Genomic DNA, 64976 nt, shown 5'->3' with positions numbered 1-64976 from the left:
TTTTGACATGCTAAATCTGCGCATTTTATTTTCCTTCCTCCTACAGAGAGGAAGTGTCTTTTCAAGGCGCTTGGCTTTCTTCCAAACCCTCTACAGTACTTCTTGTTTGGATTGTGTCTCCATTTCAAACAAAGAACAGAGGCAAGATCACCATTTCACTTCTCCTCTTTCACACCCTAACTCTCTCAAGTGGGAGCAGCTGAGCAGTTTGAGAGGTAGCTGCTTTGTGACCTGTTTCCAAAGACAGAAACTGCTGATCAAACACTATTTTACATTAACACAGTTGCACATCCACTGCACAAGTAATGTTGAAATCTGTCATTTGAAAAATCCATGGTTGTCTAACTGGGGACACTCATCAGGGCACTTGAATGCTTGAAAACCAAAGTCACATTGACTACATTGTGTGACCAGCTCAGGTTTTTTGGAATGTTGGCTGGGCTGCTTACTAGACTGGCAAGAAGCACATCTTCATTTTATGTGCAATCGAAACTGGTGAATAACATGGTGCTTCTCCAACCTCTAACATTTGTCCATCTATTTTTGTATGCATTTTATCAACAACTGAAGAACTTCTGTGTGCCCCCTGTAGCTAGTACGATACTCTCAGTGGTGGTGTAAATTTTATTAGTTTAAAATAACTTTGCTGAAAGTTACTTTGAGTAATCAGAAGAGCTGAGCCCACTGGTTTTACAGTATTTGCTTTGAAAGCATTTTTTTCTGGCCTCATTTATCTGGGGTCAATTTTCCTATTGCTCATTTATGGACCTCAACAATGCACTCTTTCTTTAGAACACAGAATTGATGTTTTTGTTTTTTTTATTTTTTTGGATGGGGTGCTGAAAAAGAGAGGTGTCATTACCCTCCATACCATTAATCAACTCTTCGTTAACTCTTTATCATGTTCAACAGTTAAAAAAAGTGATTAGGTTCTGGAGCTTTCTTGGTCTGTGCTTTTATGTGTCAGAGTGTGTGTGTGTGTGTGTGTGTGTGTGTGTGTGTCTGTGTGTGTGTGTGTCTGTCTGTGTCTGTGTCTGTGTCTGTGTCTGTGTTAATCATGAGGGCAGCACAGAATGGTCCTGACATATGACATATTTGTCTGCAAAAGTCCCTGTCCATAGAGCTGTCTCTGAATCTGAAAGCTGCTGCTATTGTTATGAGAATAATACAAGGCTGCGGGGCATTTCAACTGCCATTTTACTCCCTAATCTCTCTCCTATAATTAATATAATATGCAGAGGGAGAAAGACACAGTGTGACATTTGATTTGATTTTTTATAGTGCTTTTTTTGTAATATATCCTTTTAATGCATGATTGCAACACTGTCAGATTTCTGTTATATTTCTACAATTAGTGGCTTTAAGTCATCTTAGAAATTGTACCTTCTATGGAAAAGGTCAGCAAATCGTAATTTCTAGAATTTACAGATGGATGGATGGATGGATGGATAGATAGATAGATAGATAGATAGATAGATAGATAGATAGATAGATAGATAGATAGATAGATAGATAGATAGATAGATAGATAGATATAGAATGTTAGCAGTGTGTCTGCTCAAATAGATGTCATGATCCTGTTTTATGCTAACTCTGTTTTCACTATTATTTGCATGTTTATTTATCTTCTAATTATGGTACAAAATGAGATGTAAAGCAGTTGTGTAAATGTACACAACTGCTTTTTAGTAAAAGCTGTTAGTGATTCCTAAATTACATTTTGAAGAATGTTTACTTTAAGATGCTTTTTTTTTTTTTTCAAAACCTACTGATAGTATTTTGTGATGTTGTTATCTTAGATGTAGTAAATAGCCATTTGTCGTGGCAGTTATGAGATGTGTGTGGCTGTGCGGCAGGCCTGGCCTGCTGACAGAGTTCCCATGGGGCGGCCTGTCATGTGGAGCTGAGGAGCTCCTCTGCCCTATCAGTGCCAGCCCCCTTCTCTTTGTCAGTCATCCAGCCAAGTCAAACAACAGGCCCTTTCTACTACGCTTATCGCACAGTCCGACAGGGTCGCAAGGTCACTGCTACACTGAGCATGCTCAGCTGTTAAGCTATCGATTTTAATTTACCTCTGTATTTTAGACCTATTGGTGTGAATAGGGACAGGCAATGAAAGAGGTGGATGGGGTCCAAGATGGAGACCAATAGATAGAACTCTTAAGCTTGGTTCAAGCTGGACTCCATTCTCTTCTCTGTGTCTCTCTCTTTCAACTCCATTCTTTGCCTTCGATCTGGCTAGCTGCCCACCTCCCCCTTGAGGATTGCAGGGCCAGTCTTGAGTTGGCTCTTTTGTGGGAATCAACTGGTCAGTGGTGACGGCACTGACAACACCGATAAAAAACATGGCTCCTCTCCTGTATTGTTCAGGACAGACATGCTGTTCACAATGTGTAACCTTTAGATAGCTGAAGAGACTTTAACCCTGCCTCTGCTGAGAGGACAGCTTTGAGAGGTTTGTTAAAACACAAATCTCACCCCATTAAATAACCTGGACACTTGGTGGAACATTATGTTTAGATGAGGTGAATGAGGTGAGACAAAACAGGGCTTACCACACTCTCATTTGTAAAGCCTGACTGTATCACTGATTAGACGGGAGGACTATATTTTGACCCATCTCAGAGTCATTAACGCTTTTTTCTGAAATTACCTATAATGTCAGTAAAAGCAATGTGAAACTAATGCCCTTATGTTTCAGATCTGTGTTGCTTAATTTAGAAATCAGTTTTGAATAATTAAAACATATAGTTTAACTAGGTCATAAGTAAACGGGGTTTTGTGTTAGCCTGCACTCATACTGTCTTCAGACAGAACTCTAACAATTGACAGACACTGACTGATGCTCAGTGAACATTTACAAGCAAATCTATGGTTGCACTCACTTTTTTCTTCTCCTCTTTTTGGTGGAAAGGAATAGCTAATTACCTCTTGGTCGCCCGATAGCCCCTATCCAGCTGTGTATAAATGATCAAGTAATAATGGTGAAGCAACATCCATTTCATGGTTAATCAATTTCTTATAAGCATTTAAATAAAGTGCCCCTTTTCTTGAGTGTGACCAAGCAATGTAGTGGTGAATGTTCTCCCTACTCGTCTGTTCTTTTCACTATCATAGGGAAGAGAAAGAGTGCTGGATAAGAGCTAAATATGAACAGAAGCTGTTCCTGGTGGAGTTGCCACAGTCAGACATACCTCTGGGCCAGCAGCTCCTGCGGGCAGTGGTGGAGGATGACCTAAGGCTAGTGGTGCTCCTTCTTGCTCACGGCACCAAGGAGGAGGTGAATGAGACATACGGAGATGGAGATGGTCGCACAGCACTCCACCTCTCATGCGCCATGGCCAATGTGGTCATTACCCAGCTCCTCATTTGGGTAAGAAAGGGTTAATGGACAAACTGTATCATAACTTTATCACTGACATTCATTCAGAAATGCTGCAAATTATGTGTATGAGTTGTAAGACAAAAATGTATTTAAATTTTGAGGGAAATAAAGCTGATCTGTCATGGTGAGTTGCAGATGCAGGATCCAGGTCTCTGTCCAGGCATCAGCTCTGTGGACATGACCACTGTTCTGTGGTTTATAGAGTGAATTATTTTCGTGGTGGTTGTTTACATTACAGTGTTTCTGCGCATGTAATGTTCTTGTGGATCCTTATTAACCACTGCAACGTCTCTTGTTTGCTTCCTCTTTCATCTCCAAAGTACGGTGTTGATGTGAAGAGCCGTGATGCACGTGGCCAAACCCCTTTGTCTTATGCCCGGCGAGCAGGTAGCCAGGAATGTGTCGATATCCTCCTCCAACATGGCTGCCCCAACGACAACTGTGACCTGTCGACACCCACAGCGACGAGACACAACCCTAATGTCAACAATAACAATGCTCATTGTGATCTGAACCAGAGCTTTAGTGTCATGTAGAGCAGTGAACATGGACCATTGACTGACATCCCCACATATACACAATGTGTCCCATTCCTTAAGCCTCCTGTGGTTCATGAATCTGTGGCTCCACACAAAAATCTCTCTTTCTCCAGTTTATGCTCCGACAAAGTCATAGTGAACTGCTTTTGTGTGTACATTTTTTGTATTCATGTGGACTGACTGTGTAAAATGCAGCCCATTGTCCTGTGTGTCCCTTCTCATATGCCATAAACAATGTCTCATGCAAATACAAAAATCAGCAGTGTGAGGTTTCACAGGTACTCCCTGTCTGCTCCTTGTGTGGTGTAACATAAATATTCAGGACTCAAAACTCCCCCATTTGTTCGCTGAATTGACCCTGTAACCCAGTTTTTTATGTATACTTAATTTCACCTCACTTTCTCCCTTACATTTACCCATATGCTCGTAGCACTATTTCTCTCTTCAAACGGATTGTTTTCATTGCACATTTCTTGTCTTCAAACTCTAAATGTCTGTTAAATCCCAGGTTGGACTCTTAAAACTTTCCTTCTGTGAACATTCATGCTATACACTGTGAAAATAATCACTGCCCCCATTCAGACCAGAACTAATAGCCAGGTATAGGCTCACCATAGCCATTCCTCATTTTCTTTTTTATTATTATTTTTTGGGAGATGTTAAATTGTGGGAAAGTCTTGAAAAAAGTGTTTGATCTTCAAATCCGATTTCAAATACAGTATTACCAAACATAAAAAGATAGTTGTGTCAGGCTGACAGGTTTGTGGTCCGTATAACTACATGAGAGAACTTTTTGAGCAGCACACATGCATCACACAGCTATTTCATGAAAGAGGTTCAAAGACTTGTCAGAGTAGTTGAATGACAGTTTCATACAGGTGCCCCCGTCTCTCTGGAGGGCTACGTCCCATGGGAGGTCACATTTCCATACTGTTACTGTGAACACTTACACTGTGTGAGTGTGTGTGTGTGTGCGTGAGTGTGTGTGATCACTACTATACTTGACTGCCTGTTGAACAAAATGTATCCGTGTTAGACACCATGATAAAACAATATGAGTCTGTTTCAGTGAGTGCAACAGACAAAATTGTTGCTTAATGCTGATTTTTGTTAAAAAAAAAAAAAAAAAAGTAGCTTTTCCTCTTATGTGTCCATGTGTTTTAATCTATCGGTGGTTAATGGAATCCTCCCTGACATTTGAATCCCATTCACGTACATTAAGCAAAAAAAAAAAAAAAAAAGCTCCACAAGTCAACTATACACTTCTAACATCTTTAGATAGCTCTACACTAGTATAACAGTAATGGATGAAGTAGGGAAATATAAAGCAAAGAGGAAGTGAAAATGTCTTTAAATTTGCTGTGCTACATGAGAGAATGAAACTTGAGTAGACATGTGTCGATTTAACACGCAGTTTATTATTATTATTATTATTATTATTATTAATATTATTATTATTATTATTATTATTATTATTATCTGACTGGCACCAGTCTCAATGACATTAGTATGACTTACCTCCATGGAGACGTATACTCAACTCAAGATGTGAAATTACTTGGTTGGTGTAGGTATGAAAATGTAGCACTCTTAGCAATTCTAGAGTGTAGTGTTTGGATGATCACACAGGACATGACCTTAGTAATACTCATTAAGCACAGTTTAATGTACAATGATCAATGACAAAGTTATCGTGTGAAAGTATAAACTTCTGAGTCGTATTTTTTCCAGTGATTTGGCAGGTGTTGGCATTTCTGTCGTTCACTGTCAAAAGTTTTTGCCATAGCACCGAGTGTACTGCCCAGGCTACCATGACTACAGGGTTAGGGTCACATTATGTGCTGGCTTTCATGGCATTAGCTGGGAGTCACTATAGTGCTGCTCTTCCCACTGATGCTATCTGGACACACATCACAGCAATACACACTCATTACAACTTGACATATGTACTAAACAAGGGTTTATCAAAGAATTTGTTGATTTGTTCTTCAAAGTGAATCGAAGTTTTTAGAAAGAGTTCAGTCCTTGGACTTTTTTGAGGTGAACCATATATTTTTGTTGTTATACATTTTTATCGACCCAGTCAAACTAATGAAAATATTGTAAATATATATTTTCTTTTTTTCTTATAAGTGATGTTCATTAATTCCCTATTCTCTGTCACCCATGTTCCAGAAGCTAATAAGCATCCTAATAATATGCAGTGATTTATTTACAGTTGTTAAACAAGCCAGTAGATCTGATGAGTTCCAGTATTAATTAATATAAAATTAACTGAATACCTTTCATGTGACATTTCATCAGTTTTTCATCTTGAGTACACATCCATCACAAATGACACACATGCAAGATTTGAAATATCCCATGAGAAGACATGATTTGAACATGTTAGTATGTTGGACATTTTACACCATACCAATAAGTACATCTTATTTTGGGTCCATTGGTGTGCAAGTGTAGAGTGAGGGAGGGGCTGAGTGAGAATGAAGGATGCTAATCATTGTTTTAAAGCCATGATTTTCTCCATTAACATCTAACAATGTGCTTGAGACTGTCTGAGACGGTCCCAAGTACAGACTCAAATACTTTCAGCTCTTATAGTATTAGATCATGATTCTAAGTGAACTTAAATACTTAGCTTTGGTCCTGATGTGTCCACATTGTCTGACCATTAAAGGTACTTTGCGTAAAATGATGTACCTTTTAAATATTTATAAAGCAGGGTGTAAATATTGTTTTATTTGTTGCTTTTTGATGGGATGTTATGTTGTGTTTGTTCATTTTTTGCATTGTTTTTATTCTCCACATTCTGAACATGACACAAAAGCAAGATGAAGACTAACCTGTTGTATGCTTGGAAGCTTGGCTGGCTACTGACATAATAAACATCACAACAGAGCAATTTATACCTGTTGGTAATGGTTGATTTGAAAGAAATTTCAGACTGCACATAGCGAAACTTCTGACAACATATCTTGGAGCCACTGAAAGACAATTGTGAAAGACAAAACTTCTTGCCTGTTTCAGTCTGAGGACTTTTGTGGTAAATTTAGGGATTGCTACATTAGCATTAGCTACAACAAAGCTAGCGCAAAGTTTGTTACAAAATACAATTTGTGAGTCCTTTTTATTTCTTAAATTTAAGATCCACCTAGATTTAATCACATTCAACTCCCTACAGCTTTCCTCACAACTTATTAGTTGCAAGCAACTGAGAGCTATTCAGTTCCAATCGGTAGTTTATGTAGTTAAGTGTAGTTTATGGAGACTATTCAGAACAGCATGACTGACTATGGTATGTTATCATGTTTTCAGTGCATATAAGATAAGATGAAATCATGTGTAATTCTTTATGTTAGATTTTATCAAGGTCCAACCCTCCATTCCTGTTTGTCTGCTCTCAACAGTACACCTGTTGTTCCATTTTTCATACAGATTTAATGTAATCTGTTAAACTAAATTATAAACAATTAAGTTTTTCTCAAGTAATTTTGTGTTTTCTACGAGTCATTCTGCTTGACATAAGGAGGTTAGCACTAACTATCTGATACAAATGGTCTTACTTACTGACTCCTGTATAGATTGCAACAGGTTTATCTACTCTTCTTCCCACATTAGCAGTACCTGTAAAAAAAATGTAAGTTAAACACTAGGTTATCAGAGAGCATTTATGAGAAAGCAGGGCACATGGGGAGACTTATAGAAAACATAACTGATTGTTACTCAGGTTGGTCTTAATGATATCCAGTTACACCAGTCAGAGATTCCCAAGAGCAATATTGTAGTGGTGTGTGTAAATTGCCAAAAAGGGCATTTAGCAAAGTGATGACATGTGTTGCAGATTGATTGTTCACAATTTAAATGTGCCATCTGATCTAGCTGCTCTAAAAGAGATAAATGAAGACTTAAAAGCTTTTTTGTATAATACCCTAAATATGGTTGGGCCATTTAGGAGGAAAAGTTAAGAGAGACAAAACGAGGTCTGTGCCACACTGATAAAAATCAAACACTTCAAATACTTAAACAACCTTTACTAAAGCTGGAGAGTGAGTGGCACATAGTTAATATGGAGGTACTGGAGGTATTTCATATTGCCTGGAAAGAAAGTCTTTTTTTTTTTCCAATTACACTCTTGTTAGGCTATGTTAAGAATAATCCCATGTCCTATTTGATGCAGTCTCAAAACAAACCAGGAATCATGCAATAGTCAATCTCCTTGTTCCATAATTTCTTTATGATTTTTGAACGGGAAAATAGTAAACACACCAGACAAAATTCATAGCAAACCCCTCTTATATGTGGTAAACATGTCTGTAGGCCTTGGGCATGTGCACAGATTGCTTAAAGTGACCTATTAATCCTCTGATTGAGAATCCTAATCTTGATGGCATGGCTTGTCCGACAACAGGCCTGTTTCAAATTTCAGTTTTATTTCTGAAAGCTGTTACTTAACAGTTATGCTCATTCTTACAGAGGAATTTTTTAGAAGTTTTAGTCAGACTTGCCGCCACACAGTAGCACAGAGACTGTTCTAATTTAAAATGTTGAATGACTTGCTTCTGTCCCCTGGCTGATTTAAACATAGCATTTTAAACCACAGATCATGGTATTACAATTTACAGTTTTGTTATTTGGCAGACGCTTTTAGCCAAAGTGACTTACAATCAGTGCATCAGTCGGATTTCTAATACCTCATGAACAGAGATCACAATAAGACTGAGCATCAATTTGCCCCTTCGTATTGCGCCCCTATACTTTTACACAGTCTGAAAAGCTCTGTTGGTATAGGTTGATAGGCACGCTGCTGGTTTACATCCTCTTACCTATTTGTAAATATAAATGTTGAGTCCTCTGGATATACTCAGGTGAAGTATAGTGTTCCTCAAGGCTCAGTGTGTGGGCTGCTGCTCTTCTCATTGTATATGCTATGGTATCAGTTGCCATTGTTTTGCTGATGACACACAGCAGAAAATATCAGTTAACCACATGAGGTTTCTCAATTTTCCAAGACAGAAGACTGTCAGAAGGACTTCAGAAACTGGATGACTTGCAAATTCTTCCTGCTAACTCTGATAAGACTGAAGTGCTATTCCGTGTTCCTGCAGCGGCTAGAAGTAAGCTTACTGATTGTACATTAAAGCTTGATGGTACATAGCACAGCAGTCAAAGATTTAGGCATTACTATTGTCTCTGATCTCTCATTTCATGCTCACATTAAAAGCATATCAAGGCTCAACCTCTTTGACATAAGGAACATTTCCAAGCTCAGGGAACAGCTCTCCCTTCAATACACAGAAAAGCTGGTCCATGTCTTTGATAATTCTAGAGATGACTACAGCAATGTTTTCCTGATGGCCCTCAGTGTCCCTAAACGGACTACAGATAGCTCAAAATGCAGCTACCAGAGTGCCTCCAAAAACTTTAAGCAAAGTAGCCATGTATTGTCCTCTGTACATTGGCCTCCTTTTAAATCCTGCATCTACTACAAATTGCTGCTGCTTACTCACACTGGAAGTCTTGCTTGCTGGCATTTGTGATGTTCAAGTTCCTTGTATTCTTCCTTGCTTGCCTTAGTCACAAGTTTTAGGTTATCTGGAAGATCTTACAGGGTACAGGCATGCTTTCAGTCTTTAAATATGACAAATTAAACAACTCTGAGTACTGTCAATCCTGACACTCTCTGTCCCGCATGCTCACCTGCCTCCATTGACCATGAACTATATACATATACAGATATGTCTTACTTTCTATGTACCAAACCCATCCAAAGCACCAGATTCTCTGTCATTAAAACTCTTCCACATGAGCCCTGATTCCACACTCTCTTCATGTGCACACCTGAGCACTCTTGCCTGGTGACCCCGACACACATGAAGAACGAGCAACCTGCCAGACATTGCCTAAGGAGCTGTCAGCCACTGTGATATTTAGCTAGAAAATGGAAGTGGTCGTCTTTGGCAACCCTACATTTCACTTAAATATTGACATATACCTTATGAACACTATTACCCTCTGACTTCACAATCTGTCTCACATACACTTGACTTTCAGATCATTCATTCATTCCTTCATTTTCTAAGCCACTTATCCTAATTAGGGTTTCGTTCATTGGGCGAAAGGTGGGGAAACACCCTGGACAGGTCGCCAGTCTGTCGCAGGACTTTTAATTTCTCCAAAACTTTTCTATATCCACCACACAAATAGTAATTGGGACTTCACAATGACCTTACTCCATATATGTTTTTTTGTCTATTCTTGTAGATATGTGTGTATTCTCTTGGGATTCATTAATCTAACAGCCATAATTATCCTGGTGCCTGCCCGAAGGGGTTGGATGCCCTCTTTTGAGTCTTTTTGATTTTTTTCATTTTTCAGCCAAAGGCGATCGCTCCTTGTCACCATTGCCTTAGGTTTGTTTATTATGGTCTCTCAAGCTCACTATCCTGTAAAGCTGCTATGATAAGATAATCAGATAACCTTCTGGGTTACTATGCCTCTTCCTTTATTCTTATGACATTGCCTCCAACACCAGTTTAACAGGATCCATTTCACATATTCCACGACTAATACATCAGTATTAGTTGATCACAGACTTCATCATTTTGACAAGTCAAATCAAGGGTATCTTTTTAAGTGACTAATCTTTATTTTTCATGAAATTCAAAAGAAATGTAATTCAAAAATGTAGTTGTGAAAGCTATAAAAAGACAAGCATAATATGTGACAAACTGCTGATAAATCCACTTATTTTGTGTCTCTCTCCTCTTTTCAGCTCTGTCTATCTTTATATCTTAGTATTTCCTCTCTCTCTCTGTCTGCTATCTCTTGCTTTCCCTTTTCTCTCTCTCTAAGTCACACTCAGTGCTATGCCTGCTGTACCCCTCTCACTTTTTACATACAGTATCTCACCATCACATCCTTCCTTCTTTATGTTTTTAGCTCTCCCTCATATTGTTCACTCTGTAGATGCATTCCTTTCTCTTCGTCTCTGTTCCATGCTTTTTCCTCACTTTCCCAGCTAATTCACTAGTGTCTCTCCCTCTCTTTATACAGTTCTCTCTTATTCTTTCACCATCTCCCTCTGTATGCATCTCTTTCTGTTTCTCTCATGCTCTCTATCTGTGTTAATTTGTCTGAGAATGCATTAGCCATAATGAAAGCTGACGGCCGAGGGAATCCTACAGGGCTCCATTAATCATCGGCCCTCAGACAGGCAACCTTGATTACAAATGGCAAGAAATTCATTAGCGCCGGGTTTCTGACAACTTTTATCTCCGCCACTAGATCTGACTCATTAGGCAGCCAAATTAAAGATATGATGGCCCTGATGAAAATCATTGCTTGTTTATCTTGTGCGATTTGATGCATCTGCCCATACATCAGCAGTGTGGGCGTCCACCAGACACTCCCAACAAGTCAGGCCTCCACCCTGGGTGCTATTTCAACCACTGAAGACCCAATTATCTGTATAAGAGGACAGGCTTTCCAGCCATCAAGCAATGTTTTCAGATCTCGTAGTCATTACATTATTGATAATCGTTTAACAGTGATTGTTATCCTAATTGGTATGATAATTACATTGACTGCTGCGGCATCCTAAATGAGAGGGTGTGTAATCAGTTTGTTTATGTGAAAGTAGGTTAGTGTATGCTGTTTTATGTCTGTCACGAAATTTCCAATTTATCCTGAACAATGATCACTACTACCATTTACAATCTCAAAGTCATCAAATGAAATGTATGTTTTAATGGACAAGGAGACAATACAACACAAATGGCAAAATGTCGTTGTAGGACTGAATGCATTCAAACTAAAAACACACTGCCAGTTAGTTTCATAAGGAGGTGAATATCCAATGGAAAGTCAATACATCATGCTGAATGAGAGCAGACCTTAAAAAGAGCATAACAGTTAGAGGTGATGAAAATGGGGCTTGAACTTAGGCATATGTTGCTGGGAAAGTACACAGACACCTTTCAGTCCAGTTTCCGTCCTTGTGGTTTGGTTGTCTATCCAGACAGACTGCATGTTGGAGATAATACAAAAGAAAAGGATGTCAACCTCACAGAGATCCCACCTTTTGAACTAATGGAAGTGAAATGCCCCATCGCAGAAAACACAAGTACAACACTGACATGCAAGGACATATTGCTGTGATTTACCTTCCCCTGTGCAACTTCATCACAAAAACATAGTCAGACACTGGAGAAAATTTGGAGTGGCAAAGAAGTTCTTTCAACAATGAAGGAAATGACATTTATTTTACTCTAAGTTGTACATGGTCACATATCATGAGAGAAAATGAAATTACACCAGTATTATGCTACCTAACATTTAATTTGCTCAAGGTGAAAGGACGTAAGATGTATGATAATTAAATATATAACCCATGCAGCTTTGGTCCTTCTTAATTTTCAGTTTCTTGCTGGTTGCTTCTTATAACATTACAACAATTTATGCAAAAGGGTGTACTGACTCAGAAGTAATGTGTGTAATACAGATCTGTGAGAGGAGCAGACTTGTCAGGTGTAAGAGGTTGAAGGGATGGCTTGCAGGAGTTGGTGGCTCTTTTCTCAACCAAATCAAGGAGACTCGAGCAGACAATGGTTTGTATGCCGAGTTACATTCATACATTCAGTCACATTCTAAAAGGCTCATCTCTGTTTCTATTGTAGAATTTGCTGTTTCAATATACAGTTTTATCAACGTCCATCAAAGGTTTGGTAAATACCTGTAAATAACCTTCTTAAAAAAAGATCAGTAATGAAGCCAACAATCCATGACACAGCCATGCAAAAAATGCACGCCAAATTAAAATTGATTCTTCTAGGGATGAAGACAGAGCTTTACCATAAGGGGAAACCCTATCATCCTCTCCTGGCAAATCAGTCCTTGCTGCTGTTGAAACCAATGGTCAAGACATGAGCAAACACCACACCTTCCATCCACACATGTGGTATCTGCAAAACCACTCCCTCTACACTATATATTGCTCTATTTTGGGATTCCACCACTGTGTATTCATGTCTAAAAGCAGAGTCAAAAATATCCACTGCACTAATAAATAAAAAAGGTGCAGGCTATTTGTTGGTACCTCGAGTTGTGACGGCTACAGCAGGGGGCAGAGCCTTCTCTTACAGAGCCCCACAGTTATGGAATAGCCTCCCAATTAATGTTCGAGACTCAGACACAGTCTCTATGTTTAAGTCAAGGATGAAAACTTATCTGTTTAGCCAAGCCTTTTGCTAATAGCTCTTTACTAGGCAAAGGAGCAGATCTGGAGGGTTCTCGGGCATAGAGTGTTTGGTGAACTGGGATGTTTGGATGCTATCGCCCCCCCCACTCTAACATGTTCACTCAGGTTTGTTGACTGTGGAGTGGTGTCCCAGAGTGCCATCATGTCCGTTTTACCTTCTAGCTCTCCCTTTTAACTATGCTGTACTAGCTAGTCTTGCTGGAGTCTCTGCCTGCACTCGGCACATGATGTATATTTACCTTAACCATTATGTCGAAATGAACATATAACAATGTGTGTCTCTCTCTCTCTCTCTCTCTTTCTTTCTCTCTCTCTCTCTCTCTCTCTCTCTCTCTCTCTCTCGCTCTCTCTCTCTCTCTTTCTTTCTCTCTCTCTCTCTCTGTCAAGCCACACATGCTACTCCTGAGACACCAGTGATCCTGACTCCTCCCGCCCTGTGGACCGATCCATCCTGGTGTTATCATCTTTCATCCCCCTGTCAGCCTCCTGTCTGCATCGCCATCCCCTTTGTTCATGCCCCAATTTACTTTCAATTGTAACTGCCCACATGGTCGGCACCTATTGCACTCCTGTCTGGCCAAGGAGGGGTCTCCTCTCTCTGTGGTCCTTCTCAAGATTTCTCCCATTTTCCCATTTCCCTTTTGGGTTTTTGGGGATTTTTTTTCTTGCCCGCCATGAGGATTAAGTCAGGGGGTGCCGTCATATTTTGATTTGACTGTTGTGGCCTGTAAAGCCCTTTGAGACTGTAAACAGTGATATTGGGCTCTAAATGAACTTGAACTTGAACTTGAACTAATAAAATCCCACAATGAACTGCAGAAGGTTGTGTCCAAATGATCCACTCCAAGAATACCCACAATGCAGCACCCATTGTTCTGTCTGAAGATGAAGTGCGTGGCCTCTCTGAGGAAACAACAGCAGGGTTTCAGACATACAGCTTGTCTGTCTGGAAATCCTGTAGTCTGGTTTCAGATCACTCATTCCATCAAAGTAAGTAGACAGTATGGGAAGCATGATTATGCAGCAGCACAGGGTGGGGGGGCTAATCTAAACGTTTTAAAAAGTTTAATGTCAGTAATTTTTATAAAATTTTATATAATTGTATAACTTTATACACTTTTGCTGAGGCCAGTCCGAAAATTAATTTCTGGCCATGCCACTGGGCAGAGTCAAGACCAAGACAGAAAAAAAAAGAATCCTCTTCGAGATCACTTACTTACCTGTTTACAATTTTTGTGTGATGCTAGGGACACAGTATATCTTGAGATCAGTCTTGGCAGGTATATGATTGGTTACCAGGCGGCCAATGTCAATGCTTGTGCTAGATGGATTTTGAATTAATTAAACCAATGCCCATTTTCCATACAAGTTCTCTTAATCAATGATCTTGTTTTGAAGGAGGAGTTGCTTAAGGAAAAAAAAAATACAACATGGATTTTTTAAAGCAGCTGGACTCAGTCAAGACCAACTAGAGTATTTGGCGAGACCGATGGCCACGTGCGAGTGCATATACCAGCGAGTCCAAGACAAGTCAGAGACAATAGAAAAAACGTCTCAAGTCGTGTACTACAACCCTTACTATAGGTAAAGTTAAACAGTTATGAGAACCGTGGACATCACAAAATTTCAGGCTTGGGAGAGGATATCGTGGGCCAGGACACTTGCAGCAGGACATCTTATATTTACATTTAGACATTTTGCAGATGCTATTGTCCAAATTGATTTACAAAGAGTATAGTGAATAGGCATAAATCAGCAGTACGCAAAAGTAAGTGCTATGAACCAATCCAAGCACAATTTATGGTTTTAGTGCTTGACTGAGTCAAATGTATATATATATATATTGTTCTTAAACTACTGTACAGGTAAGTAAAGTGAAATTAGTGGTTAAGAGATGGGAAAATAAGAATGATTTCAGAAAACGTGGTGTTTTTGGTGTTGTTTTGAATGTGCCCAGTTATGGTCAACTTGTTCCAGCATTTTGGAGCTAGGTGTAAAAAGATTCATAATTGATTTGAACTGTACAAGAATAGCTACCTAAGATGCATGAGTTACCAGCATCTAGAAACAAACTGGAAAATGAACATTGCACACTAAGACCATGGTCATTCAATGAGGGAAAACCATGATAGCTTAGGATCAAACTGCCATAGCTCTAGACCCGCATAGTTTTCCATGTCAAGAGTAGACTTTGGTATTAGAATCATGACTTTCCCAGACCCGTCTCCATCATTGCATGGGAAGTTGATTTTCTCTCTGCTGAAGAGAAATATGAAAAGAGTAAAGCTAGAGTATAGATTGCTCTACCCACCATCTCAATGAAGTTTGATGAGGAATACGTCAAGAAGGAGCTCTCAAAGTTCCAACACTGGATGACAGCACATACCCAAGGCTATAACCAAAACAACTTGAATATAACACTTTAGCAACTCAAAAGTCAGAGAGTAGACTCAGAAAGCCTAAGCATGATAACTGTGATTATGGCAATAAAAAAAAATCTGAAGGGATTCTCTTATAGAGTGGCATTTTAGAAAAATTACACACACAGTCCCTATCTGAGGAGTTAAGGGGTAATTTAAGGGTAACATACATGTAACAATAGAGGAAATTCAGTATTCCATTATGAGCCCAGCATGGACAGCTTTCCCATCAAATTTTATGAAGCGTCCTTCCTATGGAATGAAATTGAATAAAACCTCTCAGTAAAGTTGTTACTGCTCAGTAAACTGCTACTGACACAAGAAATCTTCCAAAAACAAGGGCTCTTATTAAAGCTTTGCTAAATCCAGGGAAAAAGCCCATGCTTTGTCACTTATATAGGCTGACGTCACTACTTAACTCACACTACAGGCTTTTATCCAAGCTCACAGCCCTAAAGGCTGCTCCTCCTACATGAGTAGACAAGGACCAATTCTTTATAAACACACCATCACCTAATGTATTATATATACATTTAGTTCATCTGTCATTATCAAGAGGGCGTGCTGCAGACTCTTCAGACTTTTCATCTTGGCCAGTGAGCCATTAGCAGAAGCCACCAGGTCTCACCCTTCTCTGTCAGTGAACAAAAATCTATTACTGTCTGTTTATGAAGATGGTCTTATACTATATTTATAAAAAAATAATTAATTAATTAAAAAAAAAAAACAGACCAAGATCTTGTGGTTCTACCTGATACTCTGAAAATATATTAAACATTTTTTGGCTCAGGTTAATCTAAAAGAATGATAACAAAAACATTGGGTGTGCCATTTTGTGCTGCCAGCAAATAGAAAAACATTTGCTGTGTTGTTTTATATAGTTTACTCACAGGAAAATTGCTGGTAAGAGCTACACAATGACAGGCTCTTACTTCTTAAGCTTGCCAATGATATGTTGCTTGATACAAGACTTGTGATCACATATATCACAACAGGTTACCCATATCTTTTCAGCAACCAGTTACAAAGTTTTGAAGTATGTTCAGTTCATTTTAAGCCACACAACAAGGAGTATGATTCCCACCAATGTTGCCTCACCCCTCTCCAATTTACAAACTTAATCATTAAAGAGGTGATAAAGAGTTTCTTTGAGCCATGTACTTTTGTTTGCAAAACTCAATTCAGTATGCTGAGGAACTGTAAGTCTGAACAAAATGACAGGAGGATGCACACTGGTAAAAGAAGTGTTTTCAGAATCAGAGGCTTTTGTTTAACATGAAACATTAACTGCTCAAGTTGAATCTGTTCCACCAGATTTATCTCTCTACAGAGAGACTAAATGAAATGAATATAAAATTCTCAGGGCTGTGTCTAAGATGTAAGCCTGAAACAGGTCTTACATCTTGGACAAACATTAGCATGTACTTGCAAAACATAATACAAATACTGCCTCTTGTGACTGGACCATGTATCTCTTTATACTTCATACTATATACTCTATACTTTATACTATGCCTCACACTGTTGAGAGACAATTCTTGCTTAGATACAGCAAACATGATAAAGGTTAGATTTCTAAAACTGCACTATTTGCTGACAATAAATACGGGAGTGGCTAAGGGAGTTTGATTCATGCATATAATGTGAAATAACCAATTACAACTTAAAGAAGAAACCTTCTGTTTCAAATAAGTTTAGGGTGAAATCAAGTTTCTAAAAATCCACTCTCTTGTGTCAAAGTGCCTGAAAGGGTAAAAAGAGGGGAAGAATGGGGAAATTATTCATTTGTTTGTTTGTTTATTATGTTATATATGAATACTTTTTCTCTTTTTCCTCCCTCTTGTTTGTTCTCTTTTCTCAGAAAGTGTGTATTTTGTGAGTATAACCATGATATAATGCTGTATCGATGACTGAATCAGTTATAAACTAGTGATGGCAGTATGAGGGATTGGAAGGGCCATTTGTCATTATTGTAAATCACATTGGTGCTATTTTGTTTCTGTTATTCTTTTGTTACTGTCTGTTGAAAATCTCTTATAAACAAAGATTTTTTTTTTAAAACTGTAACACTTAGCAGGTGTTACTTTTTAAAACCTTCAGTGTTGAAAACCCATGCTGGCTTACTGTCTTTCTGAAGGCAGAGTTTCTCTCTTCTTAACTGACGTTTTTCCTCTTGAGCTGAGGCTAATCTCAGAGAGGTAATGAGCCCCGATCCATAGCTTTTGCCTGGACTCTCTCTCAGGTGGTGCCTCTTGACTAGGACCAGCATAAGAGGATAAATAAGATCAGCCTGGACTTACAAGAGAGATTCGGGGTATGTGGATGCAGTAATGCTGACTGTTTGCTGAGTGTTTACATTCTTTTATTGTTATAAAATGGATGAAAAAAGTCAACGAAATAGGAAAAGAAATGTTGTACTGATCTGATGATGAGTCATTGGATCACCAAGTGGTGGATGCTTTTTGTGAACAAGGTGCAAGGACAGATAATGATGTAGTTCAGGTTTACTCATAAAATACCAGCCCATGAGGGCTTCAGGAAATGCACAGTGAAGTTTCGTGTGTGTTCCAGACATCTGCCACAGACTTGCTCAGTGCATTCAACTACTACATTTGGGTAATATCTCTGAAACTTCTAATCTTTTCAAAATATCTTTTCAGGCATGGATCTTTTCACTCCCTGCGTCATCCACATCGGAATCGTTCCAGCCAGTAAGTACACATAGTTGGCCTAAGTGATGTTTACCTTGTGTGCAGTGAAAACATTCACTTAAAACATGTGAGCAAAGACCCTCCCTTTGAAACCAACAGTACATAAGGAATGGATTAAATGGGTCTATTTATGCACAATTTACAAGATTTATCTCACAAACCCAAACTATTCATGCCCCATCTTATGGAGGGAACTCTAGATCCGTGCAATGTCTGCAAAAAAGATAGCATGATAATACATCTATCTAAAGACCACACATGCAGCCTGTTGATGCTGAGGTCAGGATGCCACGACAATGCTTGGTGCTGAAGTGGCATATCTTTTCTCACCAGAAAGCAGGGGTTTTCCAGCAAATACATCGAATTGGCCATCTATATCTGGTGAGTCTCCCTAGGGAAAACAGCTGGGTGGACTTGACTTTTGATTTCATTTCTAACCTTTAGTAGAGCTGTAGAAAGGAGAGGAAAGTTGGGAAAGCATACAGATGCATTGCTATCACTGTGTCACTGCATCCACGCCAAACAGCGCTGTCTGTCATACTATAGAGTATCACGAGGAAATTTCATGGACACCACATCTTTCACAGTGAACAGTGGCTTTGACTTGCAAAAGTCAATTTAAGAATTGCAAACTAATTACATCTGTAGTGGCATTGCATTTCAACTCAATCTTGTGCCAAACTAGTTGAGAACAAATTAATAAAGGGGTTAATTAAGCACGGTCATGTGTTCTTCATAAGTACTAATCAGGTACTGTCCTTTGAAATCTAGGACACTGTGGTTCCTCTAGTTTAGATTGTTTGCATTCTACTGTGACTCTGATCAGTGTTCAAATGTGATTTTAGGCAGAGATTTCTGATTACAGCTTTTAGATCTTGGGAAAGGAAGAAAAGTAGTATTTCTCCCAGACACTATGTATGTCATGTCACTATTACTGTTCCGCTGACCTAATTTGTTTACTGTGATGTATTATTGTTATGGTTATCACCTGTACCATGTGCCATATATCTTGTGGTCACTGAGCAGTGCTTTTATCCAAGCTTGACAGAGGAAGAGGTGCTATAGTAAGACAAAAGACTGTATTGCAGTTCAACCCCTTGTTCCATATATAATGAATTTCTATCTATGGAAAGAGGAGCTGGAATCTGATAAGGGCGTAAAGGGGATTTAGTTCACTGGAACATCAGTACCCCAGTTAATGCCTCCTTTAATCCTTCTGACATTATATGGAAAAAAAAAATTACTCACATTAAGCACTCACTACCATGTGTTTAAGGTGTGCTGCTCAGATAACAGCAGTCAGCATGCCAACTGCATACCTTTCACATAAACCTTCCATTTAAATTACATGGGAAAACATTCAAAATGTAATTTAATACCATTTCATTAATAAGAGTAGTAAAAATGCCTAATTTCCTCTTACATGACAGACAGGGCAGCTGGGGACTTAACAGCCATCTCAGATTAAAAAAAAAAAAAAAAAGTTGGCACATGGATTTAGAATGCATTCTGAGACATGTTAGATGAATTAGGGCATGAATTTGTCCCTTTAATTTTGAAGCAGATTGTGTGATATGTCTGGGAGGGCAAACATTCCAGTGCACAAGGTCAGTTTTTTCCATTCAAACACACTAGAAATGGCTGAGCTCCAACTAGTGATTATACACAGAACTAGGGGCTGAACTGAGACACGACCTATATAGAACTGAGCACCATGGTTTTACATATAAATATTGTGGGTTACGAGTTGAGTGACCTTTAACTGTATATTTAAATGACCATTTTTAGACTAAAGAAATTAATGATTATGAATTAACTAGCAAGCAGCTGAACAAACCAAACTGAGCTACTCTTCAGGTGCTACTCTTCAGCTGGCTTGCATGGTTGTGATGCTCAATGGGAGTTACCAAGTGGGTCATATATCTATAAAAATTATTGGTCATGAATGAAAGACAGGTTAGGAAAGATTTAATAGGATAGGTGTAACTGTGGTGAATTCATGCATTATTGCATTTTCCATGTCCATTGGCTATAGTACCAGGCTGAGAACACCCACTGGACGGTTCAGTTCCCTGGAACTGAAGATGACACTGCAGTGTCCGATTGGCCCCAACCCTGTATAGTCCAATGGAGGCAATTTGGCCTGGGCGCTGTGTCTGCTCTTTCTCACACAAACCAAATAAATGTCCATATCGACGTACTGAATTTCCAGTTAAGATTCCATGAGTAAATTTAATAGGCTAAAAGTAAATTGACATATTTGATATATTTTCTATAATTAAATACATGTATCTTTATGGCCTATTCAAGCTTGGAATCATGACCAAAACCTTAAGCTATAGTAATAAGAACGTACATTTGACAAAAAATTATTAACATTCAACCTTGTATTGTTCTATCCTTGGAATTCCAGAACAGTCTGAGTCCAACCCCAAACAATGCAATGGTCATCACTATTCACTGTCTTTGTTACTGTTTAAGTCTAGACCCTCTTATGCTGTTAATGTAGAAAGAAAGTTTTGAACATAGGCTTTTGTTGTTGTTATTGTTGTTGTTGTGGTTGTATGTCGGTAGGCCAATTTGTAAACAGGTCCTTTAGACCCGCCATCCTAAAAGAGAAGTCTATCAGCTTTAAGTGGTTTTGTCATCTTGTGACAAGAAAGCATAGCCTAATTCAGAGTAGCATTTTTATTCTGAAAATTTTGGACATTTCTGCACTTATGCTTGATGTTGTACATTTGCCAAGTTACTTAGTCTTAGTTACTTAGGAGAGCATCTCATATGACTTTGTCTGTACTGTTATATACCCAACGTATTTTATCCACTAATGCAGAGCAGTTTGTTCACATTTGTGTCTCTTTGCCTTTATTGCTGTGAATGACACAAACGGTAAATATGCAGAACTTTCGTATCACTTATTTTCTCATCTGGGTCTCAACAAGAAAAAACGATTAGTTTGTAAGCTCCATAGGCAATTGGACCTATTAGCAGAGATATATTCCATCTGTTTCAGTATGCATTTGACTCGTAAAACGTTGACAGTGATTTTAAAGTGTATTAGCAATAAAATAAGGCATACGCTCCATGCCTTCATCCCGTTTGTACCTTATATTTTGGGTTGGTTTTAATAGCAAAGTTTTTTTGTTGTTGTTGGGGTTTTTGTTTGTTTGTTTGGGTTTTTTTTTGTTTGTTTGTTTTTTTCATAAAACAAGTGATATTCGCTTTATTCCCCATAATTATTTTCGGTTGTACTATGACCAAAATGTTTGCGAGCTGATTAAGGATGTTGTTGTATTGTCAGCTCTTTTGCGGTTCCCGTCGTGTATATGTTTGTTCTGTCACTTATCTTGTTTTAAATATTGTGACGCATGGCCCATTATGCCTCCCTTACAGCCTTCGTCTTTCGTTTGTGATCTCTTATTTGAGCATCAGCTACGTTCTCTCTCTTTGATCTCCCTCCTGAAAATAGCCTGTATTAGATGAACAACGCTTTATTGTAAAATTATGACCAAAAAACGCAGCTCAGCAGCACTAGCACTGTGTATAACAAGTTTTGGCCCACAGCTGTACAAATTTTCTTTTACCCTCATCTATCAGAAAAACGTGACAATGCCGAGATAGAATTGAATCCTCTCTTTCAGGTGTCACGGACGAATTTAGGATGAACGGTCTGTGATAGCAGAAAATTACATCAAAAGATGTAATATTATAAAGCGTCTTATCTGGTTGTCATGAGCAACACGGTTAAAAGTTGAAACGTGATTTTACTTATTCATCACACGCACTTAAACTGGAAGATGAAGTGTGCAAATATTTTACAGTGCTCACATCTTGTGGGCAATCTCACCCTACTAAAATGAATTGGCCTTTAAGATTTGAACCAGAACCAGTTCTAAGCAACTTGCTTCGGGCAGTTCATAAATCATCTCGTACAGTTACGTTGTTTAAATATTTAAATACCGTGTGCATAGCTGTTTGCGACAGTACAAATGTGTGCACCTGGCAAATAATCAAAACTCTTATCTGTTACGAAAATGTGAAATGCATACAAATCCCTTTTCCACTTAGAGAGAGCGTGGGGGGCTCAGTCCTCTTTGGTCTTTGGCCTCTCTACAACAGTGATTGATTGAGAAGTTCATTGCAATGTGTATGATATGACCACAGTAATTGGGATCCATCACTCCACCTCGAGACAGAAAGGCCTCCTAAAGGGAGATAAATGATCCCTTTTCTCATTAACAAAAACCTCATACTCACAACTGCGGAACAATTTGTTTATAGTGCCAAAGAGTTTTGGGAAAACAAGATTTGAATTATATTAATGTTTGAACCTATAAGATGAGTGCTAAATCTGTATTCAGTAAACTAAGATTAACGTGATCAATATGTGATATATCAAGAATATTCCAAAAATGTGGAGCTTGCAAAACTGTATTTTGAAACGTATTGCTTCTGTCACTCAAACACTTAAGAGTGTTTTCAACAAAGCAAGCCACTGAAATACGTAACAGGTTTCATTTAATACACACATCCTATCCCATCTTACCTCAATGGAGAAGAATTGAAGAGTATGGGAAATATTTCAGATGACTTAACTTTTGGTCAACGTCAAAGAATTCACTGTTTTGGAGAAAAGAATTAAGACAAACGTTTGGAGAGGTTTCAGACTCACTTTTTAGATTGTGAAAAAGTTCCACAGAGAAAAGGAAAATGAAATGACAATTCTATGTATATTACGGAGTATTTATAAGTGTTTATTGTTAGTTCTGAAAGAAGGTTTCAAATGTGCCTAACAGAGTCGGGTTTGTGTTATTAAAATATGTCCTCGCATTATTGTTTGCATAATTTAAACTGACATGAGATCATCCTTGGGACTGTTCTTTAATAGCTTGTTTGAAACTGAACATTGTAACCTAAAATATTTTTGTGTTTGGGAATTGAAATGTTTGTTTTTCTCTTAAATCAGTCGCTAGCCGGTCAGATAGAAGGGTATAGAACGAGGGCTAGTTCAAACCAAAGAATATAGATAGATAGATAGATAGATAGATAGATAGATAGATAGATAGATAGATAGATAGATAGATAGATAGATAGATAGATAGATAGATAGATAGATAGAAAATGAAGAACAAATGGAAGACGGACTTCTGTGCCCATGGGTGTATGGTCATGGTGGTTTTCCTGAACCTGCAAAGTAATTTTAAAAATGAGTAAAAAATTAAAAACGGATACGTCACCAACGCAGGCCGTGTCACCGCGAGGAACAGTCCTTAGATGTCCAGCGTTAATGGAGCAGTTATTTTAAAATATTCTTGGGAATTTTGCATAATCTGAAGGCATTTGAAGGATAATAAACGACTGATTTTCTTCAGTTTCGTTTTAAATGCATCCCCATTTTCTTTCACACAAATAAGTCGGAAATTAGATTTAGTATATCTGTTTTTGGCTGACATAATCTGTGTTGTTATACTATTAATGGAGTTTGGTATGGTTTGGTAATATATTTAAGAATCTGGTAAAATTCCTGAACCTAAGCCTATTAAAATAAACCAAAACACTTATATATTACCATATATAATTATATGTGTATGTATAATTCATTTACAGAGACGGACTGTGAGCGGAAGAGGGCAGTCAGGAGGAAACGCTTAATAACTATGGCCATTTAACGAGTGACAAATGAATGATCGGCCCAGATCTCACCGCGTCTACCTCAATACTGAACGACACTATTATTATTATTATTATTATTATTATTATTATTATTATTAATAATAATAATAATAATAATAATAATAATAATAATAATAAGTCGATGAAAAGTAAGCGTAAACCAAATGGCTTATATTCGGTCGGTTTAATGTGCATTCTAAAAATCTATACTAGTAAGAAGAATATCGGGTTATCGGGTTGTTTTCTGTTTGAGCTCCACGCAGTATTCAGTGCTTTGAATGCCGGCAGCAGAGCTAAATGATTGAGTTGCAAAATAAAAATTATGTCCTCTATATACCTCTACAAATAACAACAAATGTCACATCTGTATTTTACCACTGTTTACCAACAAACATTTGTTTTATCATTTCATTTGAACACATTACATGGTTTCCACTAGGCTATTGTTATTATTATTATTATTATTATTATTATTATTATTATTATTATTATTATCATTGTTGTTGTTGTTGTTCTTGTTCTTGTTCTTGTTCTTGCTGTTGATGATGATGTCGCTGTTGTTGTGTTAGTGCTGCTGTGGTTGCTTATAATTAATTATTACAATATTTTCATATTATAATAATAATGTTGCTGTTGTCGTACATGGAATATACTATGTAATCCTCAGCTACAAGAATATCTTTACGTTTCGATGTTAGGACGGGTTTTTTTTCTTTTTTTAAGTTTTGTTTCCTGCAATGCTTTATATATCCATTGTAACAATACAGTGTAATTACGCATTTGTCAGATTAGTCCGTCTCCTCGTTTGGTTATTTATTTCAATCAGTCTTTTCAACAAACAACTGTCGAATACAGTCTCTAAAAGACCAAACTGAGAACAGTTTAGGGCACATGCAAAATTCTGGGAGTATCGAAATGAAGCCAATTTAAAGAGCTATTACAACCAAATAAGAGAAATTATAACAAGTGTTTATAAGCACATGCAGATAATGAACTATTCTAACGTATAAATATTCATAAAGATGTCTTTTTACAATCTCGTTTCATAGTGCACGGGCGTGTCCTTGAGACACATTTAATATTTACAAATGTACAAAACAATAAATAAAAGTTTAGGGGACACGTTTGTAAGCATGAACAAACTGCAAAAAATAACGCTGACCTATTCAAAACACCAATGAAAGTCAGAGAGCATTAACACGAGATCATGTTAATTCCTTTTTGTGCTTCATGCATTCACAAATTCACCACAGTTTATCCGGACGAGTTTATTTATGGCCTAGTTCCTTGCTCTATCTGTTGATGCTGACTCCTCACAGCAAACCTGTTGACGTGCACCGGAATAGGGACGACAATCTTTGGATTCCTCACGGGTTCCCCAGATCTGTTGTTGACGTTTCCCGCTTTGATCCGTTTCCATTTAGCCCTGCGGTTCTGGAACCAAATCTTAACTTGAACTTCACTCAATTTAAGTGCGTGTGCTATTTGCGAGCGCTCAGTAAGTGAAAGATACTTTTTACAGTGGAACTCCTTCTCCAGCTCAAGTAACTGTTCGCTGGTGAAGGCAGTTCGTCTTCTTCGACTCTTTCCAGCAGAACTGCCTGCTGGAAGTGGGTCTTGTGAACCCGGTTTTAGTTTGCTCTTTTGTGATAACGAACCACAAGTGTTTCCGTCCGAGAAACTCTCGTTTTCACTGTCTGCGGAGCTATCCTCTCTGTCACTGCAAGCGGCATCCGCTGATTTGAGATCCAGTTTCTCGTCATCGGAACTATACAGTTTGGTTTCACCTGTAAGGCAGGATTGGTTGGGAAAGCCATAGTTATGTTATCATTTCACCATTGTGTGAGGGATGACAGTTAACACCTTTCTCTGTCACAGACTAGGCCTACTCAGATAGGCTATTTTCTCTTTCACCACTTCAAAAACTTCAATTATTCTATCTGTTCTGCGAGTTACAGTATGAGTAAATGTCAACCATTTGCTTACAGTCGTATCGAATACAAAATGCACTCATTTACCTCAAATGCCGACATATATAAAACCTATGAATCACCTAAACATGTCTTCTCAAATAATTTAGTAACAAATATTACATTATACATGCGGGAATTAATCACGTGGCCACAGATCCAGTGTCATTTAAAACATGTGCATCCTGTTGTATTTGATATGCTGGGGTCAATACGGAAGGCTCACGGTGACAGTGCACTTTATAAAATAGAGATTAAACTGGATTGATAGTCTTTACAATCAGTGAGCATTTTCAAGTAAAAGTATCTGGATTTCACAATTTCAAGTGGTTAGATTATTATTTTTCTCACTATTTCTAATATTTTAATCACGTTGCAAACACTTCCTTGTTCGCACGCACAGTACTTCACTTGGTGTAAATAGATGAAACAGGGCACTCACCGGTAACTGTCTGAAAAGTTTCTGTGAAGTTAAGCAACTCGGTATCTTTGTCCTTTACATGTAGATCATCGCCATGTGGGCTTTCCTGGCGCCTAATCACCGGGTCGGCACTTATTCGAGGTCCAGGCATCTCCTGTGGCGAGTAGAAGCTATCGGGTGGGTCCGAGAAGCTGGGAAGCGTTGTTGTGAGAGCCACCATGGAAGGCATTCCTTGTCCCAAACTCGCACAGAAAGTATTTGTCAGTCGGCCTGCAAATGATGCTAATGGTGCCAAAGGTGGAATACTGGACGATAAAGGTGAGTGAGACAAGGCTTGAGGAATCATGAGCGGTCGATATGGCATGAACATGGGGTAACCCGTGTAGAGCAGGTGCCCCGGTCGAGGCTGTGGAGTTCCAATCAGAGAGTCGATAGAAAATGCCGTCCCTTGGCTGCTCGGTCTTTGCATATTGAAGCGAGCTTCGAAATCGTTACAAGAATCCAAGGCAATGATTTTCTAAAAAAGAAATTAAACCTTGGTCCACAGTTGTCCTCAGAAGTATAGTTAATAGAGCGCTCCTCGCATTCCTCTCCTCGCTACAGCAGCCTCGCTCTTTTTTTGTTTGAGCTCAATTCCCCTCTCTCTATTTGTCACATACTGAGACATAAACACACGCACATCTCTCCCTTCGTCCCACCTCTCTCTCTCTCGCACACGCTCTCTCTCTCTCTCTCTCTCGCTCTCGCTCTCTCTCTCTCTCTCTCTCTCTCTCTCACACACACACACACAAACGGCGCAAAAGGCTTATCACCTGCAAAACAAGAGGATAGGGGAGGGAGTTGCCCTCGGGACTCATCCATCTTCCTCAAATTACGCTTCATTTCCTTATTCAGCCTCTGAGTTTTTGGCAGTGTCCCGGTGGATACAGAGTAGACGGGTCAAGCCCCCCCCCCCCCCCTCCTTTGCCCGATCCACTTAGACTGGGAAGCAGTGTGAAAGACTATTTCAGACCTGCCCCCTCTGTAATCGTTGACCACACCAACCCAATCAACTATTATTAATTTTGATTGATGATAAGTAATTGCTTTGTATTAAGGGGAGAAATAAAACAACGGCACTTTTGTTGGATTTGAGAGACCGGTGGGGGAGGTGAAGAGACAGATGTTTGCCCCTCTTGTGTGGGAGAGTATTTTCTATTCTTTGCAACCACAACAGTGAATTTGGCCTACAAAAAGAGCTGCGACAAGTACCCCACGGAGAGAAATGTTCCATATGAAATTAGGTTTGAATGACAGACAACAATAAAAGGGTCGATGCCATTTTGACACCAAGTCGTGTGGTTTTGCAGTGCTTTACATGATCTTGATTTTAAAATCATGGGTTGATCCTTTTTCTAATACTAAGATATGGTTCGGGCACGTTCTCCTATTTATAACAATCACGCAATATAATGTTTGAATGGCACATGTGTGCACAAACCTGGTCTCTTTAAGAAAAAAGAAGAAAAAAAATCATATCGAAACTTTGGAGCGCCGTTTCCCCCCAAGTGTTAATTTAATCGGAGATCATTTTCCCTTTTAAATTCCAATTCGCTGGTGATGATGATTAGTCGCCATTGAGTCCTGGGGGTGCAGAGCTCTCCAACTGCCCGTCTGATTGCATGAAGACGTAAACATATCACCTCCGACTCTGATTAGCAATGGAGGACCAAGAGACGCTAATTATTCTTATAATTGCAAATAGCTCTATTCAGCAGCAGCGCTCTTTGATCTATTGAATCCAGACAGCGTCCCTCGCTCACTTCCATTAAGTTGACTTTAAGTGTGGGCTACAATCAGAACCCCTCTATAGCACATTATGCACGTAGCTTGAGGACTAAGGCTTTCTTCTCTTGTATGGCGTTCATACATTTTTCTAAATGTATTGTTTGTTTAATTTCTTAGTTAATTCTTAATAATTGTCTTCCCTGTTCGAAATAAATAATAAAACCAGCTAGCTAGCTAACGAACTAGCTAACTAACTAACCAACTAACTGGCTAACCAACTAACTCACTCACTAACTCATTCACTGTTGCTAATTACAGTAAATAAATCAAACTAGTCAGTAAATCCTCACACACTTTTCTACCATCTAGATGAGAGTTTTCATTCTCCTAATGAAATAAATAGATATAAACACTAATAGAAATAAATGGCGCAATAATAATAATAATACTAATAATAATAATAATAATAATAATAATGAAGAAGAAGAAGAAGAAAAAGAAGAAAAAGAAGAAAAAGAAGAAGACGACGATGATCTTACGCATATTTTACTTTGAGCGCAAATAATAATTAGTTACCTGTTCTTTCCGTTCAATTTAAGTGTCTGAGTTACCGCACAACCTGACCTTGTAAAAGTCTTTTAACGTTTCTATCATTCTTTCCCTTCGCTTTTGGATAGTGAAAAAATCATCCTCGCTGCACTGTTGGTCGTAAAGATTTTTCAAGAGCTACTGACAGGTTCATTACCCAAGTGAGTGCATTGTCCTCGTGCCACAGCTCTCTGTCACTATATCCACTTCAGTTATTATTCAAGAGGAAGAGTCTTCTTTATAATCACATGCTAGTTCTGTATAACCACTTCCACGGCAAAAGCGTGGACAGTGTTAAAGGAGGACTATAGGACTGTTGTTGTCTGAATTATGTATCGATTTTGATTTCAATTAATGACAACCTCATTAGTAGTTTTTCACGATGTTTTTGATCAACTTGAAGGTTTTTGTTTCGTTATTAACGTATTAACATATTACATGAAATGAACATTAATCACTTTAAACAAATTTGCAGAAATTTTCCATTCCAATGCAGGTTCTTTTCCAAAGTACTTGTTTCGCACAGTTTTTTGCGCTTTTATTATGTTCAATCATAGTAGCCTATTTGTGGAGATTTGTGTATATAGTTTTCACTTATATATATATATATATATATATATATATATACGTATTACACCCATCAAACGCTGAAACAAGATGTGAATAAACTTTTAATCTGGGCTGTAGATGGTAAAAAAGTGAAACGTGAGATTATCAACTATAACGATATTGATAGTAACTCCAACGGATGTTTTTATTATTATTATTATTATTGTTATTGTTGTTGTTGTTGTTGTTGTTGTTTATTGAGTTGTGAAATGAATGAAGAAAGACAAAGGTAGAAACACTTAGACGGACGGGGAGAAGGAGGTTTAGGGGTTAAAACACTAGCATCCTTTTTATGGAGTCTCTTCTTGCTTAACCGACCTGTTTATCGAAATCGGTGAATCTTAGAGATTAATGGCGATACCTTAAAGTGGCAGTGTTGAAGCCGGCGTAGGACTATTACGGAAATTTCCCTGAAGCCTTAACAGACTGGCACTTTATCAGTGACACAAAAGTGTGTTTACTCCGCCCCCTCAACTTGTGAGCGAAAAGCGTCGCCACTCGACAATCAAACTATATAACTGTCAAATCTATATAACATATGATTGTTATGAGAACAACCGAAAGTCAAGTAATTTCAAAGAAGATAACTAGACTGTGAAAACGCACAAAATTGGAACAAAATATACCAGCACAATACTATTATGGCGCACTGCTTTGGCACATCTCTCATTAACCCGGGAGTTTTTTTTTTTTTTTTTTTGCAATGTTCTGACAGACCATATCAGTTTTTTTTTTTAATTACTGTTCTTATACACTGCAGATTGCTTAATCAAACCTGCAATATGTTATATAGTTGAATAATACTGGTTGGAAATATATATTTTTAAAAAAAGAGAAAGAAAAAAAAACTTTCTCAGAAGAGAGTCAACTGTCAAGCAAAAGTTCACAGGTAAATGTAGAATGTAGAAAATTGTAAGCTTTAAATTTAAAACTTAGGATAACCCCGCAAACTGAGGCAAAAAAAAAAAAAAAAAAAACCTCCCACAGATGATATTTGGCCTGTTTATGGATCCAGAGAAACTGAAACCCTGTGGTTGCTGAGGGACTGTATAATGTCTGGGTGTATGGAGACTTTTAGGGACCTATAAAAGCATTTAGATAAAATAGCCTCAGAGGAAAACCATTTTGTCAATGTCCTATAACTGGGACAGTAAATCACCCTGCACCAGTTCAGTCCAGTTTGATACAGCCCAGTTTGACATTGAAATTCATACAAACAAAGAGGCTCAAACAAAATCCTCAGTATCCAGTCCAGTCCAAATCAAGAGTTAGTGATTCACAGATCATCCAATATCATTTTGACAAAACAGAAACAAACAAAACACCAAAGTGAAAAATGCTGGCAAAAGCACTGCCCACATGGTTTTATTTTTGCTCATATTGGGAACTGGCATATATTTGGTCATATTGGGAACTTGCTGATTATGGTGTCCCCTCAAAATGTACAAAAACAACATCCAGACTTCAAATGAAATCCTAGAATAAAAAAAAAAAATTAAAGTTTGAAGGACACATTTAGAAAATTGTAATGTTTAACACTGAGATGAAACAAAGGTAATAACCAGTAAGAACTGTCTGAAATGGTACCAGTAGTTTTCACCACAGGAAACATCACTGAATCAGTGATTAAATTATTTTATTTTTAAGTATAGTAAAATGTAAATATCATAATCAGTCACTCAGATGAACCAAAAACTTTAAAAACATTATATATTCAAAACACACAATATATGTGATTCATCATACAGTTTCCATTTTGAATGTTTCACACAAACTTTGGTACAGGACAGTTTATCCAGTTCTGTTGCACATGCTTTTATGAAGGCTTCTGGATCTTGCAAGTAAAATAAATTATATAGCATGATCATTTCGTTGTTTTAGCTCTAACGTAGTGCAACTGTGTTATACTACTTTTCACACATAACACCTGTTTAAGTGCAATTTTCTCCGAATTTGGATTTATTAATATGCCATCTAGACCCCAGAGCACCCTCTTGTGGTATAGGCTGTGACACATCACTGCCCTTGTTTACACACTCAAAAAATTCTGACAAAACTGAAAAGTTTTAACTTGATTTGGAAAGAATGTAATTGTCTTTATACTAGTAATTAATGTTAACCAATGACAATAATAATATTATGTATTTATACATAATAGACTTACTAATATATGCGACAAATCCTTCCAACAGTTTTTTGTAGCCAGGGTGTTTAGGCTGACCAGCTCCTTCACCTCCAAACTTGTTCATACATATTTTGCAGATCACCATATACAAATGGAAAATGCAAGACTATTATAAACCAATACAATTAACCCAAATATATCCATTTACACTCTTGAAATCTGCATTATATTTGTTAATTGAAAGCATAACAGACTAATGAAAAATTCACTTTCAGTTTAATATCTATTCAGGTTATCTGTACTGAGCGTGCTGGGCTCCAGCCTGGTCAGCTGATTCAGTGAAGGTAGTCTCTGAACTCTAGCAGAAGGTAGTTTTTCAGAAAGGTTGGCAAACCCAGTTTGGGAACCACCTTGTGTACACGGCCCTCAAGAAAGGTGCGGATCCTGCAGCGAGCCAGGTGCTGCAGTGAGCGTGGGCAGTTGGTCAGGGCAAACAGTGAGTCATAGAATTCCTGGTGTTTCTGTTAAAGTCAGAGAGAACAGGGTAACATAAAATGCATATGCCCTCAGGGTTCCTGACACATTTCACAATTAAATTTTTAATAATAAATGGAAAGAACATGCATCTTGACAGGTCTCTTGTTGTAATTTAACAGTAATTTAGCTGTGATGGAGAGAATCCAACACACTTTCCATGTTATTTCTGCTGTTGCAGACCAAGCATAGTTCATTCTGACAGTTCCTTAGTACTTTAACATGGCTAATTGGAATGCCAGTGAGTAGATGCTTATGAAGGTTTTAGGAGTAAATAAGACACTTTTTATCTCATGATTTCCGACAGTTCTGAAGAATGTGTTATTTTATTCAGTCATACGAAAGGTCTGATAACTTGATATCTGTCATAGATGAGGTTACAACATTTATATGATAGTGCTGTACCGACGATGATCATCTTTTAAGGCAGATCGTCTTTTAAGGCAGTAATCATTGTAAAGAAAGGGCTGCAGTGTTTTGTTTCCTCAGTTGCATGAAATGAACTGAATAACCTCCCTGCAAAAATGCATTCTGGATTATCTCGGCACAGTTGTGACGGTAAAATAGAGTTCTATAATTCTTGTGTGTAAACTCACCTTGAATACCTCTGCAGGAACAGCTTCCAACCAAGTGTCAGTAATTTTGATACGATCATATGAATTTAACAGGACTTCGATTGTACGGGGAGATGTACAACAGTGTTTCAAAACCTATGGAGAAAGTAAATCAGATACATTCAAGCACATCAATAAAGAGGAATAGCCTTAAAACTATGGCTCTTTTATTCAGATTTTTTTAGTATGCTGTTGCTTTTTTATGTTATATCCACATAATGGATTTCACTTTTACCAACATATGAAGCCCATGATATCAGCTAACCAGGACATTATTGTTATTGTGTATACTTCATGGTTTGGCAGGAAGGAGAGAGGTACACTGTCAGTGCTTGAAAGGGATATTGCATGTGCTAGATAGTGGCCCTCACCACTTCTGTGGAGGTAAAAGGTGAGAGGCTTTAGTTTTTGGGGTTCATCATGGAGAATAATTAAAATCTTCACTTGATGAACAGATTGGGCTCCCCTCTGGGGTATTTGTGGGAATTTCTGCAATTAGTGCTAATTAATCTCCTATTAACATTTGTCTCATTAGGAATCAGGCAATTTATCTGGCACAAGTGGGACCATCAAATTGTACAATATGAAGTGTTTCTTAAAAGTTGGAATTCAGAGGACGAAATAAAGCCATCTGATGTGATTAGAGCTGAGCCACTTAAAATGCTGTATGCTGCAAATCTGTTTCTGAATTATATTTACAACTTATAATTGTGGTAATTGCCAATTATACAAAATACAAACTCACCTAAGTTTCTGAAATAGAAATTACAACATCAAAAACATATAACTTTATGTTTCCTTGTATTTGTATCACAGCCATTACAATTCTACAGTATTTTAATACATAGCACTGAAACAAGGTATAGGAGAATGAGTTTGGATTTGCACAGTTTGAGCCCACCTTGGGCAGGGCCCCAGGCCAGACTCGAATGGAGCCATAGTTGAGCAGTGCTTGGACCACACGCTCGGGATGTTGTTCAGTCTTGTAGGCCACCACCTTTAAAATGTTGTGCATGGGTGCATCTCCACTGTAGCTCATGGTGTTAACGCAGGCGTTGTTTTGAAGCAGAAGGTTCACCACATCCGGGTTAACGTTTTTACAGGCAAAATGCAGTGGCGTCTGCTTGTCTTCATCAATTGTGTGTACATCTGCACCTGCTGCCACAAGTAGCTGGCACACATGGTGGTAGCGTTCGAGTGCAGGGAGGTCCTGAGGGTGGGCACAAGCGGCATTGAGTGGTGTGTGGCCTTCATCATTCTGCCGGTCCACAATACCGCCGTAGCGAAGGTAAAGGTCCACGTGGCCTGGTAGACCATGGCGGGCGGCCACGTGCAGTGGCACGTCATTTTCATCAGTGCTCCTCCCGTTGATAGAGGCACCATACTGAATGAGGAGTTTAGCACACCTGTGGAAAAGAAAAAGAGACAATAAGCATCAGTTGAGTTCAAGTTTATTTGTATTGTGCTTTTTACAACCAAAAATAGTCTCAAAGCAGCTTTACAGTGATCCGTGCCTAAGCCCCCAGTGAGCAAGCCCAAGGCAGCAGTGGCAAGGAGAAACTCCCTAATGAAGTGAGAAGGAGGAAGAAATCTTGGAAGGAACCAAGACTCAACAGGGGGAGCCAATCCTCCTCTGGTAAAGCATTAATCAACATCAAAATCAATACAGAACTTATAAAACTAACTTTTTTAAATTTACAAATAAAGATGAAAAGGAACTAAATTTGACAATGTTGGCAACATATCAGTTTACAATAAACCACTGAGGACATATCTGTATGCTTAAGCATTACAATGTTGTAACACATCTCCATAATATAATATACTTTGATACATGGAATGCTATACATCTGTTCACCCTTCAAAGAATCTGTGTTTTAGTCTTAATGTAAAATTGGCCCATTGCTCTCACAGATCACTTTGGAGTCTTGATCCCTTATAATCCACCATCAAAAAAGTGTAAAACTGTAATACCCACTCCAGTGAGTCCAGTTCAGTGCAGACATGCAAGGGCATCAATCCGTCTTCGTTAACAGCATTGGCATTTGCCCCATGTGACAGCAACAGCTTCACACATTCTGGCTGGCACTCTTCACAAGCTTCATGTAAAGCTGTGGTGCCACCTGGAGCCAAATCCACGCTGGCACCTCTGAGGAGAAGGTGCCTGAGGCACTCCGTGAACCCTCGGCCTGCTGTGATGTGGAGTGGTGTGGTTAACTCTTGTTCATATGTCAGTGACCATAGTCCTGCAAGGGAAGTGTAGTGAAGGGAATGCAGTAATTTGAGTACACATTATAACAGACAGGCTACCCGGGAACAGTCCTACATGGAAAAGTAATACTAATGATAATATTTTATATTATGTTAGATGCTTTCCTGAAAAAGGAAAAGCCTGAAAAAGCCTGAAAATGCTTTAGGGAGCACAATACTCTACATCTCCTGTGAAACTATGCAACAACACAAACTAGCAGAAGACCAAATGGTATAGAGATGATATGATGCTAGGGAGGGTGAAATTGAAGATCAGATCATTTCAAAGGCAGAAAAATTTGAATTTTCATGGTATGCTAAGTACCACAGTGTTTCTAAAATGCTGTGTATTGCACAGATGAAAGTAACCAGTAAAATCCAGTTGTAATTACAGGAATTAGACAAATACAGAATAATTCCACATTCTTTTTGGTTTAGATATGGCAAGTCAAGATAAACTAGTCTATTTGTGAGTCAAAGAACTTAAGTGACATACTTAGCCCTCTGTAATTAAACCTGAAATTTTTCCATTCTTCAATGTTACTAGTGTCGTAAACTGCATCAATAAGGTAGGCACTCTCAGGATCATCAATTATACTGATCAGAGTTAACTCATCACCCACTAAGAGCGCGTTCCAAAACTCAAGGATATTTCCCGTTGCCTGAGCCGTTGCAATCACATCGCTGCGGTATTCCTTCTGTTTACGAAACTTAATTTTTGGCCCCATGTGCAATGCAAAATATAGTCCGCTATTTCAAAACGTCTCAATGGTGGTTGGTCGACATCCAAGTTGACTCCTGTTAGAAAAACCTTGTTATTCAGGATTTGTTTTGACTGGTGGCACCAGGAGCTGTTTCTTGCAGGCAATGTTTGGTTTGTTACAGATTTGCTCCCCAGATAAGGGCTATTTTAAGGGATGTAAGGTGGTACATGACCTTTCGAATGGCCTAGAAAACCCACACAGCCAGATCATCTGCCCCTGCATGCACTCTTACTGACATCAGCTTTTCACACTCATTCGTAATTCTGTTATTGTACCAAATCAGTGGGTCACACACTAAACACATTCAATAATTCTGTTATTGCACGGAATCTAAGCTCTCTGATGCTAAACTCATTTTGGTAAAACATTATGCAGGCTTTATATTTTAGATGGTGCTTCCTAATTAATTTTACAGTATGTAAGTAAGAAGTATTCATTGTTAATATGGTTGTCTGGGACACAATAACAGTAACATTGTTGTGTCCTGACATTTACTGATTAACATACAGATCTATAAAAATTACATAAGTAATTTTAATGTGAGTAATTTTAATGTAATTACACAAGAACAATAGAGAGATGCATGTTGAGGATATCCATACTAGCACAGGGTTTTCTCTGATCAAAAATAATGTTTTATAGAGACAAAAGAGTGCTCTACAGAACCAGACAGGAAACTTTAGACCAAAAGCACAACTGACATAATAAACTGATATGTTTAACTACAAATAGTAGACTGAGATTATCCAAGTCATACATGCATTTATCAGTACGGCTGATTTATCAACTGTCAAATACTGAACGTGCAAGTGACTAGGCCTCGTAGTCAAGTCACACAGAGCTCTACTGTCTCACAACATAATATAATTTAATAAGCAACTTTAGCTGCTGATCTACCTAAGTAAACAACAAGTGTATGTTTTGGTATCATTCAGAGGTAATGCACTGGTGCTTTCTTTCTCTGAAAATCGATACTGTGCTTAAAAATAAGCATTCCAGTTGGGTGAATATGTATTTATACATAACTAATTACAAGAACAGTTAGCTAGCGGGGGGAGGGGGCTTGATTTAATGGCAAGCCTTGATTGTACGGTGATTACACTCTGTTTGTGAAAAGAGGAAAAAGGCAGTCCAACTCATTAGGTAGAGTCCTTAAACATATCACTAACTTTCACACATACCTCTCACATTCCCCTCCGCCTCCCAGCGCAATGTTCCACCTTGAGGCTGTATAACAAGGTTGACTGGTGACCCTTTTGGAAAAAGGTGGTTCACAGCCTCCAAATCTCCAGTATAGAGGGCATTCTGGACCACCAGGTCATGGCAAATCCTGGGGCATGGAGTTTCTGCAGGGGTAAACCTTGAGTCTGTCTTCTTTTCCCTTGCCTCTTTCCTCAGCAGGTATCCAGTGACAACAGGCGTTGCCAGCTGTCTCAGGCGCCTGTGTCTGTCCAGCAGGTCCTGATCCTGCTGCAGGGAGCGTAGTGCGGTCGAAGTGAAGACAAAACTCCCCTGAGACATTTCCAGCCAGCAAGAGAAAGATAGTATAATAGATATGACACAGCTTCGCAGCTTTTCCTCAGTTATATCAAACAGGGACTTTGGAGCTTCAAATCTACTTCAAATTAACTTGTGAAAGCCATCCAGGGTGACAGGGGTTGTTTTGATATTTGATCAGACAAATGATTTGGTGCATGTGAGTGACGTCTATTTTTATGCAGTCACATGGTCGCTGTCACATGGCAAATACATTCCACTGTGGCCATTTCATCTACTGCTCTATGCAATGGCAGTGAACTCTTAAGTGAAACAATGACCCTCCCTTGTTCTCTATTTAATCTCTCACCCAAACAAACCAGGAAATATGGCTTTGTTGGCCACCACAGCTGATTGTTTTGGAGAATATACAAAAATAAGTCATCTCAAAAATTGTGTAAAATTAAGTCAAAGAAGATGACTGTGGCTGTTCATAGGTGTGGAGGACAATTCAAAGACATTGGAAAATCATAACTGGATTCAATTGTTTTTGTTCAAACCAAGAAAGCCTTGTCATTCTTAATTATGGCTAAAAAGGGGGGCAGATCATAAGGTCAAAACTATAGAGTCTTACAGGTAAACAGTACCTATTTTCAGGTAAATATTCAAATTAATAGTTTCAACTGGCTTGCGACAGCAGTGGAAGCACACTCCATCTGTAGAGACCTTTCTCAATGTTGACAAGTGTTTTAGACACGTCTCTTAGAGAGATCTCAATGTCTTTACTGACATACGTGAGTCTGTTGATTACAACAGAGACGGAGAGTTTAGCACATATAACATGTAACATACTGATAAATCCAGTGTACCACATTAATAAACCATATGACAAATCACATATACCATATTAATGAATCGCGTAATAAATCACATGTACCACACTAATGAACCATATGTAGTGTACTGGTAAATCACGTGTGCCATACTGATAAATAGTCAATGTCAAGTCCAACTTTCTTCAGTATCAACCACAGGTGCACCCACTTGAATTGACCACGTGCTTGTTCTGTGTCCAGAGATGCAGCTGCTGAAGTAAAGGGGCACAATGCCACATCTGTTACATGCAGTTGCTCACTGCTTATTGCTGAGTGCTGAATAGCTTGGCAAACAGCCTGTTTACTGAACTACTTTATCAATGATTCTTTCCAGACTTATAGCAAACACTGCTATGCACAGCTTTAGGTCAGAACTGATGAAATGTATGGGTCTGTCCAAGCATGGTCTATCCAAGAAAGCGAGACTGTGTTAGATTCAAGGCTCCGTCCAGCCCTTTTTGCCACTTTTAGGGTTCTAACTTACACCCTGCGCAACATGTTACCAACTGAAACGCAAGTGATTTTGTTAGTTTCAGACCAGTGCAATTGTCATTTTCCCATCCAGCGCCCACATTGTTTAAATAGCAAATTAACTTGCGTCCATCTGGGCAGTGAGCCTTAAAATGATGTGTGGTCAGGCGCATTGCTGGCATGTTACTATTTTGAATGCAATTGAAAGCCTCTGCTCTTAGACCAACAAAAACCTGATCTAAAGTAATGTCACAGTTCTTTCACTGAAAAATAGAGTACCTGATTGGACAGAGGATTGGGGACAGCAGAGGCAGCAAATCGGCAAAGTCCCCCATTGTAGTAGCAATCCATCAAGGTGCCTGCACAGGTGGCTTTTAAAGGGAATGGGAGCTCACACTCTGATTGGTCTATTGCATGTTATGGCCAAAATACACCTATGATTAATTAAGAGACTCAGTACAACCCGCAAGTTCACGCAAGTTAATTTGCTATTTAAACAATGTGGGCGCTGGATGGGAAAATGACAATTGCATTGGTCTGAAACTAAAAATCACTTGCGTTTCAGTTTGTAACGTGTTGCACAGGGTGTAAGTTAGAACCCTAAAAGTGGCAAAAAGGGCTGGACGGAGCCTTGAATCTAACACAGTCTTGCTTTCTTGGATAGACCAGGCTTGCACAGGTGGCTTTTAAAGGGAATGGGAGCTCACACTCTGATTGGTCTATTGCATGTTATGGCCAAAATACACCTATGATTAATTAAGAGACTCAGTACAACCCCTTTGCGACTAGCACATTTCTTCGAGCTCAAATTGTCCGCTGTTAAACTAGCAAAATTGGATTTGGACATGCCCTAAATGCACTTATGCCATGCGCTTTAGACCATGCATTTAGATTGTTAAAACAGAGCCCTGTGTTTCTCTAGAATGCAGTGTATCCTTAATGCTGAGACAGACTCAGCACTGTAAGAATGACTGTCTCAGGCTTAGCGGTATGGGTTTGAGAGAGAGGACTGAAAAGTGTAAGCTATTTAGAGTTTTTTACTTGTTATTTATTTGGATTTGGAATATGGTCAATTAAAGCACTACTGAGTCTGTTTTAAGTTTGAGGGAAAATAGTTTACTGACCTTACAGAATCTAATCTAATGCACGACAAAACCAGCTCTCCTCAGCAGGTCATTTTACTTTGTCCTATGCCCTCTGAAGGTGCAATAGGTTAGTTTGAAGTAAAAACTAATTACAGTGTCATCTAAAGCATTGCAGTGTTCCTAATTAAATTCTTTTCACTTTGATTTTGTTTACATTAGAGGAAAAAGCTTCATCACATGGCCAGAATCACTGGGAGCAATGAGATGGGTTCAAATGCATTTTGAAGTTCTCTTGAACATAAGTTCTCTAGAACTTAACAAAATCAACAGCGTGGCTGATGACAAGGAAAATAAAGTATAATTGCTACTTTCTGCATTCTGTACATGCCAGACATGAGCAACATTATTTTCCTTTAAGAGCTCATCAAATAATCTCTCAGAATTGCTTTAACTGGTACTTGATGTATCTAAATTCCCATCAGAGTTTCTGATCCGATCTGCTCTTGTCCCAGCTGATGACTTCCTGAGATTTCAAACATATATAACAACTTCTTAAAGGAACATAGTGTTACACATGTCTGGCATAACCTGAGAATGCTTCTCATTGGTTAAATCAAAGAAAAACCTCTAGGGCATAAACTGAAACAAAAATGCACATGCAAGCACAACTGTTTTATGTTGAACTTCAAGTCTAAAAGAACATTTCTGAGAAATAAAATATCAGTTCCTCTGATTTTGTTATCTTCACTTCATGCGGCAAGAACCTTGAATTTTTAAATCTGTGGCCATGTACCTACTACTGTTTTTAAATGTGATTCCTGTAAAAGCCATATCAGCATTCCTTCTGCATAAGTAGGCTAGCCTAAAAAAACCTGTTCTTTCAGTAGAGTTGTTTAAGACTGATGTTGATGGATAAGACAGAGCCATTAGCCATAGGCGCTGACTCCGTAGGTGCTCGGGAGCTCGCACAACCATGGGAAAAGGTGAGCACCCACCGGGAAAGTATGCTATGTTCGGTGAATTTTTAACTTTGTGTCTAATCTGGAAACATTACTGTTGTCCAACAGCTCACCACTCAGTTTTTTTCTAAAAACATCATCTTTAACCGATGGGTGAGGCTGTGACCTTATTGGCTTTAGGCCAAGCAATCAAGAAGTGATCAATCAAAAATGCTGCGTTGGCTGTTACTTTGATTTGAAATCAAGGCTATTGCAAAGGTAACTAATATTAGACACAGGTTGTCGTCCTCCACCATTTTAAACTTTCTGGGAAATGGATAAGATTTTGATTAAACTTAGAAAGGACAGCGGTAGCACATGTGTGTTAGGGCCAGTGAGGCCTGGTAGAGCGAGGACCCAAAAGCAGACCCAGAGGACAGCACATTACTTAACAGATGTTTAACGAATTCCTTACTTTCCATAAAATCCAAAAGACAAAATAACAATGACGGTAACTGGTGGACAAAGACAAAAGCGGTAGCCAAAAATAGGCAGAGAAAATCAGGCACAGAGAGTAAAAAAAAACAGGCAGAGGTTCCAAAAAACACTAGGCAAAAACACAATCCAAAAACAGGCAGAGGTCAAAAAACAAGGAAAACATGGATTAGGACCTGGAAGAGCAGGGCTGGACCATGACAGTGTGGCTCTGAGGACACTCATTCACACCAGTAAAGTAGGCCTAGCCAAACAAGTGATGCTGGTGGCGGCAGCAACGCTAGCAAGTCGAACCTCTCCAGAAGTTTAGATCTGGATGATGTTGCTGATAAATTCAGCAAGCGCACATCCTCCAGGAGAAACACCTTCCAGCTGGACTGGTGAGTAAACCTTTAACTGTATAAGAGTGTTGCTTGAATGATATTTAGGTCATTTGCGTAACTACCAACGTACCAACATACCAACATACACGATTTGCGTCATGTGTGGTGTATGTGTTGATTCATTGTGCCACTTTCTCTATTTGGCATTCATTTTACTTGTTTGGTGGTAGAGGGAATTGTTTGTTAATCATTTTTTTATTTGTACTGATGTGGTTGTCGGTTGTGGGTGAGTGTCATCTGACTTACATAGGCTTATATGGAGGTATGTCGGTCTTTGCACAGTTTAAAGCTTAAAGCAATATGGTGCGTGTCCACTGGAGTGGAGCACATTCACTACAGCTCGCCAGAGCCATAAATGATTCCTCGCTCTGGGGGCATGTCTTTCAAATGCACTCTGTTTGGTTGTCCATAGACATAAACAATCCCAATAGTCACTCAGCGAATTCGCTCCTCATTTAAATACATTTAAACATATTTTTTCTCTGTTCACTTGATTAGCTCACTGACAATCCCACAATGCCCCGCGCAAGCTGTTTGCCCGGCTTCATTGAAAATGAATGGGAAAGCTTCGCTTCACTCGATTCGCTTCATGCTAGTGGACATGCACCGTTATGTTCCAAACACCCACCAGGAAAAAGTAAAATCGGCGCCTATTCCATTAGCCATCAGACAGAGGGCCCCTGCAGCATTGTGAATTAAGTTACAACATGCATAAGTGCAGCAACATAAAAAGATGACAAAATGTGATACAAACATAGTTCATAAGTCCATTGCCGTCTCCCCGGATTTACTAATGCCAAAGTTGTCTTAAGTACAACAGCCACTGTTTGTATGGCCTCTAACTTTGTTATCTCTCAAAGATCTGGATAGTCCCTTTGTCTGAACAAACAACAATGTCATGCAACCCAAATAACTGCAGTGAAGAATTTTCACTTGTGTCTGATACCAGCACAGATAGAATGGGACATATTCAAAACTGTAACCTTGATGAAACTTAGAAAAAAAGTCAAGGCTCTTCTAAACATGCCATGTCCTGGCAATGTTCCTTCTCTGAGTTCAGCTGTTTTTGATTTTTGTGTATGTGTCTTCATTTCTCTTGCTTTTATTCAGTGATAAAACTGATTAAAAAATTGCACTGATAAATACAAACACAACACAAATACAACCAAAATACAAATACAGCACAAATACAACACAAACACATATATACCAGAACAACACAAAAACAAATCCAACACATATAAAACACAGAAACAAATAAAACACAAATACAGTTCCAACACAAAGACAAAAACAACCCAAAGATAAATCCCACTCAAATACAGCACAAGTACAAATACAACTAAAATATAACAAACTCAAATCCAAATCAAATCCAACACGAAATACAAATTCAACACCAGGGGGGTATTCCAGAAAGCGGGTTTTGTGAAAAATCCAAGTTTGTTAACCCTGAGATGAGGGAAACTCTGGATTTTTCATTCCAGAAAGCGAGCTAACTCAAACTCTGGCTCAGTTACTGTGGTAACTGACTCTGTGAACCTAACCTGCTCATTGGCAGGTTTTCTTTAACAAACCCTGAGTTTCTCCCTAACTCCTCCCTCCTGTTGAACCTGAAGTAGCTGTCAAACATGGCATGTCCTTTCATTGGTAACCTGGTCGGCGTTGAAGCCCAAATTATTCGCATAGCCTTACGTCAGGAGAGGATTTTGAGACCCCCATTAGATGTGCTGTCATTTCCTGAGGAGTACCTAATCGAGTGTTACCGTTTTTCGTTACAGTCTATAATTTATCTGAACAGTATTCTCCGGCCTTACATTTGTAATATTACACACCGTGGACATGCTCTCACATCAGAGCAAATTCTTTGCGTTGCTCTTCGTTTTTTGCAAACGGGAGTTTTCTTTATAACATTGGTGCCGCAGAACATATTGGGAAAGCAACAGTTTGTAGAGCCGTAAGAAAAGTGTCCCTTGCACTTAAATGGCTACTGCACATTTTTGTTGCGTGTCCTGGGCACAAACCTCTAAGGACCATCAAAGAGGAATTCCACAGGATTGCAGGTGACTGATGTAGAAATCATTCAGTTGAAGTTAATGACAATATTTTAAATTATATTCAGTTCATGATATTCTGCTGCGAGCTCAGACTGGGATCAGTGGTTAGTTTTTATGTTGTAGGGTTTCCCAATATCATCGGCTGCATCGATGGCACACAGATCCCCATCACTGCTCCTTCAGTTAATGAAGCAGACTATGTGAATAGGAAGTCGTTTCACAGCATTAATGTGCAGGTACACCTACTACTGTCTTACAATAACAAAGACTATACATCACAATATACTACAACTAATATCCCTCATTCTCTGCACTGTCAAGATCATATGTGATGCCGCACACTTTATCACCAGTGTTGAAGCCAAGTGGCCTGGCTCTGTACATGACTCATGGATCTATCGTGAGTGTATGCTGAGCAACAGGTTTTCTAATGGTAAGTAAAGCTTTCTACAAATATCATTCCATTTCTTCCTATTTTAGCACCCTCAAAATGTATCCACTATATAATTACAGGAGAGTTTGATGGCCACCTGCTTGGTGACAGAGGGTACCCCTGCCAGCCCTCTCTGTTGACCCCTTACCCTGACCCTGAGCTGGGCCCCCAACAATGCTTCAATGTGGCCCACTGTAGAACTAGAGCCCGGGTTGAGATGACAATAGGCATGTTCAAAGCCCGGTTCCAGTGTCTGCGTAAACTCAGGGTGACCCCAGAGAGAGCGTGTGACATTATTGTGGCATGTGATGTTCTCCATAATATTGCCACAATTAGAGGAGAGCAACACCCTGCCGTACAAATAGATGACCCTGAGGAAGACCACCCTATCCACCCTCCCGATGTCCTGGATAGAAGAGCAATCAGAGTTATAATTTGCCAAAATCATTTCGCAGATTAAAAGATACCACCACCCCCAGCAGTCAAATAATAAAACAAAGACACATTTCATTTGGTCTTCTTTATTTCCTACAAATGTAAAAGCAACAATTACTATATTTATATTGTTCCAACTATGATTTCACCTGTAACCATGCACCCACCTCTAACTGGTGTTCCAATATTTCAATTACAAGATTGGCCTTCCTCATCTGTCGCTCCAAGTATGCAATTTCTAAATCGGTTTTAGCCATTTTCTTGACGAGATGCATTCTATACAACTTCTTTACTGGTAACTGGGAAAACATAAGGATGACATTAAATTCTACAGTTCTACATGCAGAATTAACCAGGGATTTGCTGAACATCTCACTGTGTTAATCTGTGCTGTGGAGGTTGATGGATCCTCCTGGTAATGCCCAGTCATGCTCTGTTAAAAAGGATAAGAACATGCAAGTTGCTTTTCCATTCATTCTCATCACTTCAATGTACATTTTAAACTCAAAATTCCACACATGAATGTGAAAACATTCAAATGGGGACACAAATATCAGTAGCCACCATACATAATATTAAGATGTATACCTCTGAAGGCCTCTCTGAATTCCTCTCTGTGGCAGCAGACAATGTGTGTTCATCATCATCCTTATCATCATCATCATCATCATCATCATCATAATCCTGTGACAAACAGCATTTTGTCTCAGAATACTTCAAAGTGCTAAATTTTGCAAAATCTCTGGAGTATTGAGCACTTACCACTGCAGGGAGTTCTCTAGTGGCAGGAGGCTCACCAAGACTGATGACACCATCAGTGACTGTTGGAAGAAATGGAAAACCCCAATAAGCAATATATATGTCTGTACACATACACACACACACACTGTATATATACACATACAAACATACAGTACACACATACTAACATCTTGTGTAGGCACCTGTGTCCTGGGGGGTAATTGGTTCAGATGAGCTCCCTCCAGGGATGCCTTCAGCCACTGGTCGCCCGTTTTTTGGGCCTCTGCCTTCTTTCTGTTAGCTGGATAGCACTCAAATATTAATCTGCTAAGCAGGATATTAGGCGACAAGGCATTTAAGTGTCTTAAAACAGCATTCTGTTGGGGGTTAAAGCCATTCAAAGTTGAAATAACCACTGAATAACATTTACTTTTTTTAATATGTGAAATATGATTAAAAACAAAATGAGATGCAGTCATGAACCTATAGGCCTAAGCAAAATATGCCTTAACTGTTTGAAGTATGTTTTTATATTTAATTTTCAACTGCTGCCAAATGCGTTTTGTGCCCATGGGATTGCACCTAAATGAAAATAGAATTTTATTCAATTACATTCCACCACTTTCACCTGTAATATTAAAGGAAAGTGTAGTTAAATGTTAAATGAATAGGCTACTGCCTTCAAACTTACGCACTGACACAGGCAGCAATTGTCTCCCACGCTAGTTTTCTCTTCTTTGCCACTGCCGTCGTTTTGCTTTTTCTTCCGAAAATGTGCTCATACTCAGTATAAGTGCACATCAGAATTTCGAGCTCCATTGGGGTGAAGTACTATGATCTTTTTTTCTCACCGGTTGCCATGGTGAATCGCAATATCGGAGCTCCATTGATGATGGCTCTTTATAGTCGTCATGTACGCGCTTAACTCAGAGTGAACATACTCAGAGTAGTTTAAACTAACTCAGATCAGCCGTTCTCGAACTGAAAACTCAGATTTTCCCATCTCAGGGTTCATCAGCTCAGAGTTCAGGATTAAACTCAGAGTTTTTTAAACCTGCTTTCTCAAATACCCCCCAGGTGCCATGAACATGCTGGTGAAGTCTGCTGAGGTTCAGTGCAGAGGGCCCCTCACCAAGTCCAGCATCTGACAGCCACCCATCAGGGCCTTTATGGATGACCCGACTGAGACAACAACATCTATCCCAGGGAGCAGGTGGATCCTGAAGATCACCTGGGCTTGGATGAGCTTCAAGGCTGCAAAGTCCAGATCACTAGTGCTGAAGAAAGGAAAGGCCATTGACAAGTTCCGCTTCAAACTCGGCAGCACCCAGATACCATCCATCACCAAGAAACCAGTGAAGAGCCTGGGAAAGGTGTTCAACTGCAGCCTGACCGTACATTCACACTGAGGGTGGCGAGAGCGTCAAAGCGACCGGAAGTCATTCATTTTCTATGTGAGCCAGCGTCTTTAAGCGCTGAAGAGCAGCTCCGCAAGCAGGGTCGCGGTGAGGCCAGTTTGGCCGTCAAAATACAGTTGAAGTTCAATTAACTTCATGGTAATGAGCTATTATGCTGTTCGGCGGCAACCAGTCGGAATTTAGAAGTGCTCCCTGGAGAATTCTAGAGAACACAATTGTCCAAACTTTTGTTCTCACCAAACATGTAATTATAGTTCCCAGCATAATGGAGGAGTTTGATCATAGCCGTTGCGGGTTGAAATGTTGAAATGTGGCTTAGCATTGTCAGCATGTTAGCACTTAGCATCACTACAAAAGTCACACCACACAAATGGCTTTTAATTAGTTTATTTCGTCAGTTTATTTTGTTACCAAACGTGTCATTATAATTGTTGATTTCTTTGCTTGATCGATCAATTTCTTAGCTTCATATTTAAAAGATTTCTTACCTTATACCCTACTTGTGGTCAGTCAGCACAAAGGTACCGGTTGACATGTTTCATTGCCTTTCAGCCTCCTTTAAACAAAGTTTTTAAGACCAAACAAACTTGTATCTGCCTATTTCATCAACGTCAGAGCATCAACAGTGTTTGACAGCATTGTTTGCAGGACAGCTAGAGTGAATCTTGACGCTCTAGCCATTCTCAGTGTGAACATACAGTGAGAGACACAACATCCAGCCGTGGGCAGCCGTGGTCTAAAGGTTAGAGAACCGGAGGCTGTGACTGGAGGGTTGCCGGTTCGATTCCCAGGCCCAACATCCATGGCTGTGTGCCCTTGAGCAAGGCACTTAACCCTAATGCTCCCCGGGCGCAGAGGAATGCTGTTGTGTGTTCACACCGTTGGATGGGTTAAATGCAGAGGACAAATTCACTGCTCACTCAAATTCACTACTCGTAGCGTTGCTACTACTGGCACCATGACCAAGTCCTGAGGGTCATAGCGGATGCCATCTGCAGTGGGATTAGCAATTGCAAGTGTCCCCGTCTACTGAAAAAGACCGTCGCTTTCATCAGGGCTGGGGAGAAGCAAACATCAGCCGCCAGGACCACCTCCTCTGGCCTGCTAACTACGGCACAAGACTGGGAACTGAAAGTCGACCTGTGGAAGCAACTGAAGTTCCCAGAAACTGTTGCCACAACAACGCTGAAGCCAGACATGGTGCTGATCTCAGAAGCCTCCAAGCAGATCATTGTTTTTGAACTCACTGTTCCCTTTGTGGAGGCAATGAAGAAGATGGTGGGATGGCTTTGTGGAGGCAATGAGAAGAAGAGGGCGTACACTGAGAGGAAGTACACTGAGCTGGTGGAAGAAAGCAACGGGTGCGGGCGAGATGCGAGCCCACTGAGGTGGGATGCAGAGGGTTCTCAGGCCAGTCCCTCTGCAGGGTCTACAGCATGCTGGGCATCACAGGAGCCAGTAGGCGAAGGGCCATCAAGTTGGCCACTGAGGCAGCAGAGGTTGCTTCAAGGTGGCTGTGGATAAGAAGAGGAGAGCCGTGGGTGGGGTAACACTACCTGGTCACAAGCCAGGGCTTAATCAACCCTGGCTGGGTCTGATTGTTGAAAGACCCGAAACACCCGATGGCTCCAGGAAACATCACTGATGATGTTAAAAGGGGTTAGTTCTAAGTGCTCATCATGAGATAGGTAAAGTAAACCAAATCCATCTGATTATCACTACAGATGAGTCTATCTGAACATGCATTCTTATTAATGTGTGTTTTTGTGGTGATACATCTGTATTTTTCTCTTTTTGTCTCACAGTCTTGCTGACTGAGCTGGTACAATGTCTGAACTGGCCTCCTGCTTTAACAACTCACGCTAACATTTCTAAAATCCTTTTGTTGAGAAGCCATCTTAAAATAATTCACTTGCAATGTCTTATCCATATACAAATGGCAACGCCAGTGTGGAAATAAAAAGTCATTTATTTCAGTTTGCATCGCAGTAATAGATGTCACATTGACTGAAGGCGTCAAAGAGTTTCGACTTTGCAAACACACATTACTGTGAGACAGAATGAGAATATTGTGCTTGCTGCTGGAGTACATCCTTTTAAATGATATCCATAATGAGTTTATAATATGCATCTGGGCTACCTCCTCTCTACTCTGATGTCTTCCAAATGGCTCGGGTGTCATCAGCAAAACATGTAGGCACTTTCCCGCCTCATTGACTACCAAATGTATTTTAAATATCATTCCTCGTAACACAATTATTTAAAACGTTGAACCTAACACTTACTAATGGGGAAAAAGACTTTCATATATTCATTTCTCAAAAGGTGGACATTCCGTTTTTTGCAACTTGCAGGGACTGTTTTGGCCAAAGCTAAATAAATAAATAAATTAACAAATAAATGAATGAATAAATGAAGTACTCCAATAATATATAAACAGCTGTTTGGGGCTGTGGTTTGGTGGTCAGTCTGTATTGAGACAGACCGGACTTTCATAAGAGGCTGATGACTGCAGCTCATCTCATCAAAACAATTAGGCAATTAGTTCCTGCTGTTTATGTTCCTCTTAATGCCAATTTGACTGCTGCGGCTAGCATTAAACTGACGGGGAAAACCTACTGGAATATACGTTCTTGTCAAGGGGCTCATCTAGTAAACATACAAAATTTGAGACAACAATAATGATGCATAGACACTAATTAACGGAGCCTCAGGGAGGGTGGGTGTTTAAATTTAGAGTAATTAGTGAAAAATTACTGATGTGATGATTTCAGGGAGATGAAAAGTGCTTATTTATTATTTGACTGCAGTCACAGTCTGAGAATCTAGAATAAAAAAGAGAATAGTGGAGATGTGTTTAAACCTGTAATTCTGGCAAATGTAATATAACATATACTATAATGTAACATACACCATAAATGTAAATAGCTGTAATTTACACCATGGAATCTTTGGGATTCAAATATTAGAACATGGTCATAGTAGTGCATAGTAGTCAGACTAAATTGTTTCTATGGGTATGAAAGGCCATGTTACCCTTCTGTGTAGGGATATTGTTTCCTACTGCTCCATTTAGAGACACTGTCCTCACTGTTTCCTGGACAATGATTCCTATAGGGAACTTTGTTAGGTGATCAAATGTCTACACCTGTCTTTATTTTTTTTTCTTCATTTGCGATTGTTCCAGATTTAGGTCTGCCTCCATTGTCTTGAGATGTATCACTTTGATGTGATGTCCTAGTTTTAGCCTAAGGATGTATCTGGGTATAATATATAGGCAACATGTGGACAGACTTCATATGTCCCTTCAAAGCCTCCCCAGGTGTCCCTGTATCATCTCTCCCAGCAACATTCTTACATTTTACCTTATGCAGAAATGCTATTGGCACCAAAATGAGTTCCAAGGTCCTGATTGGTTGGTTAGTGGAAGAGTTGTTGCAGTCTTTGTTGGAAAAATTACTTTTTCCTCTTCCCTTAAAATCCTTAACCCATTACCTGTAATGCATGGCGTCTGTCGTTACAGATTCCAATTGTCTCCCAACGTACTGTTGATCACAGCGTAAATGACCCACCTCTTCATTATGACAATTGAGAGGTTCATATTTCAACCTAATAGCTCTCCATAACTTTAACAATCAATCATAACCTCATTTCATTGAGAGCACTGCTAATATGTGCTTCCCTGCCATGTGGAACATTTTCTAATGATGCACTTGCACACCAAAACAATGCAGGCCCCATGTCTGCATCAGTCACTAATGTCTCCATCCATAATGTGTTTATAACACTCTCTCAAAAGGAGAGGAAAATGACTCCAGCGAGAAGACGGGGCAGAGACAGGGATCTACGAGGGACCACAAGATCAGAGGAAAATGGCCATGATGATGATAATGCGGAAAATGCTGTCATTAATGACACCATTGCACTGGTGGTAATATGTCCACAGACATGGAATCATTAGTATATATCAGACCATCAGCAATAAACATCATAGGAGCAGCCAGCGGAGGGAACACAACATCTATATCGACGCAGCTCTTCACTCACTGAGGGACTGTTAGGCTGATTGGTATGGGAGAAGGCACAACGCTCATTTTGAACTAAGTGGTCATTTTGTTTTTTCAAGTATATCCATTTTCTGGTCAGTAAATGGTCAGTAAATCATTAATTGAAAAAGCCAACTATGTTCTCTCTCTCTCTCTCTATTCTCTCTCTCTCTCTCTCTCTCTATATATATATATATATATATATATATATATTGCTAATGCTTCAGTCTGTGAGTTTCCAAAAGGATGATGAGAACAGAACAGAGGTTAACATTGTGAAAACTTGCAGCAGGAGGGTGCTATGTGTGAAAGTTCATCTAACACATAGAAATGCCTTCAGGATTGCCTTCAGAGTACAGACATTCAACAACACACCACATTGTCCCTTGATTGTCATATTACTATCCATAAGATTATCTTAACACGTTAGAACATACATGGATCCTTGTAGCAGCAGGACTAAGAAATGTAGCTTAAATTTAAAGCCTTATCTCAGGTTGTTTACAGTTACATGAATTTAGTACTGCAGAGGGAACCGTACTAAGATCAGAAAAGAAGGGCCTGGTTGTTTGGATTCGTGTTGTTGTGGATTTGAGTACTTGGCATCTTGTTAAAAAAAAAAGAAAAAAAAAGAAAAAAAAAGAAAGAGAGAAACAAACAAGCAAACCAAAACAGTTAAAGTGAAAACCAGTCAGGCAGTGTTTATCACTTCAAGTTTGTTTGTTGTTTTATTTATTTGAATGTTTACTTTTTTCACCTTGACCAATGCTGTTTTTTCCCGACAACACTACTTTAATTTTTGTTAAACTATAATAATCTTTTATTCTTTTGTTATAGAACATAATGTGAGGAAATTATTATTTACGATTTTAAACGATGCTCAAATAGAACATTTTTAATATAAATACCTCAGAGTGAATGTCTGAAACCATCTGCAAATATGTTCCTCAAACATAGCAAATAATTATTTAAGCAGTCCGAAGGCTGAAAATTTCATTGTAAAATATAGCTTGAAGGGAACCGCAAAAGCAAATGTCAATATCAGTAACAGAATTCAAGCACTGCCATCTAGAGGTTGACATATAACACTGCACAGCTTTTTGAGGCTTTCGAAAAACAAAGCATGTTTAATTTTCACAGAACAAAGGTTTCACAGTTTCATATATGAGACAGGCTGATAGAGACTGTGGGCTAAGTTGGAGGTAATAATACAGCTTATTAATGTGGCTCTGCAGATTATCATCATAATTCCTGTAAAATTACTTTGGGAGAGATCTTTATGTTGAAAGTTACACTATGTCTGACAGATTCTAACTTATTTCGTTGGTTTCAGAGCATTTACATTCACCTAAGAATTCTACATTAATTTACTTCATATAGCTATGGCAGTTTACAGAGGAAGGCATTGAGATAAAAAGTAATTACTGTAAATGTCATTCATCAGCCACTCTATTCATATTCAAAGGAGGCTGTACTCATTTAGTGATTTTTGCCTACATTTTACAGAGTTCCTTCAGCAAATGCTGAGGATAAAGCTGAAGTTAGCTAGCCTCAGAGAGCAGAAGGACAAAATCATGGATACACTTAAAATAAGAAAGATACTTTGAGAACAATTCAGAGTAGGGAGTTAACACTTCTCTGTTTAGTACTAAGATGCATGGGTCAGAACTATTATTTTCATCATTTTCATTAACATCATTATTTTAATAATGTAATAATTCTCTTACTTAAGTACAGTTTTTGGCTACCCTATCAACCTCTGTTGTATGCGTGTACAGTATAGTACCCCAGTCCCAATACTTACTTATTTCTGTTTTATGTCAGAGGCAGATTTGAGAGCATGAGTACCTGGTTATTCCATAGTGGCCAAAAATTGGAGAACATTCAACACAAGTTATGGACTCACAATTTCATTTATATACACACTGGTGAGGCAAATATTTAAATAAACATGTGAGGTATTGCTTTGAGTTCTTTTTACATAGGCTACATGTTGTCTAGATGCTGTTATTAGAAAATATAATCAATATTATTAATCACATTTCAGTCAAGCTTAGTTACTGACATACAAATCTTTCAAAGAAAGTAGTGAGCAAGTATTTTTCCAACAATGTGTCGGCTAAGTAGTACTTTCTAAAGTAAGTTAAAACATTCAGTGCTCTACGTTCAATACTGGCTGGCTGTACGTTGCTGTGAGTGCAAATTCAGTATGAACACATTAGGGGTTTACTTTTCTGAATTTCTTAAACACAGTCCTTGGGTTAGAACTCCACTTGCTTTCTTCAAACACATTTCCTGACTGGTTTGTGCTGGCACATGGAAATTCCACTGTTCTGGCCACTACGTAATTTCATTGCCTTCATGAAGATTTTGTTCATGTTGTTCACAATGTTGATGTCGATGTTGTTCTTTAAATTTCCAGACTTTCTGCAACCAATGAAGTCTGTCATGAATACATAGCATAAAACTACTTCAATTATAAATATTTTGACTGCGTAGTATAGTTATCATTTCAATGTTCAGTACAGTGCCTCAGAAATATTAATAAAAGATCTGAGTGGTTCATGCCTAAAAAAAAAATAAATAAAATAAAAAACCTTGGCACAAAGAGAAAGTCTTTTGCAGAATATTGAACAGGAAATTATTATTATAGATCATCTAGGTATAATGGAAATTTCACTATCTGGGTATAACAGAAACAACACAATTAAATCTCAAAACATTCGAAATTTATGAATTTATGGCTTTGTTTTGCTAGAGGAATGAAGCCATAGGGCTCCTCTATTAGGAGGTTAATACTTATACTGAGTTAACTAACTCTGAGTTTTCACTAAACCCGCTTTCTGGAACACCCACCTGGTCTCCACCACTATGAGCACTGGAAAAGTGACAAGTGGTCCTGGTTTTTGGGGCCAGTTCATAATATTAATTGCATCTTTGTACTTTTGTAATTGTAGCTGGAATTTACAGCCCTCTTTAGGATAAAGACTTAGACCTGCACTGGAATTACAGGAATCAAATTTCAATGAAGTGAAATTCCATAGTCAACTCATTGTTACATGCAATTAGTAAACATACAGATTGTATCTGTCCATGTTATACCAATATATTCATTTTCATTTTTTGAATATGAATAAACCTTAATCCTAATCCAAATGGGACAAGTCACTAAATCACAACAAACTTCTGGATTACCCTGAAAGATTCTCATATTATTAAAATACCACACGAAAATGATTTTCTTTCACTCACTATTTGATTGTAACAGAACACCTATGTAGCAAACAAACAAACAAACAAATAAATAAGCAAGCATTCATTTCTCCAGACTTAAATCGGAAATATAATGTCTTTTCATGAACTTCCCATTCAGTTCCAATTTTATTTTTTGTTTTTTTCCCATTCAAATCCCAGTCCTCCACTTGAACTAGATAAAGAAAATATTACTGATTTGACCTCAACCTCAACTATATAGTAAAATATTACTGATTTGACCTCAACCATATAGTAAAGAGGTAACAATTTGTATACCATAAATCACACCAATTATACTCAACATTTATTTAAAAAACAAATATTTTCTCAAAATCAATCTTTCACATTGGCACATGGGAAACTAGAAATTAAGAGTAAAATTCTTGTGCATTGCCAAGTTAGGTAGCACATCCCTGCAAGTGTGGCATCCATTCCAACTAAAATTCTGATCCCATTCCAAATTCTCAACACACAAAGAATTTATCTGGGACTTGCATGTCATTGTTCATGGTGCTAGTTTTATACTACCATTTTGTTTTTAATCATGTGGTGCCACAAATGACACAGCAGCAAAAAGGATGATGTGTAACTGGTGCGGTGCTGTTGTGAATCAGTCTGTCCAGTGGCTCATGGTTTTGCTCGCCAGTGTCCCTTGTGGTGGATAACAAGAAAAGTAGAGCCAGCCCTTGTTAAATGACCCAAGGCCAAAACTAGAAATCTTGAGGCCCTTCATACAAGACAGATGCCCAGCCCCTGTGCTAATGCGTTTTGCTTTGCTGCTTTTGCCTAGGCACCAAAGTCAAAGGGAAGTAACATTCCACATGTCAAAAGATTTAACGTCAGCAATGTGTTTCAAGGAATTCTTTGTGATTTATAATTGCATATGGCAGTGTTCTGTTAGTGTACCATATACTGATTTGTGATCTCAATACATTAAATTTGAAAGTGGTACATGCTCATTTTGTCCTCTTTAAAACACTTGGATAAAATAGAAAATCAGACCAGTTATAACTGCATTAAGCTTATTTTGTGCATTTATTGGCTGAATTAAGTCAACCCAAATTTCTCATTCCAACAAAACATGGGAAAACGTGAGATTCTTGTCCTTTTCAAAGCATTACTTTGAGCTAGTGTACTTTGTCACGGCTTTTGTTCCCTCGGATACCGCGTGTTTCGCCAACTCCCCGGGCAAAAGCAGTCGGACTGCAGTTTGCACCTCACGACTTGTGATGGTGGACCGCTTGTTGTATTGGGTCAGTCGTGACGCCTCCGTGGCAATCCGCTCGAACACGTCATTAACAAAGGAGTTCATGATGCTCATAGCTCTGCTCGAGATCCCAGTGTCTGGATGGACCTGCAAATAGAAATATTTCCACAAGAAGAAATGTGAGTGGTGATGTTTCTACAGTTTTGTGATTAAATGTTGACGTTTTGCAACTGCACTGTAAGGCTGACCTGCTTCAGTACTTTAAAGATGTAGATAGCGTAAGTTTCTCTCCTCTTGCCTTTTCTTTTTGACGATTTTCTGTCGCCCGTGGCCTTCTCTTTTTTTTTAGTTACGTCGTTTGTCATTTTTAAGTGAATGTTTTAAACAGCGTGCAGCAAGTTGAACCTACTGCGTTGCAACCAATTTTCCTAATTATCAACTTCCTTCTAGATCTTCTGAATATGTTGACTTACCTCCCAGCTGACATTTATCTTAATTCTGTTATGATGAGTTTGAAATTAGCGGTTAATTAATTGGTGTCTGACTGCAGCTATTTCACGTAATCAGAGACAGGAATATTCTGAGAGCACATGTGTATAGGTGGTCTTGAGAGCGTGCATCATGAACATCAAGATAAACAATATGTACATATATATATATATATATTTTTTTTTTTTTTTTTTTTTAATTTATTTATTTATTTACTTTTTTTTTTGTGCAGAGCCCCATCTGGTGTATGTGGTTCAACTAATTTAAACTATCACTCATTAGTCCGCTTCAAGTAGAGACATGGTTCAGAGCAGGCTTCGAAGCATTCTAAGAGTTGCATCCACCTATGACAGGTGTTGCCCCTGTGGATGTTCAGCCCCTAAAGGGAGCAATTACAAGTACAGACATAATGATCATTCGCAACAATGAACATATAACAGAAGGGAATGGGGCACAAAAGCAGAGGAAAACTACTCTCTTCTGATCCCACAGTCATTATTAAGGTCAAAAATTCATGTTCTTCTCTTCGAGCAAATAAGTACCTGAACAATAAAACTACGAGATGATTTACGGTTTACAAAGTGCGCCTCCGAGAGTGCTTTCACTGAGATTTGATCACAGTCCACAGAACACTGGGGAACTCACTCAACACTCACTCACTCATCTTCAAAGCCGTTTATCCTAATTAGGGTCATGGGGCGTGCTGGAGCCTATCCCGGCGTTCAATGGGCGAAAGGCGGGGAAACACCCTCGACAGGTCGCTAGTCCATCGCAGACCCACAGAACAGCGAATCAGTAATATGCCACAGGGAATCTGACAATTAGTCGCTCTAGTGCTCCCTCGAATGCTCGGAAAGCGCGTCTTTTTTATTGTAGTTACAGGGATATTTACATAATTTGCATAATTATCAATATATTACGCCAACCGTTAGCTTTATTGACATAAGCGCACACCTTGAAGACTGCATTTGTGTATACCCCAGCGTCATACAGCTGCAGGGCTTGTAATAGCTGGTTGATCTATCCTCCCTCTGAGAAAGTGTGCCACCATTTTCAACTACTTCCTCCCCCGCATGCCTTTTTTCTGTCCCCCATAGGATAGCATCTATTATTTTATTTCGATTGTTTCTACAAGTTTTGTCCACTGGTTTGAACATTTCGTTGCGTAACGGTTCAGAGGAATAAAATGACTCGCAGTTTAAAAAGAGTAAGGAATAAGATTAAGTGTGGGAATCAATAGAGGCTCCAACCTCTGCTGTGCTTAATCTTTTTTTTTTAAACTAAGCAGAATAAGGAACGCAAAATAAAGAAAAAAAAAATAAAGTCATGAAATGTGGCAGATGCGTTTCTGTGCAGTCCAACTCCTTAGATAAATACAGTTACACCAAACAGTCTGATGTCGTTTACGTTTTGGGCCATAACTCACGAGTCTTGTGATCTAGAGGGAAAAAATACTCCTCGGTTTGAACTGAAATTGTCCCCTATCGTTTTAATGTCACATTGGATTTTTTCCCCTAATAGCACATGTAAATATTTCCCGGTTTTTTTCCAGGAGGTGACACTATTACAGTGAAAACTGCAAAAGCCTCTAAAACCGATTGGGCAACAAGGCTGAAACTACTGAAGAAGCCTTGTGTGAAATGCCCCTGTAGCGCTCGCAAGGAAGAAGTGATATTTCAAAAAAGTCCTAGGCTAACGAGGTGGCTTTCCACAGGTTCATCCCCATTAAACTTGCTGTGTTGTCTCAGTTTTACTGTTTAAGACATGGAATCAATTGACCACTAGGGGTCAGCTTTATCAGGATTTAAAGAAACACATAAGTACAATCCTCTCCTGGTGGTGGGCTGCATTGCTTCATTCTCCAAATTTTTTGTGGAGCTTATGTTTGTAAACTAATCTTAACTTTGTTCCTGATTTTCATTTAATTAGAATATAAAATAATCTCTGCAGTCTGGAGAATTTTGAAATATATGCAGGCCTGTCTGATGTTATGGGCATGGCCTCTTGGACAAAACAGGTCTCTTTCATGAAAGTGTTGTGCCATTATCACTTAGTATATGCACTCTACATTTAATTATAGTCTGACAAGCAAAATTTCAGTAAATCACTAGGGGACACACAGTGAACAAATTAGTGACAATGTGAATAACTGATATTTTGCATGCTTTGTCTTGAATGAAATTTGGTTATAGAGCTTTAGTTGCTGTTTAGTTGCCATGTTCTGCTTAGGCCCCGCAAATCACTGTTACTAGCTGTATATTGTATATTTATTATTATAACTGGTTGTCTGGGAGTCAAGACTGTCTGTAAAGCAAGGTTATTGTCGATCTTGTCAGACACAGTGACAGGACATGCCTGTGGCAAGAATCTGCTGTGTTTTTCTGTGAGTAAGCATATCATTAATGGCCCTGATTTTCTCTCAGTCTGGCTCTGTACTGGCCTGATCTTATCCTAATTGAGAAGACCTCTGGCTGTGAAATCAGCATTTGCCATTGTGTCAGTCTAGCTTCCTTTGATCTGTGCTGCGAATCTTGTGCTGTTTATTCTGAGCCACAAATGAATATATCATCTGCGTGTCGTATCATTTTGATACGCAAGTAAGCTACTTTATTCTAAAGGCTGATATGTCCCTTGGTACAGAAGATTCAAACAGGATTATTTTGTTTTGGGTGTGTGTGCTCTCTCTTTCTAGTTATTTACTCTCGTGGATTACTATTATTCAATTAATTGTTCCTTAAATGAGAGTTGCATTGCTATGTCAGCACTTTAAATGGCTATACACACAAACTGATTCATTTGAGTGACAGTGAATAGCCCTTTTGAATACATAACACTTTTGAGAGTTTAAGTTTGCTTTGTTTGTAAAGTTGCCTTGCAAAGCAATTTTGTGAAGCAATTTCTGCTCCAGATCAGGAAGCAAAGAAAATTCTGTCGAAGGAGTGCAGTGCAGAATTCTTTAAGGCCTATCCAGGTACTGATCCCCAAGAACAAGCCCGGAGAGCTAAGTGGTGTGTTGCTATAGTTACAGAGACAGCAGGACCTTCAGCTTGCCTTGAGGAACTGAATAGGGAGCTAAAGTGTTTTTGTCATTAGCTTTGCGTCCTGCTTCCTGGAACAATGGAAATTCTTGTTGCGCTCTCAGAGGCCAATATGATGAAGTATTTCTGTGAGCTGACGCCGGATCACCTTTGTTTGCCATGTGAAACTTATGGAGCCAGTGAACTCACATTGCTGATCATGGCTGGATATGTTTTTCCTGAGCAGAGAAGGATGGAGCAAAGTGCATGTCACTGGCTTCCTTTTGTAAAAACAACATGAAAACTTGTAGTATTGCCAAACCACAACCAAGGTTTAACAACAACTTGATTTTATACAAATGCCTGTTTTTCTAAAATTTACATTTTGGTACAGATGTTGCCTGGATTAATGTAGCTCTGTACTGCTTTAAATGTGTTTGGCAACATTTTCTTTTTCAAACAAAGAGAGCATGTAGCATGAGAGAACAAGCATATCACAAATGAAAGCAACAAGATAAATAAATAGATTAATAAGATGAATTAGAAAAAAAGAAGAATGGCAGACAATACACATATAAGATATGTATCACTATAAAAGTGGAAAAAAGAAAATGAGTCTAGCTGAGTAACACAGGTTTCTTTTGTATGGGTTTTGGGTACAGACAACACTAAACGATGCAGGTGACAAATATTACTAAAGCATGACTAAATGTTGTAGCAATATTTTGATTATGACCACAGCATTATGCAGGCGGCACGGTAGTGCAGCGGGTAGTGAACCCGGGTAGCGAACCCCTTCACAACAAGAAGGTCCCAGGTTTGATTCCTGGCCAGGGTTCTTTGTGTGGAGTTTGCATGTTCTCCCTGTGTCTGAGTGGCTTTCCTCCGGGAGCTCTGGAGGTGTTTGTCTGTGTGTCTGTCCTGCGATGGACTGGCAACCTTTCGCCCGCTGCACGCTGGGGGACCCTAAATGGGATAAGCGGCTTTGAAAAAAGTGAGTGAGTAGATGATTATGCTCCAGTCATTGTGGTAAATAGGCCTGGGTCAATACATGTGTAACCTATGTTAGTATAACTTTAAACAAAAGGTTATTTTTATCCCCTTAATAATAAATATAATGTAAGCAAATTAAATAACATTAATTATTAAATCAATTAACATTATGAGTTATAATGGTAGGTACACTGTTAATTTTTCTGTTAATAAACTTTACTTTGTGTGGGCCTACTGTTCCTTTAAGAAATGCGGCGGTAACAGCCTAACTGTACGTTCACACTGAACGCGGCGAGAGCGTCAAAGTGACCGGAAGTCATTCATTTTCAATGAGAGCCAGCGTCTTTAAGCGGCGAAGAGCGTCGCGGCAAAGGGCGTCGCGGCGAGGGTGGTTTGGGCGTCAAAATACAGTTGAAGTTCGGTTAACTTTATGGTAATGAGATATGACGCGGTTGGGCGGCAACCAATAGAAACTTGGAAGTGCTCCGCTCTAGAGAATTGTAGAGAACACGACAGTATAAACTATTGTTCCCACAAAACTTTTGGTCCTAAGCAAAATGGAGGAGAAACTGATTATATCGGTGGTGGGTTTCCCCATGTTGTACTGTAATGTAGGTTATGCACAAACGTTAGTGTTAATTAAAGACCAAGGCTAGTAAACGTGTCCTATAAACTCCATGCTGGAATTTGACCTAGCCTATCATTAACACAAAAGACACACAACAACAAAAAGCTTTTAAGTAGTGTTTTTCATTAGTTAATTTTGTTACGAAATATGTAATTAGCATTGTTTATTTATTTCTGTCATCGGTCGATTTCGCACCTTCACATTTAAAATATCTCACAAGGTTAACTTATAGCCTACTGGTGGTCAGTCAGCACAAAGATACCGCTCGACCTGTTTGTTTGCTTTATAGCCCCTTTAAAAACATTTGCATAACCAAGCTTTCCGAAGGAACTTGTACCCGCCTATTTCATCAACGGCAGAGCGTCCACAGTGTTCAACAGCGTCGTTGGCAGGGAGGTTTGGGCGACTCTTGACGCTCTCGCCGCTCTCAGTGTTAACGTACAGTAAAAGTGTAACGGTATGCTTTCATCGAGGTTGAATGGGCGCGAAATTCCCACTAATGCTGTGAAACCATCGCGAATTCGAAGAGGCATGCAGAGATGGCCACTTTTCAAATTTATGCAAATAAGAACCACACGAGAACCAATCAATTCAGAGTGCGATGTGTTTGGTACATTATGTTCTCTAGAGAGGCGGGTGTAACAAAAAAAGTCTGACCAGGATGGCGGAGGCTAAATGCTACATGTAGCATGAAAACATGTATATGATTAAAAGATATTTGGGCGACCTTATTGTCTACATCACACGAATTGTTGTTAATATGTCACATCAGCTTATCTGAGACAAACAGACCCCTGTAGATCATAATTTAAACACTCCAACTTTTCACCTAGCTGACCGGCTAACCACTAACGTTATCTGATGAGTTTGCTACCTACCGCCATGGCACGCAATTCCCTTTACAGCATATTCAAAAATCGATAATGGAGGAAAACGTTAATGACTGCCGTCTCAGGTTTCCTTGTGTTGTTCGACACCCCTTTGTCTGAGTATATAGTGGAAATTCCCATTGAAAACCAGTAGAAAATCCCAGTAGAAAACCAGTAGAGAACCAACTGGTTTCTATTGGTTTTTATAGGGAAATTGAAACACATTCAACTGGTTTCACAACTGGTTTCTACTGGAATGCCCAGTAGAAAAACCAATAGAAATTTCTACTGGAATGTATTGGTCTGAACTGGTCTTAGATGGTTGAGAACACACACACCTTTGTATACTGCAGTCTATATATACACCTTGATAATAACAATTTAACAGAGAATACTGAAATACAGGCAACAAGTAAATGTATAAGGAATGCCTTTATTGTCATCGTAAATGTACAACGAGAGTCAGAGTGCCAAGCAACATAGAAGGAATTAAAATATAACTACAAAATGTAAACATAAAGAAAATATAGAAACATAAAAATACGAATATAAAATCATTTTTAAGTGGCAGTGCAGTGCAGGAAATGTTTTGTTTGATTGATTTAATAGGCAATACAGCACGTTGGAGTATGGAAATTTCTAAACATTTAAACGGCAGTGTCAAATTCTAGGCTTAATAGGCCTAAACATGGTTATAACCAGGCATACAACATTCGCTGGTAATGGTACAATACAGAATTTCACTTTTAAAATCATACTTTGTCGTTCTTAACGGCGGTGACCTCCCATCCAGCGTTGCCTTTGTCGTTCTTAATAGCGGTGACCTCCCTGATGGGTGACGCTGTTTCCGTCCTTATTTCGGGGAGGGGGCCCTCTTGTTCTCGCTGTCGTAGCGAGTTCTCGATCGGCTGCATTATATAAAATCCGTAACTATGTACTCACTAAACGCATTAACAGCAGCAGGCATACTCAATATAAAGCCGTATCTACAAACAGCTGTTATCTGGCCAGCCATTATGGTTAACTAAAAACGAACAGTCGCAAGCGCTACATTAAAATATACAGTCTCGGGACACAAAGGAACTGATTCGGCAACGTTATCACCTATCTTTAACTATAGTTATAACTATCAATATAACTCTACTAGTATACAAGCCCACGAAGTGAGTACTTGTTTTCATACGTAAAAGCTAAAGTAAGTTAAGTAAGATATGTTAAACACTTAATGCAATGAGTAGCTTACCGGTAGCAAAACCTGGCCTTGGTAATAGGCTCCGTCATCCAAACACCCAGTACTTGGTAGTTTCGTCGAAATTGTTTATACGAGAAAATGGAACAACAGCCCGATAATTATCTTCCAAGTACCTTACCAGAGCAAACTTTCTTTTTACTGTGTGAACAAAGGCTAACTGTAGGTTGTAACTGTAAAGCTGCGTTTTACCGGAAGCGAAATTCGCGGGTTTTGATTGCTTGCCTTCGTGCGACGTTACAGAAAGGATTTTTGAATACACCAATCAGATTACTCAAGAAGGGCTAGGAGCCAGGCCCCCTTCCCAGGTATCTCTTCAGTCGAGACGGAGGACAAGCTGATCGTGTCATCAAAATTCTTGCTCTGATGTAATATAATTGTTTCAGTATGATCATGTCCAGATAAACAGTGTGTGCACTTCTTTGGTCAGTTATTGCCGGCAAAATATAATTAATAAAAACTGACCAGCAGGAAGGCAGAGAACTTTCTTTAAGCAACATACAACTTTAAAAATTAGTGTTTTTAAACTGAATATGAATTCGTTCAATAAACACTTATTTTTAAAAGAAACACTAATGGTTCAAACGTTTTACAAATGACTGGACATTAAAAAAAAAATCAATGTATTCTCTTTAGTGCACTTTGTACATTGTTAATTAATGAATCAAACAATTCATTTCATTATATTTCATTATTTTTGAGTGCATTCTCAATGTACAGCACTTTCTCACCAAGTGCAGGTATTGGGTTTATTGAGTTGAGACCAACTGATAGTTGAAATGAATAGCAGACAACACCAGTTACATCCTATTGGTTTCAACTGGGTTGAACTGGTGGAGCAGCCACTGCCCATGGCTCTGTTGGTCTGAACGGGTTTTAAATGGTTTCAACTGGTATTCTTAACTGGGCAAACCAATAGAATCTGAAAACCCAGTTGGAACCAATAGAAACCAGTAGAGACCAGTAGAGACCCGTTCATCCCAATAGACTGGCTACTGGTTTTTCAACTGGAATTTCCACTAAAATAAGGACAATTTAAAGAAAAATGAGGCTTGGAAGAAGGTCGCGGAGATTGTTGGTGCTCCCGGTGGGTTTATTATTGTCCCTATCGTTTTGAACCGCAAATCGTTGCTATAACGTTGGCTTAGCTATCACTGACAGGTTTATTTTTGCAGGCCTTAATAAAAATAGCTGTTATATCCACTTTTGTGTGTTTGAAGGTTAAAAATAAAAGTGTGTGTGTGTGCGTTTGTGTGTTTTTTGTTGATGATTTCCAAAGCAAGCTGCAGGCACTACATTCTCATGGGGTGTGTGTACCCAGAGACGTTAGAGCGGGAGGTTACCTCATTCATACATTTTATTCAGTGTACTGTTTTATGTGTGCACAATATAATTTAATTGACTTAAGAAAATTTGTTTTAAAGCGGGAGGTAGGCTATAGCCAGATGAAATACAAAAGCACATACGTGAATTTCATTCACGGCGTTGTTCTACAGCATACCGATGTGCACAACATCATTTAATTGGCTTAAAACCATTTTATTCAGAACATGAGCAGCAAAAAAACCTGGAGATAATTGAATTGGCGGGGAGCGTACTCAACGCAATTTCTATACCATTTCATCACAGTTGACAGGTTGCCTTCACAAGCTGGCTGAATCGCTTATTACAATAGTTGGCTTGCCAGCGTTCCAGCTGGCAACATCACCGCACCACTACACCTGCCACTAACAGGTTACGTAAACATGCTTTCTGTTTTTGCAACCACGCCCACGTGTGAAATTTCGCAGTGCGAAATTTGCAGGGTGTTTCGCCGTGTGGAAACCTAGGTAACTGTAGCGCTAGCTTGCTGGAAAGGGAGAAACAAATAGGGAGCGACAGTAGATCGGAGGAGGCGAGGGCGGGAGAAGTCATAACTAAATTAAGTGAGAAAGAAAATAAGAGTAAATAAGCAAGTTTTGAGGAATGTAAAACTTTATTTTTTTCAAAAATTTTTGAGGATTTTGTGTTCACCTGCGTTGCTGGATTCTGTTTTTTGTTTGAGTTTTGATTTGGCCAGGCTTTTTTTGTGATGATCGCTTGGTGTTTGCACACCTGAAGCGGGGGAATCAAGATGGCGAGCCACCCACAGGAAAAATCGTGTTGACTAGGCATCTGTTCTGCAACCTACACTCCAAGGATAAGGACACCGTTTCATACACCTGAATCGCGGTAGTACTTAACCTTCAATTGTTTGCTGCAGCACACAGTGGAACTCCTTTGGATTTGAAAAGGAAGTAACAAAAGGACTGATTTCACACCGAGTTGTGAAAATTGAGTTTATTGATCGTAGGCTATACATTGCTTCTGAGTTTTGTGTCTTGATTCTGTATTCAACTGTATTTTATTTTCCAGTTATTTTGTGCCGAATTGGTAATACCAAATTGGTTGTATTACTGTAAATTCTCAACTTGTGTACTGGTTAAGTAGCCTAAGCTAACGAGAAGGTAGAACTAAAATCTTAAATAGGCCTAACTAGGATAACATGAGAACTTTGAACTGAATCAACTCAAGAAATGAGAGACTAAATAACAGATTTAAAGGAACCTAAGTTGAAATTTCTCTCTTGAACTCATATAGGTCAATTCAAAGTGAGAGAGAATAGGGAGAAATGCTTAGTTTCTGAAAATCTGGGTGTATTTTAGATGGTTTCAGTGGGTTTACATGCACAATTCATCTGTGAGTGTGAGTGAAATGTGTGATTTTGGTACCAAATTATGCGTACGTTTACAAGTAACTGTTTATATAAGT

At 38.9% G+C, this 64976-nt stretch overlaps 4 protein-coding genes and 1 pseudogene across 4 annotated transcripts in view; 2 read left to right on the top strand and 3 right to left on the bottom strand.

Moving 5' to 3' along the window:
* The window catches only part of agap3 (ArfGAP with GTPase domain, ankyrin repeat and PH domain 3), a 168340-nt gene extending 164419 nt beyond the window's left edge, over nt 1–3921 (top strand). Inside the window, exons 17-18 of the mRNA XM_030767656.1 lie at nt 3118–3373; nt 3706–3921. Of these exons, the coding sequence (XP_030623516.1) occupies nt 3118–3373; nt 3706–3921 (472 nt within the window). The remainder of the gene's footprint in view (nt 1–3117; nt 3374–3705) is intronic.
* A 21335-nt stretch (nt 3922–25256) lies between these two features.
* On the bottom strand, nt 25257–26844 carry gbx1 (gastrulation brain homeobox 1). Its single transcript, XM_030770050.1, has 2 exons — nt 26397–26844; nt 25257–25771 (listed from the first exon to the last, which is right to left on the bottom strand). The coding sequence occupies exons 1-2, from the start codon at nt 26842–26844 to the stop codon at nt 25257–25259; spliced, it is 963 nt and encodes a 320-aa protein (XP_030625910.1).
* A 4955-nt stretch (nt 26845–31799) lies between these two features.
* Nucleotides 31800–37147, bottom strand: asb10 (ankyrin repeat and SOCS box containing 10). Its single transcript, XM_030770193.1, has 5 exons — nt 36808–37147; nt 34591–34858; nt 33514–34018; nt 32595–32708; nt 31800–31985 (listed from the first exon to the last, which is right to left on the bottom strand). The coding sequence occupies exons 1-5, from the start codon at nt 37145–37147 to the stop codon at nt 31800–31802; spliced, it is 1413 nt and encodes a 470-aa protein (XP_030626053.1).
* A 5833-nt stretch (nt 37148–42980) lies between these two features.
* Nucleotides 42981–44299, top strand: LOC115806796 (putative nuclease HARBI1; annotated as a pseudogene).
* Nucleotides 44300–54851: 10552 nt separating this feature from the next.
* h2bk1 (H2B.K variant histone 1) lies at nt 54852–55306 on the bottom strand. The gene is made up of 2 exons (XM_030768652.1): nt 55190–55306; nt 54852–55088 (listed from the first exon to the last, which is right to left on the bottom strand). Exons 1-2 carry the CDS (start codon nt 55304–55306, stop codon nt 54852–54854), a joined length of 354 nt encoding a protein of 117 aa, XP_030624512.1.
* Nucleotides 55307–64976: the final 9670 nt, after the last annotated feature.

Source organism: Chanos chanos, chromosome 3, assembly GCF_902362185.1.
Source record: "Chanos chanos chromosome 3, fChaCha1.1, whole genome shotgun sequence".
NCBI classification, from domain to species: Eukaryota; Metazoa; Chordata; class Actinopteri; order Gonorynchiformes; family Chanidae; genus Chanos; species Chanos chanos.
This window is presented reverse-complemented; position numbering and strand designations above follow the sequence as displayed.

Bases quoted from the DNA above. Each gene is read 5' to 3' on its own strand.
- asb10 (XM_030770193.1), bottom strand. From the start codon at position 37,147: ATGTCTCAGGGGAGTTTTGTCTTCACTTCGACCGCACTACGCTCCCTG. The intron at 34,019-34,590 runs GTGGGTATTACA...TCTTTTCCACAG, and splicing joins ACTGAACTGGACTCACTGGA to GTGTGCTAAACTCCTCATTC. The intron at 32,709-33,513 runs GTGGGCTCAAAC...CTTTCTCCATAG, and splicing joins GGCCTGGGGCCCTGCCCAAG to GTTTTGAAACACTGTTGTAC.
- gbx1 (XM_030770050.1), bottom strand. From the start codon at position 26,844: ATGCAAAGACCGAGCAGCCAAGGGACGGCATTTTCTATCGACTCTCTG. The intron at 25,772-26,396 runs GTGAGTGCCCTG...CCTGCCTTACAG, and splicing joins AACTTTTCAGACAGTTACCG to GTGAAACCAAACTGTATAGT.
- h2bk1 (XM_030768652.1), bottom strand. From the start codon at position 55,306: ATGACAAACGACGTAACTAAAAAAAAAGAGAAGGCCACGGGCGACAGA. The intron at 55,089-55,189 runs GTCAGCCTTACA...TTCTATTTGCAG, and splicing joins TCTTTAAAGTACTGAAGCAG to GTCCATCCAGACACTGGGAT.